The 72,089-nt window shown below is 40.9% G+C and overlaps 2 protein-coding genes across 7 annotated transcripts in view; one reads left to right on the top strand and one right to left on the bottom strand.

Annotated features, from left to right (window-relative positions):
* The window catches only part of camkk2 (calcium/calmodulin-dependent protein kinase kinase 2), a 24,226-nt gene extending 19,209 nt beyond the window's left edge, over positions 1–5,017 (top strand). For 3 of the 4 annotated variants that reach the window (XM_085413727.1, XM_085413725.1, XM_085413726.1), the window contains 8 exons: positions 503–702; positions 888–941; positions 1,027–1,100; positions 1,245–1,332; positions 1,675–1,806; positions 3,101–3,204; positions 3,342–3,395; positions 4,303–5,017. In XM_085413727.1, coding sequence (XP_085269853.1) covers positions 503–702; positions 888–941; positions 1,027–1,100; positions 1,245–1,332; positions 1,675–1,806; positions 3,101–3,204; positions 3,342–3,395; positions 4,303–4,375 — 779 coding nt within the window. In that variant the 3' untranslated portion in view covers positions 4,376–5,017. The remainder of the gene's footprint in view (positions 1–502; positions 703–887; positions 942–1,026; positions 1,101–1,244; positions 1,333–1,674; positions 1,807–3,100; positions 3,205–3,341; positions 3,396–4,302) is intronic. The other variant, XM_085413728.1, reaches the window with a different exon arrangement.
* An 8,418-nt stretch (positions 5,018–13,435) lies between these two features.
* Positions 13,436–63,550, bottom strand: nsmfa (NMDA receptor synaptonuclear signaling and neuronal migration factor a). Of its 3 annotated transcripts, XM_085413724.1 has the most exons (14): positions 63,246–63,550; positions 41,871–41,932; positions 40,646–41,581; positions 38,112–38,178; positions 30,446–30,498; positions 27,374–27,463; positions 23,494–23,624; positions 22,661–22,744; positions 22,501–22,534; positions 21,575–21,645; positions 21,251–21,330; positions 19,401–19,503; positions 16,579–16,654; positions 13,436–14,939 (listed from the first exon to the last, which is right to left on the bottom strand). In XM_085413724.1, the coding sequence occupies exons 1-14, from the start codon at positions 63,314–63,316 to the stop codon at positions 14,842–14,844; spliced, it is 1,956 nt and encodes a 651-aa protein (XP_085269850.1). In that variant the 5' UTR covers positions 63,317–63,550; the 3' UTR covers positions 13,436–14,841. The 3 variants fall into 3 exon arrangements, with proteins under 3 accessions (XP_085269850.1, XP_085269848.1, XP_085269849.1); XM_085413722.1 differs by lacking the exon at positions 27,374–27,463; XM_085413723.1 differs by lacking the exon at positions 27,374–27,463 and having other exon boundaries at positions 40,709–41,581.
* Between the last annotated feature and the right edge of the window lie 8,539 nt (positions 63,551–72,089).

Raw genomic sequence — 72,089 nt, 5'->3', positions numbered from 1 at the left:
GATGAAGCTCTGGTTGTACAATCAAGTGCTGTCCTCCTACAGCTCTTCCCTGCCATTTACACAAGGCCTTTGTCTGAGCTGCTCTTGACTCTAGCAACACTCCACAAAGTTCATTTCACATAATTTCAGCGGCTCTTAATGCATATCAGTGCAAGCAGGGATGGACACAAAAACAGTCTGGAGTCATTTGGAAAGGAAAGTAGGCTTGTTTTAGTCATGGTGCAGGTAGATTAGTTAAAAACAGTTTAAATAATTAAGGCACACTTAACTCTCATTTTCACATCTTAACCAGGTAGTGTGGACATAATTTATCATCATTTACCAAACGTCTTGCTGGCTGTCTAACTACACTACCAGAGATTTTTCTTCACGAGTCCAAGCCATTAAAAAAAATGGTCAAGCCGTTTTTCACCATTAGAACATCTTAATTCTGCCATAAAGTGAATACTACGAATGTGACCCGATTGCGATAATAAAGTTTGTTCGTTTTTTCTGTTAATAGTACATTACCAGAGGATCATCCACAGAGACGTCAAACCGTCGAATCTGCTGGTGGGAGAAGATGGACACATCAAGATTGCAGACTTTGGAGTTAGTAACCAGTTTGAGGGAGCTGACGCCCTGTTGACCAGCACAGTTGGAACTCCTGCTTTTCTTGCTCCTGAAACGCTCTCTGAGACCAGAAAGAACTTCTCTGGAAAGGTGAAGCAGTATTCGGCTAACTAGTGCCCTCTTGGGATGACTTTCAGAAATGCAAGAACTTTTGTTTTTGATTTTCTTTTTCCATTAAAATGTTCCTGCTTTCCAAACATTTATGAAATTTTGAATCTCAGCTACCCAACAATCATTTTCACATCAAATTAAACCTGTTTTGCTTTTCTGCTAAGGCTTTGGATGTTTGGGCCATGGGAGTGACACTGTATTGCTTTGTCTTTGGAGAGGTGAGTTGGGGAATGGTAAAAACATTAACATTTTTTTGGTACTAGTGATCCTGCTAAAATCGACACACTTTTTTTGTATTCACAGTGTCCATTTATGGATGAGCGCATTCTCAGTCTTCATCAAAAAATCAAGACACAACCCGTGGTGTTACCAGAACAGTAAGTTCTGCCTTGCTCTTTTAACAGATGGCTGTTCCCAGTGTTTATTGTATAAATAGCATATTTATTAAATTAAATACACAATTTTGGCACTTTCTCAATAACATATTTACTCAGTTGTCTAATTAGTTTTTGTTACAACAGTGCCGACATATCAGATGATCTCAAGGATTTGTTATTGAAAATGCTGGACAAGAATCCAGAGACCAGGATAACGATCCCACAGATTAAGGTAAACACACGGGTAGCTGCCGGTGGCCGTGTGTCATGTTTAAATATCACACACACACAAAATGTCAAAAGGATTATTGTTCTTTTGTTTGGACATTACAGTCTTTTATGTCATTAAATTCATAAATCAACTGTTTGTGAAGTATAATCTATAGCAGTTTACATATATTTATAGATATGAATGAATAGCTTACGTTGATCTAACAAGTATAATTTTGCACTTAGATTCAGCCTGAGTAAATTTTTACTGTTGTGCCTCCAAAGACACTGTCTAAGTTTATATGTGTGGCACGTAATCTGATTACTCAAAGAACTCCTTTGTTTGCCTTGTGCTTGTGTCCAGGTACACCCATGGGTGACAAGGCATGGTGCTGAGCCACTTCCCCCTGAGGACGATAACTGCTGTATGCTTATTGAAGTAACCGAGGAGGAAGTGGAGAATTCTGTTAAACACATCCCCAGCCTGGCAACAGTGGTGAGTTTGTGAACAATGTTTGTCTCACAAAAGCATTAAAAACATTACAGTCACTTCAGACCCTAATTTGCTTTTCTCTTGGTGTCATAACAGGAAATATCACATTTGGGTATCATTTATGGGCAACTCGGCTACAATGAAAGAGTAATAAAAAGTACCAGAGAGAACGAATGCTCCATCAGGAGCAAAAGATTATTTCTTAGCAAATTTGCATTAGTATAAATTAGCTTAATTACTTAGTACAACAGAGTGTTTTAGCAACTTATGAAATAGAACCCAGCAAAGTTGCAAAGAGTAGAGGTAGTGAAGGTAGATAAGTTTAAATACTTGGGGTCAACCATCTAAAGTGCACGCGAAGAAGACCGTGCAGGCAGGGTGATGTGGGAGATAAATATCATGGGTGATTTGTGACAGAAGGATAGCAGCAGGAGGGAAAGGGCAGGTTTATAAGACGCTAGTGAGACCTGCTATGATGTATGGTTTGCAGAGTTAATTTCGAGATTTTCCCTAGGAGAGACCGGGAATAGGAATAAGCACATCAGAGGCAGAGCTCAGGTTGAGTGGTTTGGAGACAGAGTTAGAGAGGAAAGGCTGGGATGGTTTGGACACGTGCAGAGGGGGATAGTGAATATATTGGACAAAGGATGTTAAAGATGGAGCTGCCAGGCAGGAGGAAAAGCGGAAGACCTCAGGGAAGGTTTATGGATGTAATGTAGGAGGACATGTTGAGCGTTGGTGTGACAGAAGAGGAAGCTAGGGATAGGGTGAGATGGAGGCAGATGATCCGCTGTGGCGACCCCTAAGGGGAGCAGCCGAAAGACGAAAAAGAATTTCAGTCACATTGCACCATCCCACAGCTGAGGCACTGCACCTACTCAGTTCCTCTTTCAACACTTTGAGCTACAGCAGATGCATGACTCATTTTTTCAAAAAAAAGATTTTCTTTAGCTGCATTAATTAATGTTGTTTAACATTTTTGTTTGACTTTTAACTTAAAAAAAGTTAAAAGTCACAAATGGAAAATACATCTGACTTCCAAATTCATCAGATCTACCACGACATTGCCATCTGTTATCACAGCAGAAACATTTTCTTAAATATGAATTACATATTAATGATATAGTGGTTTTTGATGAGTACTGCATACTGTTTTGTAGGACAATAACATCTAGGAGAAATCAGTTCTTTAGCTGTGTTCTCATTGTTAGGGCTCTAAAATGAAGGACATTTTTAAAATGTATAAAATTGAAGCTTTTCATCTTTACATTACTAAGTACTGTTTACTTTTTTGAAGATCCTGGTAAGAACTATGCTCAGGAAGCGATCCTTCGGAAACCCCTTTGACTGGGGCCGGAAGGAGGACCGCAGCAGTTTGTGTCCTCCAGGGCAAACCCTCACGTAAGCACTGTTTACAAAAACACTACAGTTTCTAAACTCTAAAGAAAAAGGCAGCAGCAGAGCCAGCCGAGGCTTGCCGAGTAGTTTGTCTGAAAGACTGTTGGTGTTATTTCTCTCCCCCTTCTCCTGCCCTGTAGGAAAGGCAGAGCAGGCAGTGTGAGATACTGCTACATTCATTGTAACCAAAAAAGGTAAATAATGCTGGCATAGTTCTTGCCTGCTGTAATGCTGTTTAAGTGGTCAAGAGAATATTTTAACACCCGCTGGCATGATATAAGCAGCTGTCTCCCAGTATGGTGGTGATGGTCAAATACTCCTGTGCATCACATTTGTTAACTAACCTCTGGTGGTTTGGGGATGTCTGGAGAAGCCTTGTTAGGGAATGTTGAGCTTCACTTAAGAACCTTCAGTACCTGCAATCCAATTTCCTGTCGTTATCTGTGTCTGAGGGTGCTTTTGGTGTAGTATGAACTGTGTAGCGGGGAAATACTGTAAATATGTCATTCAATTAGGCATTCATATAATGGAAGATAAATTAGGACGCACATAAGCTACTGAGTGTAAACGAAACTACGCGAACAGCGGGTGACCAGCTGATACACAGAACGATGTCCTTTATCACAGAGGGTTCATTAGGTTATTAGGTTTTTTTCTGGGTTGACCCACAAAACAAAACAAATTAAAGAAGCATTTTAAAAGTCAAGTCATAATAAAAAGCATTTTTGTCCACACTCAGTTCATCATGGGCCAAGAGCATCCATTTATCTTCATGTGTTTTTACTTTCCCTTGCATGAAGCAGTCTTGACATTTAATGAAAGGACATGTCTGTAAATTAATGCCATCTTTACTTTTTTAAGATATTGTTTCCCCGCTTTCACCAGTTTTTGTTTTTTCAACCTTTCCTGGGGCTCTCCTTCACCGTATCTGCTGTAGAAATGAACTCGGTGTACTCTGCCATGTAACAGCTAAATGGTTGCTTTGACTTAGTAAACAGGGCTTAATAGTATCTGATTATTTTCTCTGTTCAGTGAAATAGGAATGACAGCGAGCCTACAGCACTGCTATAACTAACGCTGCCTCTCTGCTGTGTTACTTAGGAAACAGGAAAGCGGTGACGGGATGAGAAGTATGAACCTGCCCTACGTGGGAGAGGATGAGACTCTTTCCTGATGCGGGAGGTTTAATATGCACGCTGGCATCTGGCTGCCTGCAATCACACAGCACAAAACCCCTTTACTCACAGTTTTATACTTGCAGCCCACACATCATTTCTTGGGAGGTGGTCGAGTGTGGCAGACACTAACAAAAGGGAGGAAATAATGCTCTAAGGCACTTTGATGATCACTTTCTAAGCTTTTATTCTGTCCTGTCCTCTTACACAGTTTAATTTAAGGTTATGGGACTTAAACTGTAACATGGAAACCATCCAAGGGTGGAGCATCCTCCTTTACTTTCAACCTTCGCCCCCTTCTGCCTGGCCCACTCCTTCTCCTACTCTGCATGCTCTTATAGTCCTAGCATGCTTTGTCTCAGGCTTCAGCTGTACAGTTTCGGGTTTTATCATAGTCTAGCCACTTGTGTTTCAGGTATACGGGACGAAGGAATATTTGGAGGGGGGTTTTGGGTGGGGGGCAGGATGGTTGTCTTCACCATCACCACCAACAATTAAATAAGCAGTTTTCTTAAAAACGATTGTCTGGTTCACTCTGCTTCGTGGTAGCAGTGCCCAGTTTGGTAACACATTTTAGAGTGAAGTATCTATAGAATTTACCCAAAATGGGGAAAAAAAGGAGAGTGAAAAAATGTTTACTTCACCGAATGCATGTGTTTACTTTCCCAATGCAAACACTGTATAAGCTATTTCTAAACAGTTACATTGTTGTACAGCCATTACTTTTGTTTTTTTTCTCATTTACTACAATCAATAGCTTTCAGAAAGCTTTAATACAGTTGATATAGTGCTTTGTGAATAATAACATTCATTGCTGCATACAAGAGGGCATAAAAAAGTCATCCTTCCTCTTTCCTTGTTTTAAAGATCTAGTGCTTCTGGTGAATCTTTTTAAGATGTACAATTATGTGATTTTTAGGTGTTTGCTATAAATCCTGCGTGAAGGTGAAGGTGAGCTACTACCTGATGTGTTTGGGGGAAAACGCAACGTGTTAGTTCTAAATGATTCTGTAGGTTAAACGTGTTGTTGAAGCTGTAAATCGGTCTGTTTAGACAAAAACGGGCTTTGTGGTCGGATCCTGAGCGTCACATGATTTCACTGTGTTCACGTATTTGTTTCACTTCTCCAAGTTGAGGTCTGTATGCAGACAAATTAAACAGAAAATCACAATTGAACCTCAAGCTTAAAACAACAACAACAAAAAACTTGTGAATGTTTTTACTAGTTTTGTTTGTTTTTGTATTGTAGGAGGTACCGATATTATGTTAAAACTGCACATTTCAAAGTCATTTTGTAAACTATGATAAATTGAAATAAATAAATAAATAATGCTGATCTATTAGAAATGGCTGCTGAAGTGAGTCTAAAATGGAAGCATAGTGCAAATGCAGACTTTTTGTACAAATCTATGCATGGCATATTGTCGAAGTGTTGAACTTAGAAACATTTCTCATGTTTGGTCTGGGCTGTAGACAACTCTGCAAATATTTCAACTTTTAAAGTAGGTTTGTTTTTGTTTTTTTTAAATTTATTAACGAGCTTCATTTTCGGTCCTAAAGCATTAAGTTATTTATGCCTCAGCAGTAAAAGGCTGATGGGGGTTGTCGTCACCCTGCCAGGACGCTCAAGTTTATTAATGCGATAACTTGAGAATGAAGCGACGTAGGAGTTTCAGATTGTAGCTACTAAAAATCTCTGACGGGTTTAAATCTCAGTGATCTTGACCTCAAGGTCAGAGGTCAAGTTTTCTGAAATGTAAATGTGATAACTCGAGAACAAGATGACGTAGGATTTTGAAATTCAGACCACAGGTGCATCTAGTAGGAGGCTGAGGGGTACCACTGGCCACTGCCAGTATTTCTTTTTCCTCCCACACTTTTGTACATTTTGTTGAGCCATCATTGTTTCCCTCATCAGTGTGTCTTTAGTTAACTTAGCGTATTAGCACGATATTGAAAGTAGTTATTACATTCAATGCTTCCACACACTAATTACTTCAGCACTAACGTGTTGAATGTATGAGAAAGGGACTGGAATCTTTTTGTACGTACTTCTTCTTGCATGTCACTCTGAACTGTACTGTATGTCTGTTTTTTAAGACGAGTACTAAAAGTGTGTACATTATTATTGTACTTTATTGAGCCCCGTGGGGGAATTGCTCTCTGCATTTAACCCATTCACTCAGTGAAGCAGTGGGCAGCCATTGGGCGCCCGGGGAGCAGTGTGTAGGGACGGTACCTTGCTCAGGGGTACCTCAGGGTAGCTGTTAAGGGGAATCGAACCCCCGACTATGCACATGGTGTAACTTTATGGTGCAACGGTACGCCCTGTCAGATACCTGTCATGTACACCGTCCACACCCACCGAGTTGAATCGAGAGGGCTGTATGTGGTTAATTAGTTTTGCTCATGTATCTTTTTTTTCCCCCCAAAAAAGATATCCACCTTAGAGCGTAGGGACATGCACTTTGGTTTTAGACTTCCAATAAGGTTAAAATTAGTTTTGAAGTGTAATTTCGGTGAAGATATCCAACAAATAATAACGTTTATCTTCAGTTTGCTCTGGATTGTGGACTGTTACCACATAGTTGTAACATAGTGCACCTACTGTAAGTTGCTGTTAACTGTCAGATTAATTTGTTGTCATGAACATAAGAAGACAGATGCATTTCCTTTGGTGTGAATATTTTCCATAACCAACAAGAGTAAAGTGAGCTACTGTTTGAGTGTGAATGTGGGGTGCAAGTCACAAAAACAACTGTATGATAAATATTTTATACAGTATTTAAACTTGTAGCTGGTTTCAATAGACCTGCCCATTGTTGCCAGAATGGTCAGGCTAAGTGATTAACCTTTATTGTTCACACAATTTTGCATTCTGTAGTGTAATTAATTTTATTAAGAGCTTTTGGGGGGGGTGGGCTCTTTTCCTCCTAAATGCATGCTAACTACTGAACACATACCACTGTATTGTCATAGCATGAGAGGTCCTTTACATCAAATGGGACCTTTAAAGTAAATATTCTCTACATACCTGTACCTTGTTCATAATTTGAATAAAGTATAATTGCCTTTCTGTGATGTTGTGGATTGAGTTATTGATGCAGTTGCGGAGGTAGACCACTAGTCTGTGCTGTGCACCAGAACATACTGTGATTCTTGAGAGGCTTACGGTAATATCACATTGTGCTCTTTGTATGTGTGTAATGCACAGCGGGAGCAACATTTCTGCATCTACCATATCCTTACAAACACTTAAACACTGTCGTGCTTTAATTCAGCAATTCACGTATACACATTTCATGTGCTCAGCACGCTCGTGGACGGTTATTTTTCAAAAATGGGGTTTAGTTAATAGGAAATCTGCATGTGAATCCTGAAAGTAATTTGTCCTGCTTTATTTGTCAAAAAAAGACTAAAGATAAAACAACACAAATCTGACCTCGTAAAGAACATGTCAACAAGAAATGCTAAATGATCAAATGGCACTTCTTCAGGAATTCTATGCAGGATTTACGGTTTAAAAGTGTCCAAGACCGTTTACAAAACATTTTCATTGACCGTAATGCTAGATGACAGACGAAGAAGTCACTTTGATAAGTGATTTTCTCTGTACACCGCCACCAAAGCATATTTCAGATCAAAAAATCAAGATGTGAACGTTAATTTGAGGCATTAAATTAAAGATTAGATTAATGGCCTGGCGAAGCCAGCTGCCTTGATATTTCATGACAAATTAAGAGGATAAAAGACCTGCAGTTGATTCCAAGTATTGAACTTCCCTTTCTGTCTATGGTAACTCTTTATGTGAGGTCCGATTAGAGTCAGTGCACGTGAAGGGATTGTTTTCCACTAGTGTTTATTGATGATGTGAATGTTGATAGAAGTAACAGGATGAACTGTGAAGTGTACAGAGCTATACTCTCTGCTCAGATTCAGTCACTTGCTGCAAAACTGATCTGACAGTGGAATGGATAATGACCCAAAGCAAACTGCAAAAGAGTGTCTAAAGGCAAAGGAAATGGAACATTTTTCAACAGACAAATCAGTCACCTGATCGAGCCCACAAACAATCAGCAACCAAGTATACGTTAACCAACTATAACCAAGTAACCAACTATACTTATATTTAAAACGATGTTTGTTAGCCTCTAAAAATTGGGAGTCTTTGTATAGAAATGGATACAATTCCTCAACAGTGAATGCTTTTGTTCAGTCTGATTTACAATCCTCTGTAGTTGTTCACAGTGGTAAAATTAGCTGCTGGACTTAACCATGCTTGGAGACCAGCGTCCATTTAGAAAATGTCCAGTGTGAAAATTTGATATCTTTTACAGAGTTAGAGATGCATCATTCATATGATTAATGAATAACTCTGATTTCAGAATTCATATATGCCCAAACCTGCAGTTTTTGTGAAACTTTTTTAGTTATGTTTCCATTACAGATCATAAACCTGACATCGACTTAGTTGTTGTTACTGACCCTTGTTTCACTATCGTGTAAACTCACCTTCAGAATCTAAACTCCAGTGGAGGCTTTAAAACATTTAGGGAAATAAAGTGTCACACTGACCTCTTGTGTGAATTTAATTGTATTGCAGTTGCCCACGTGAAAAGACAAACTTTATTTTGGAAAGTTGTTTGTCACGACTGAGGTGGTGGTGAAAATTCATTCACGAGGGAGGTTTCTATTTAAACGCTCATCTCTGATTTTGTTGATGTTTACACTCGGATCAATGTTAGCTAAAAGTCTCAATTTAACATTAAAAATACAAAATATTAAACTAGAACAACAGAAGAATCAATTGTTTATGCTTATACTATGATTAGAAAACATTTTACTGTTGATATCAAAAGAAGAAAGAAATGTGAAACTTCGACCGTTCTACAAGCAGTCGTGAACTTCAAAACATAAATGCATAAGTATCCAAAGGGCAGTTTTGAAATGGATCACAAATTCGCTGCAGCACAGTATAATGCTTGCTGTATGACAAACTGTGTAAATGCAGCTTAGAGGCTTTTGCAGGTCTTGAACTGGTTGGTGTGTTGCACTCCCCACGGGGCACATAAGGAAGCCTAAAACGCCTATATCAGCAAATGAGAAGTGCTGAATGAGACAGAATCTGGGCCTTCGCTTTACTCTGAGTAGCACTCTATTAATTGTTAACATGCTGGAGGTAAAAGAAAAACACCAACGAACAAAACACTCAATACAATAAAGGCATTCATAAGAGACCTACTTCTCCATGAGAGATGTTTGTTCCCAACCTCTTTGTTCACTTTCTTTAGTTTCCTAAATTGAGGCTGGTTGCAATCTCTGCATCTCTGGCACACCAACTGAATTGAACTTGCAGCCAGAGCAACTCTTGGAAAGATTAAAGGACTGTTTGAATCGTGCCATAAAACACTGTTTCTCAAAGTGATGTCAGGGGTTCCCTAGGGTTCCACGACCCATATCTAAGTGGTCCAAAGAAAAATGTGCTATAAATGATAGAATTGTGCTGCAATATTAAAAGGTGCATGTCTGAAGATTACAACAACACAAAAATACTGTGCTACATTATCTTTGGGGCAATACAAATGTATATGATCATGAGACATCTGCGTTATGCTTTTTTGAATAAACTGACCGTAATTTTTGCATGAAACTTAAAGGTAAAAGGGAAATATGTGAAAGGCAGTGCTGGCCTGGGAAAGAAGTGGACTTTTAGACTGGTGCTACATAGGTTGTTGTTGAGTATTAGTTGTCTGTGATGTTTGCAAACCCTGTTTTGCATATCAAACTCAATGCAAATGCTCCACTCAAGCTCAAAGAGTGCGAAGAAAAAGAGAGATAGAAGTGGAAAAGCAGTGTACAGAAGGCAGATTGTGTTAAAGGCAAGATTAGGGACCCGAGGTGTTTCAGGAACAGGGAGATAAACTACCTTAAAACTTCTTTTTGAGAGTGAGGAATACCTTATCTGCAATTTTGTGCGTGTTGTGATAATGTGTAGGCAAAATAATTCAGCTTTTGCGGTATGTAACAAAATTTCTTTTTCCACTTCAAAGCACATACTAATCAGGCACTGACGCTGAAGTGATAGCAAGGCTTGTTTGGGAGCTACGGTTAGAACAGCAGGGCTTTTTTATGGCATACCTTTTGGACAGCAAACTTGATTGACTGAGTTTTAACTTTCAAAGCTACTCAGACTTTGACTTTTGTTTTCTCTTCCCCATTTGCCACCAATTAGTTTTCACTTTTGATGCCTTGATTTTGCTGTTGGATTCTTCTTTTGTAGTCTGAAGTGCAAAGACAAGAGCTACTGCTTTTACAGTTAGCCTTTAGTTCCTTATATATTTTGTACTTCGACAGTGGCTTGCTTTTTCAGGCCAGGAAACTCCTCCTGCTTCCCTCTAAGTACTCTGGTTCGTTGATTTAATTGGTGGAAGTTAGTCGATGATACAGTGATAGACTGATGGTTCATCTAATCACCTGTCAGTGCTCTGTTTTTGCCAAGGAATTTCCAAATGGAGATTTCCTGGCACTCCCATGTAACAACCCATCTGCATGTCATGCAAGGCCGTATGTCATTTTTTCCTCTATTATACTTGGATTTTCCATTAATCAGTCTACAGCATAGAAAGAAAAGTGACTCCATTTGGGCTGAGTGTTGTATATTAATCTTGGTCTCGAGGCATTTCACTGAGACTTTTCCCCCACATAATCCTACTTTATCTCCTATGAAGTTAACTTCTAATCTTCTTCTTTCAGCTACTTCCCTCAGGGTTCGTCGCAGCATCCCCTCATCTGTCTCCATCTCAGCCTATCCCTAGCATCCTCGCCCTGTCACAATAACAGCTCTGCATGTCTTCCTTCACTCCATCCATGAACCTCCTCTGTGATCTTTTTATCTTTAACATCTGTTGCCAGTATATCCACTATCCCTCCTCTGCACATGGTCAGACAATCTGAGCCTTGCCTCTCAACCTTTGTCTCGCTAAAACTAACCTGACCATTCATTCACACTCATTTCCAACCTGAAAATCTGATCATCTTCAACTCTGATAACTCCAGCCTCCTTTTGTTTTCAGAGCCATGATTTCCAAAACATACATCATTGCAAGTCTGTCATCTTTTAAACCTTCCTTTTCACTCTTACTGTCCCTCTGTCATAAATCACCCCCAACACTCATCTCCATCTCCTCCGCCATGCCTGCACTCTAATTTTCACCTCTCGTGCACTGTCCATTGCTTTAGATGATTGACCCCAGTTATATAAACTTGTCCACGAGCACTACTTCTGCTCCTTCTGTCCAGCTGTCCATGTCTCATTCACACTTTCATTCCTCTTCTTTCCAGAACATACCGCCACCTCTCCAGGCTCTCTTCCATTCGCCCCCTGCTCTCACTCATCACAATGTCTTCTGCAAATGTGATAGTCCAGTGACGTTGACACTGTGAAGTTTAAGGATTATAAATGGGAATGAAATGCTGGATTGTGTTTGTGAGACACCATCACAAGAAACATGGCTGTATTGTTTGTTTTAGGTTTAGGAGCCTTTAAATAACTATCGAATATCTTTCTGCCGAAGTATCTATCAAAAAAGGCAAACAGTGCATCACAAGTAGACACATTTGCATCTTTAATTAGATTTCTGGTGAAATGTTAGTTTTTGTTCATTTATTTATTTGTTTGAAAGCAGAGGAAAGTGCTCTCAAACTCCTGAGTCAGAGTTCAGTGAATTCAGAATATTTTAAATTATAGTGATATTTTTCTTTTTTGCTTTGGTGTTTTTGAATTCACCCATCAAATAATATTCCATTAAACCCTAGAGCTGTTTAGGACAACTTCTCCAAGAATTTGGCAGCGTAATGCTTTTGCTGGAATTAAAAATGGCTCAGGAAAATGACAGGTTGCATAAGTGTGGAATTTTATATCTGTAGTGAAAACATGTACTGCGTGACTCAGGCTGAGAGAGCACTTGTCTGTGCCAGACAAACTGTAGGCCAGCATTTCGAAGTCAGAGAGGGCAAATGCAAATAAAAACCAATGTTAAGCCTGTAAAAAGCACTCCAGTGAGATTGGTTGAGTTTAACACACACACAAAAAAAAAAATAGCTCTGCTCACAATGCTCAAATATTAACGCAAATAAATGACAAATGGAAAAGTATTTACCACACACTGATGTAGAAAAGCTTTGCCTGGCGTGTGTTTATTTGCATGTGTCTGTGTTACGCAGGGCTAGGACCACTTGACCACTCTAAGCCGAAGGGTTTCACCGTGCTGACTGCAGTTTTTCTGCACCTACACTCAGCAACCAGTCTTGAAGTTCCACTGTTTCGATCACTTTGAATTCTCGCCGTACTGGAGCTGAACGGCGACCTGTGACTTGACGGCACATCGTGTAGCACCTTCGAGATCGTGAACACATTCGCAACAATCGCTTCCTCTGATGCAGCACTCAGGAAGCACAAAACCTCAATATTCTGAGCCTTTTGCAAAATCTACCTGCTTTAAATGGCAAAAAATAAAAATAAAAATTGGGAATTGAGATTTTTGTGCTTTGCAAGAGTTGCTGCTTTTTATTATGTAAAGCTGCTATGGGAAACGTAGATTTTAGGGACTTGGGCACTTAACAGACTGAGATTAAATCAGCTGTTTTTAATACATTTTTAAAGTCTGTCAACCTTTGGAATGACCACGACTTCTGAACTGATTACTTCAAACATGTGTTTGATCTTCATTCATGCCCAAACACCCTGAATCCTACACTTCCCCTAATGCAGCTTTCCTCTCTATACAAACTCCCACAGCCCTCAAACACAGCAGCACCAGTTTGTAATGCAAGCTCTCTCATATAAGCTTCTTTCTAAAAATGTTCCCCCTGAGCCACAGAAGACATTATAAAATATTTTCACAGGAGCACTCCTCCTCATTACGAGCGAGCTGACCTTCAGATGTGGTACTGTATCTGTGAAATGGCTTTTTAACTTAGTCCTGATTTAATGGTTTCTTAAACTACTGTCCCAGCCCTAGCATTTGTGTGTGTGTGTGTGTGTGTGTGTGTGTACTGTATTTTTGTGTGAGTGCTTTGACCCTCCTTAATCTGTTTGAGACTGCTCAGGTCACTTGGGCCAGCCTTAGAAACTCACTGGCACCTGGAAGGAGAAGCAAATAGATGTTAACAATTTAAACTCCTGGCAAATTCGGGAAAGCTCCGGTCCTCGGACTGGATCACAGCCCAGCGAAGCGAGAGGCAGCGGAAGCCTGGTTGGCTGCCATTAAGAGAAGCCAAGTGTGTTTGGCAGATAGCGAGTGCAGCCAGCACTGTTGACAAGGGCCCGCTAAGTGGCCCGGACCTTCTGCAAATGAGCAGGAAGGATCAATAGGAAAACTCCTACACTACAGCGGTAGGAGCACTTGCATGGCTCTTACATCCCTCTTGACATCATGAAGGATACTAGACTGTCTTTGTGTTTGGATGTATGTGACAGAAAGATAATTGAGGGAATGATATTTTTTCCTTTACCGGATGAACAGTAAGAGAAAATACACACATCTGCATGTTTTTTTGTTTTGTTTTGTTGTTTTTTTTGTTTTACAAGGAAAACACCCACACACCCACACGATGTTCGAACATTGTACTTTCCCCCCAATGAGAATAGTTCCTCAAACCAAAGACGCATCTCTGGAGAGATAATACATTCATTCCAAGCAATGGCGATGAAGATTACAATATCTTGATAGACAAACAGGTTAATTACTTCATGGCTAAAACCTGAGTTATTCCAAAGTATTTCCATATGAAATTGCACAACAATGCACATCAAAAATAAATGATGCATTATTTCTCTTGTAATAGAGTAATTTGCATGACTGAAGCTATGCTAATATATTAATGTGATATATACACACATCAACGTATGGTTTATTTAGTATTTTACTCTGGGGTCTGAGATTATTTGGGAGGTCCAGTCAAAACACAGAACCACAGTATGACAGAATGAATTTCAGGAAGTTTTCTGACGCGCATCATCAGCTTCAAAAATGAAGTCCTTGCAACAGAGGAGTGTGACTCTAATGGTATTTCTTTTGTACACATTTGACATATGGATTTTGCTTTCAAACTCAAGAGGCAGACAGATTTGTTTGCCATGATGCAAACAAATCCAGCTCTCTCTCGCTCCCCCCCCCCCCTTTTATGTTGATTTGGCCTTTTTTTCCCTGTTAGTCGGTGACCTTTCTTTTTGAAAACGAGGAAGAGCGGAGGCACAGCATAATTTAATTCATCTTCAGCCCCTTGGTCTACTATTGCCTTCCCTCTTCTCCCAGCCTCTCAAGGGTGAACGCGGGTATGACTGTTTGTGTCGAGTCGGCGGGCCGAGCACTACAGCTGAGCAATGTTCAAATGCTGGATCAGTTTTAACAGGTTCCTCGTGGCACTGGAGGGCTCCGCTGCACCATTGATCCAGATGTCTTTGTCACAAAAAATCCTCATAGTCCAACAGCTTGGAGTGTTGCCTCGTCTTCCAAAGGCGGTAGAGGCGGAAGTCAAAGTACGCCTCGATCATCTCTTTGCCTGAGTAGATAGGATAGGATCATTAAAACAAAGACATGAAGTTTAACATACTATAAGAAAGATATCTGTTTTGGGGTTAGAAAACTGGGTGCCAGGTATCTTTATGGGGTCCATCTGGATAGAATAAGGTTTGGGTTTCCTATGAAAATAGGAAATAGGTGGATTGCGTGTTTCTCTAGCCAGGTATGCTTTGACAGTATCTGCAGTGTGTGCAGGGCCACGGTCATGCTGAGAAAGGAAGCTGCTGCCGTTCATACCCTTTCTACAAATGCTACCTTTTTCCATTCATAATTCTATCAATTATGACAAAATCCCCAACAGCAGTGGCTGAAAAGTCAGTTCAAACCATGACGGTGCCTCCACCGTGTTTTTATAGATAGCTGTAGACGCTCACTGTTGTACCTCGTCTAACCTCCTCTTTACTGTTAATGACAATCTGAAACAAAAATTTCACATTTGGATTCATCACTCCACTGACTTTTCGATCCAGTGCTTGTGTAATTTTGCATACTTCAATCTTTTGTATTGTTCCTCCTTCTTTAAGTATGGCTTCTTGGCAGTCTCACTTCCATTAAGCCACTTCTAATAAGGTTTTTGCAAATAGTAGGAATAACTGAAGAGCCAGAGATGTCTCTCGAGAATTATTGCTCAGGGCCACTTTAAAAATGACAAGAAAGTCTGGCTCCTTGGAAGTAAAATAGGAGGAAATGAGGGAAAGCTCACGACTTCTACACAGCATTATACTACCGGTACTATAAAAATGAACCTTAGCCAGAAAAGCAAATCCTGTTTGATAAATGAGAGGTGTGGATTTTCAGAGCAGTGGGCTTTAAGGAGGCAGGAGAAGTGTAATGACAGATGCTTTCATTGTTTTTGATTTGTTTAGATAAAGAGAATCTATATCTCAGCCTTTGTTTGTTGCTGATTTTCTTGCTATCAGTAATTGTGGTAAACAACAATCTGAAAAGAATTTGCTGCTCTTAGACATTAAAACTTGGAGTTTAAGAGTTTGCTAATAATCAAAATGCAATCAAGGACACAACTTTGATTTCTGCTGTAGAACCATTTCTTTGTCTTTGCTTTAGGGTACTCTACATTTGTATATGCCGATGCTGATGCCTTTTTAGAACAAATGTAAAGGAAATCTGGAACTGGGTGTAAGTAAAATGCTCTAAATGTTCCTGGAGATGAGAACAGGCTTGTTTTTAATACTGATTGTGATACTGAATACTGTACATCCGTACTCCCACATGAGGCTAGAAAGGAGATGTGCAGGTCTCCAAGTGCTCAGTAACAGCACTGGACTGGGTGCTGTGCAAAGTTTGGAGTAGGAAATCTAAAAAAATGAGTTGCATTAAACATCACTTTAACACCAAAACATCAAGAAGCCACCTAAATAAAACGCAAGTGATTATTAAAGAAGAAATTAAACAAAAAGGAGATGACTGTGAAAATAAATCAGATTTTTAAAATGAGGGAACAGCTGTTTGAGTAAATTCCTTGTGCAGTTGTTAAAGCAGGACAGATGGCACGTGTCCGTATCATTTCATATTTACCAGACGTATCGCACACTTCTGTGTGTGCGCAAGTCCCTCTACAGCACACGTTTGAGTGCGTTGGGATGTTTGTGTGGACCTACCCTGTGCAGACAGCTCCAGCGGTGACTCGAACTCAACAGAATAAGGCCTCATCAGATTCTTCAGCTTCTGGAACAGCTGTTGAGTTGAGATAAGAGAGCAAACACCAATTAATCGCATTTCACTTGACTACACTTGCAGAGGGGTCGTCTGCATCGCCTGACAAGCTCACAAACACAGAAAAACAACAGGAGGATTGCAATAAATTCAGCTTCATATGGCCAAAGACACAAATGCACACTCAGAAAGACAAACATCAATTCCCAGCTTTAAATTTACACGAGATTTTTGAATTTTTGATCACAACTGATGGATTACTGAACAAGAAAACAATCACTAGTCGCCACCTTAATTACCTTATAGCACCAATGTGCTGCTGTCTGTTTCAGAAAAAGAGAATCTCTCTTTTTCTAACACGGGAGATCCTTCATGACCAAATTCAGGCAAGAAACTTAAAGAGCAAGAAAAGCATTTCTTTTCCACTTTATGATGTGTTATCACTTTATCATGTGATTTTGTCGTGCAAATCCTGTGTTGTGGCTAACTGAAGCCATGCGGTGTATTTATGTGTTACAAATACTTCTGTTTTTTTCTAAGTGTTTGCGTTGTGCAGTCTGGAGTGAAGCATCTAGGAAAATATGTAGCTGTTTACAAAGGGACTGAAACAGGAGCCAAGATAATTCCATTAAAACTTTGGATAAACAGGCAGCATGGATGATGTGCTGTTCAGTGGCTACAGAACAGAAAACAGTAAATGAGATGTTAATTCTGATTTGCCAAACATATGAACAGTTTTGTGTGGAAAAACCTGACCACCTTCCCATCAACCATCATCACTGCCCAGCCTCATCAATGTTTTTGTGTCAGCAAATCCATGCTGCTAGGTTGGAGGCTCTCATAGCATCATAGAGCATAATGAATAAAAGTGTTCAACTGATGTTGGCAGTGTTTAAACAGAGAAACACTGAGACAGGAAGCAAATGCAGATCTCAAAACTATACCAAACCCCTGGAAAAAAGGACTTTGTGTTGTTTTGAATTCACACACTGGTGAAAGCAATGTTCATATTTGTCTGTTTGTTTGTCAGGGTGTATATTTCACCGCTGTGCAGACTGTCCAACACTGGAGAGATCCACTAAGCATTTTGGCAGACATGACTGGAACAGACAGTTAGGTCAGACTAACACCGCTGGTTAGAGTTTATATCTGTGTCTGCATCTGTGCATGCCATCATGTTTGTATTTGTGTATGTGTGTGTGTCTATTTGTGTGTGTGTGTGTGTGTGTGTGTGTGTGTGTGTGTGTGTGTGTGTGTGTGTGTGTGTGTGTGTGTGTGTGTGTGTAAATAATTATTTATGTGATTATTTATTAGGGAGGAGGAGATATGTGTGTATATGGCTGGCTTTGTGTCTTAGTTGTTCACATCAGCTAGAGGGGTGCGGTATCATTCAGCATTTGTGTTATTCAGCTCTATCCATTAACATTACTCAGAATGAGATAATAGCTGCACAGGTGGAAGAGGAGATGAGGAGAAAACAAGAAAGCCAGCGGGGCTGCACACTGATCAGACAAAGAGGCATATAAACAGACACAAGGAGCAGATATGAAAGCAGTGGGCGGCAAACAGAAAATGAGTACAGAGAGAGGGAGAAGAGACAAGATTGGGCAGGAGTGACTGTAATGGTAAGAAACAAACCATCCCAAGTTATGAAATCAGTGCTATTTATATATAGAACTCATTTATATATATAACTATGATCGGTTCTACTTTAACACGATGTGCCTGGGATTTACTGATGAGCACTGCATCTTACGCATTTCTTTTCACCAAAATTCACACTAACAGAAGCGTTGTGCATTATCACATCATTCGTATATTGATACCATTAATAGCTTGATAGCTATATATAACAGAGCTGACTGATATATCGTCCGATATTTGCTGTTTGCCGATTTTTACTGATGTTGCAATCATGCGATGAGTGTCGTTGTTGCATAGTTTTTATCTTATACCTGAAGGAATTCTGCAACATCCTTGATGTCGACAAGTGGTGATTGGGCTGAACTAGTTCTTAGAACTTTCACTTTATCTTCACAGACTCCTTCAATACTCTTGGCATGTATTTAAATACACAAAAGGACTAGACCTCACATATTAGTGACTAAGTAATGTTATGTTTTTTAAGGTGCTTTTTGTACAACTAACTGTTTGATCACATTAGACATTAGTTACTAAGCTAACAACCCATGTGCTTTAAGGAGCAAGAATTTCACGTTATTTCAGTAAAACTTTAAGCTGACTAGTAAGACTACCGGTACTAACTACCTGCTACTAGCAAGACTATTCACTCAATAAGTAACAATGTGAAATATTAATTTATTCAACATTCTTATCTACTATCTACTGTCTGTAAATCATAAAGAAAACCACCTGACCAAAGTTCAATAAAAGTTAATGTTGCTGGAGAGCTGATGGACTTCCTCCAATAGCGTCTCCAATCCTCTGTTCTTCTAAAAATCAGCATTGTCAGTGGAGATTGCTATCGCTCAATAGTAAAATTTTACATATTCAAATAAATGTAATTTACATTTACATTCACATAAATTTAAATGATACATTTGTAAGAGCTGTTGTGATGGATTCCAATACAAATGATTAAAACTGTGACTGAGTATTAGATGAATATTTGGGCGTTTCTACAGTATTCTAGCCTATACGAGTAAACCTGCTAATTAGAAGTGAGGAAAGCATGGATAATATTGATTTGTTTCTACAATTACTGCACTCATTTTGCTGTGAGTTTGTGTAGTAGTGATCTAAATACCTTCTCGCCATTGGGGTTACCCAGGACATAGCATCCCATTATGTGGATCAGGTTTGGTTCTGGATTGACTTTACTCATGAAGCGACTGAGTCTCCTCCAGAATCTGAACAAATTCAAAGAGTACAGTTACATGGGATAATGCTTTAATAAAGAACACAGACAGGCTGAAAAATGCAAAGTAAAATGGGCAAGCATTTAAAATCAAATGCAACATTCAGACAAGCCAGATTCAAGACATGATTTGTATAACAAACAAATGTGATCAAGTCAAAATGTTCCCCTGTACAAGAAGAATAACAATAGATGGTGCACATAAATGCAAAAAATTGTAGAGATAGTGCTGCATGGTCCCAGAGGAACATCGCTGATTTGGTCAAGTGGGAGAGCATTCAAAGAGAGAGTATTAAAAGAGCATTTACATATACTTGTTATATGAACCTTAAACACACAATGAAAGTTATTAACTTATCATGAGCTCTATGTGCTTTTTTCATTTGCATTGCTTAAGAGCAATGGCAATGGTTAGCTGTTTGTCATGTTTTCTGTATTTATGTAAGTGCAGTTAGGCCCATCATTTGTTGGAACAGTCATTATAGTTTTGCCACTGTATTCAGTGGAGTACAATTTTAAATCAAACAGTCAATGTAATTGAAGTACAAACTTTACAGCTTTAATTTAAGGGTTTTTACAAATGTATTGCATTAACTATTTAGAAATTACAGTCATTTTTATACACAGTGCCTCCATTTTCAGAGGCTCAACATTAATTGGAAAATTAATTGACAACCAGTTTCATAGCCAGCACTTGTCACTGCCTTCATGAATGGAAATACAGAGGGTTTACAACAAGGTGTCAACTACTGGTTACATTCAAGAGCTGGTTTTGGCCAGAAACCTCTGGAAAGAGCTCGCACAGTGGTGAAAAAATTCTTTGGACGGATTAAAAACAAGATTAACTTCTAGCAGAATGATGGGAAGTGAAAAGTATGTAGAAGCAAGGAATAACTTATGATCCAGAGCATACCACATTATCTGTCAAACATGGAGGAGGCAATTATATGGCATATATGGCTGCCAGTGGAGCCGGGCCAATAGTGTTTATTGATGATGTGACTGCTGACAGAAGCAGCGGGATAAATTCTGAAGTATACAGGCCTATACTCTCTGCTCAGATTCAGCCAAATGCTGCAAAACTGATCAGATGGTGCTTCACATTGCAAATGGATAATGACCCAAAATATACTGCAAAGGCAACGCAAAAGTTTCCCAAAGCTATCAGATATTCTTCAATGGCCAAATCAGTCACCTGATCTCTACTCAATAGCAGGTTTTCAGTTATAAGATACAAACCTGAAGGCAAAGAGACCCACAAACATGCAACAAGTAACAGAACAAATCGAAGTGAGGAAACAGTATTTGGTGATGTCCTGTACACTGTCTGAGAGACAATCAATGACTTCCCGTCAAAGTACTGAAAACAATCCTTATATTAGAACTTATGTTGGTTTGTCCCGTTAATTTTGATCCTCTGAAAACGGAGAACAAATTCCTAAAAAATTTAATACGTTTTTTGGGTAAAAACTCCTGAATTAAAACTGATAGTCTGCACTTGATTGTTGTCGTGTACAGAGGCAAAACTAAAGAAACTGTTCCTTTGTTCAACAATTTATGGAGATAAAATGTATTTAACCATTAAATAAAGGTTAAAAGAAAAAAGCATGCACTGGCTTATGGCCATGCTTTATAAGATGTGGTAAATAAATAGGAATTGTTGCACTATTCTACATTACTGTGGCATAAACTAATATTCATTAAGGAGAGATGGACCCTAATGTCCAGAACTAGCTTACTGGCTCATGTCCTCCTCTTTTTCCACCTTAGCAAACGTTGCCACTTTATTCTTCAGTAAATACAGATGACCAGGGCCTCCCTGCAAAAAAAGTATACAGTATGTTATAGATCCTCAAACCGAAGCCAAGCTAAACCAAATACATGCATATTATTCATCGTCCCTTTACTATCCATGAAATTCATTTTCAGAAATAATTTCATTCAAAAAGGGATATCGTTGTGGAAAAATACACTATGTACAATACATAAATGCGTGCTTTAGGGTAGGACAGTTAATAAGTAAAATATTCAATTTTAATAGGAATAAAATTCTTGTTCCTCACTTGACAAAAGATGAGCATCCTCCAGAACTTGCTTCCTCTCCTGTAAGCTGTGAGCTTCTTGTCTATTTCCTCTGTGAGCAAGAGGGGGAAAGGGAGGGATTGATGTGAATGACAGGGACCGAGAGAGGGAGAGAAAAAGAAAAGCGAAGCGACATGTAAGAATGTAGGAAGAGAGGAAGAACACAAAGAAAATCCCAGGAGGGTGAGTTCAACTACAGGTGTAGTAATAGACAGCGGAGACACAAACAGAAGATGTAATTTAAATTGAACTCAACACTGTGTTCTTCAGGCGTCAGAAAGTGTCATCGTAAAATAAAACAGCTCGATGAATTTCAAATGAAAATCTGTATGTATCTGTAAAAACATCCATGGGCATCCTTGTACCTTCTATATGAGAGCTCTAATCAATGCAGAGATCATTATTACATTAGGAAACTCTGGAGAATGTGACTGTAAATGCCTCAGTGTTCAGAGGGGAGAAATCCATTGCAGCACTAAACAGTTTCTAAATAAATAAGCCACATTAGCCAAATCTAAGTTAATTTCTAGAGATTTGAAAGCAAGTAAGGTTTATCCACAAGATATTTGTGTGACCTTTAACTCCACAGGCAACACTATAAAGTAAAGATGCCTGTTTTCTATTTCACAGGAAGGAATTGACCTCATGTTTTATTCTGTTTATTCTGACAGGATGTTATGTAAGTCTTTTGTATCTATACAAATTTCATTATTCATCATGTCACTTGTTAAACATTTACTTTCAGGCTCAAAAATGTTTGGCAGTAGATGTATTTCATACACATAGTTTTATATTCCATTAGTGAAGTTTTGATTGTAGAAAGAAAGTGAGAATTAAAAAATAATAAAGAAGAAATAGTGAAGGTGAAAATGGCAGAGAAGAACACGCACCCCACAGAAATACTCACCCAAAATATCATCAAAAGTTGCATGTTCATGGTCCTGAAGAAAATGAAAATTACACAAAACATCTTAGCAAAGGCAGTTTGCATGGTTGATATATGTGTATATTTTAGTGTGACTTTCTGTAGTTCTTGTCTACTGTATGTTTCGGTGCATTCCACTCACATAGAGGATGGGAATGATGGAGGGGTCGTCCCTACGGATTATGGTGGGAATGTACTCGGCCTTGGGGACCTTAGAAGAGATCAGCTAAACATGAAGCAGAAACAGCAGAGGAGCGGAAACTTGTTAGTTTCGATGTAAGATGGAAAAGTACAAGAATTAATACAAAGAGAAAAGAGGAAAAGGCAGAATTTCTTATCGTACGCTTATATTTTATTACAACTATGCCCTAGGTAATATTCTACAGATGTAATAAAGATGTAGATTTTGTATATGTCTTAATTACTAGAGAATAAAAACAAAACAAGAATGATTATAATAATTTTAATGTACACTCACTGGCTACTTTGTATTCCTCTTCAATTGTTTCTAATCAGCCAATCACAAGGCAGGCCAATCAGCCTATCCGATTATTGTTGCTGACCATAGCCATCACTTTATGACCAAGGCGTACTCATGTTGATGATGGCTACAGCTCAAATCATCTCAAGCTGGTTTCTTGAACAGGGCAGTGACTTCATTTCACTCAAATGGCCTCCACAGCCAAAAATCATCAACCCAAATAAGCACATTTGGGATGTGGTGGCGATATGGGAGATTTGCATCAAAGATGTGCAGCCATTCAATCTACAGCAACATTGTGATGTGATCATGTCAACACTGATCAAGCTATCAAAGAAAAGTTTCAAACGGCTTGTTGTTTCAGTACCAATAAGCATGTAGGCAGTTACATGGTTAAAATAACTAATTCAGTTCCTTGTGAACAAAACCAACAGGACAGAAAACAATAACCAAGGATGATGCACCCATATAACGTTCCCTTATGGATCTCTTACCATGATTTTGGGAGGTATAAAGTCATCTCCCTCACATGCCAGCCTCTCCATCTCCCTTTCCTCCTCCCAGTCTATATTGTCGTCGAGACCTCCTTCATCCAGAGTGCCACAAGAGGTCTGCAGGTCTCCACCTGCAGAAAATGTAAGATAAAGAAGGTCTGAGATAATAGAGTGTAAGCAAGTTGTTGGAAGTTGGGTGAGAGGCAAGAAAGGTGACAGAGAAAGAGAAACTCGGGGAATGAAGGATGGATGTGTCCAGGAAGTGAAGCAAGGTGAGTGCGGGGGAGAGAGAAAGGATGGAGCTGTTAATGATGGCAATGGCATACAAAAATGGCAGGTGGAATAGGAAAAAGCAGAGAGTAGCAAAAACAATGGGGAAAAAAAAGAAAATGACTGATGGGAAGCATAGCAGCAAGATTTCAGGTGTCAACTACAAAAAATGGGCTAGAAAAATCAAACTTAGTCTGGAGACCGGTTATTGTAAAGCAGGGACATGTTACAGGACACATATCGAGTACAATAATTATCCATATGTTTAATTAGTTCTAAAACCGTTGACTAAATATCCACGTATAAATGTTTGGTGGCCAGTGCTGTTACATGTCTCTTCTGATCAATGTCCAAAAATGAGCATATTAACCTTTCATTCTATTAAATTCTATATTGGACCTGTGTTACCACTGAAATGTGAAACACAGTATTGAATAATGCAATGCTGTAATGTTTGTTGGCCAAATAATTACCTGCCTGTTCACAAACAGAGGGATTTATTTATGTGATTTCAGATTATACTATAGTAACAAGGGGTTAATAGTTAATAACTGTAATGATGCTCACTCACATCTTTTCTCGGAAGGTTAAAATCTTCCATATTTATTAATACAGAAACACTTAGGCTCGTTCACACTGATCCACCCATGTTGTGGCTGAAACCTTTGTAGGTCCCAATATTTGGCTTGGTTTATTACATCTGAGATTTTTGTACCAGTGGACATTTGTTGGACATCAAGTCAGGCTTGTGTGTGTTTTGTCTATGTTGCTTGTTGTTTTGTTGACATGGTTTGATGTGAAATTTACGTTAACTGCACTAATGAGACACACGAATATGCTCGCTCCTGAGCCGTGTTTCTTTGATGTGTGACCAGTTGGTATGGTATGAGACTATTGAAATGAAACAGCGTGAAAACTGAGGAAATGATAAACAAGACTAACATCAAAGTCTCCAGGAAACCGCCTGTGATTTAACACCACTCTTCCCCACAACAAAAAAAAGCGAAAAATATGGGCTCAACCACACTTTTAAGCTGCAATAAACAACTCGTTAATCTTTCATTAGACTATGGAAGACAGAAAGACGATGAATGCAGTTTAGAATGATTCAAAGCCTTCCAGAAACACTGAGACACATACGCCTACAACAGTTGTAGGCGTATGACAGCTGACAGGGCTTGACTTAAGACACACACCATTTTTGAGGACGTACTCACAGAAAGAGAGAGCATCACAAAGTTGAAAAAGACCCACGGTCATACACAGACAGATGAACAGGGTCAGAGTCGACAGCAGAGACAGTCAGTTTGTACGTGTGAACGTGCGATTCTACGAGTGTCCACAGATTTGATTTTCCTGTGTTAGTTGGCCTTGAACTGCCAAAATCAGGAAGTGAGCTGTAAGACTGCAGCAACAAAATGTCATCTTATTTCAAGGGAGAGAGAGAGAGCGCAACAGCACTGTGACACGTACTGTCCATGAAATGTGACTTTCATTTTCAACTGACTACAAACAATGAAACAATGATAACCTTATGTGGATCTTATTAGGTCGCTTTTCAGTTCTGAATACTGGAAATCTTGAGATGATTGTGGTAAAAATGATTATTTGGGGATTTTTATAAAGACTTTAATACTGTAATATCATTTAGTAGGGTCTTATTTATTTATTTCTCTACATTTTATTGCAAATGCAAAGTCTCTGACTGCATTCTTAAGGATTTGGTGGGTTGGCCATCACTGACCACTCAAAGAAAGCAGCGCTAGTTTATTTTCTGTTAAAGCCGTTTTAGTTCTATATTGGTGTGTCAAACATAAGGCAAAGGGCCTAGAATTGGCCCAGCAAAAGCTCCAATTTGGCCCATCGCATGGACTTACAATTGTATTTTCTTTGTTTTTACAGCTTTTACAACATTCATACTACATCAAAGTAACTGAGTAAAGGAAAAACTGTTTTTTTTTTACCTTTCTTTCTTCTGTTTTATAATTACACCCCTCAAATTTACACATTTATTTTCTTTACAACTTAAGCCCAAAGAGTAGTGCTGATGGATTACTTTGATTTATTCTGATTTACTCTTTCCTATACAGCACTTCTTTATCATGTAGAGAAACTGAGACATACTGTTGAAAATTCATTTTAATATCCAGGGATTAAATGTGTAGTCACACTCGACAGAAAGAGAACTTTCACTGCTATTAAATAGCAGCTACTCTCCTTTAGATGCTTGCTTTTTGATGAGATCTGGCAGATCTGGGAAAACAGCGTTTCGTTCCTATGCACCTTGTACAGGGAATACTTTACAGAAAGACCTCCATTTAACATGCCACTACCTATTGATGCATTCAAAAACATAATAAGGAAAGCAGTGAAGAAGACTTGTGGGCGTTTCTTTTGAGAAGCCATTTAATGTTTTATGTTATGGGTATTTTGACATTATGGACAATGTTGTGGATTTATATTTTATGTTTTATTTGTAGAATTATTATTTAGATGTTTTGGGTTGAGAGATTGTGATCTCAATGCGACTTCCTAATAAAATACAAGTAACACAAGGATACGTCTGATTTAGCCTCAGTCAACTCATACTCTTATGTCAAAGTGTTGAATAGCAGACCTTTAGTGTTTCATGAGAAATGCTAAGTGGCTTTCAACTTCTTGTGAGTCACCTGAGTGTGGAAATTCATTAATGACAGGGCACGAAGCCAACTCAAGCTGTAATCAATCTGACAGTCAAAATGTGATTGCTCAAAGGGACGCATGGATGATTTCTGACCGCACACGTAATGCACTGACCGAAATTTATTCTCACAATTTTCATTTCTGTTGTCCTGTCAGACTTAATTTGTGGTTAACATCTGTAATAGACACTCTTGCATATGGATGTCAGGTTGATATTTAATTTATGTTGTTGCCAGCTGATGGTGCTGGGAAGCAGCGTGACTTAATTTAAAATATGGACTCTTACAGAACCAGGTCAGGCTTTTTTTGTTTTGTTTTGTAAATGCTAGAAATAGAAACTGACAAAATTTATCAAGCAAAACATTCGCTGCTTGCAAGCATGTGCTAATAATATTTGTCTACGAGGTTTAAAACCTTTTTAAAAGGGAATGTTTTTGTGCTCATCTCACTTTGCTTAAATGCAAAGTTTTATGTCAACGTCCCAACATTCACGACTGCAAATTTTGCTACATACAAATTAAAAGTCACCTATTAGGTTTGTCCTTATTTTTCTTATCCAACTACAAGGTGGATGTCCATATTAAATGTTGCTTAAATGTAGTATATGCAGAAGTAATCTCTGTGACCCAAAGGGTCAGACTTGAAGCTACGCTGAAAGCTTGGTTTGCAAAGGTTCCCCCCCCCCCATTATCAAGGTGGGGTAAGTAATTTTAGCACAGATTTCCTTATATGTTAAAAAACTTGACTCTGGAAGCCCGATGAGAGAATGTTAAAACCTCCCTATTTAAGTGTTTGTAATCTGGTTAGCTTGAAAAACAACATTTTCTCTCTAACTATTTGCGTTTGCTCCCTGCAGCTGTCAGCAACTCTTTGTTGGTGTCTGTTTGTTTGTCGTTGTGTGCACATGTGTGAGACTGCGTAAACTCACTCTCTCTGGGTTCATGAGGAGAGTCATTCTTGACAGGGGTGGGATCACTCCAGGAACGGCTGAAACTCTTCGATCTACGTTCAGCGAATGCTAGTGCAGGCGGGGAGAGAGAAACCTGCAAACTGGCTGTTTCTGCTATACACTCACCATCTTCAACACATGAAAGCGCAAAGGTGGATGGAGGAAGTGCACAAATGTAGTGTAAATACGATGGCATCTCTCCTCTGCACAAACTGCCTACATGTACAAACGAACAAACACGTACTGTACAGTAGACAAACAGTCATCCTCTCCTCGCTCCAGTTTCTATATCCTACCAGCTTCACTGAGCTACTCTGCGATAAAATCTGTTCTGCTTTGAACAGTAATCACTGTGCTCTTAGAATATTTTTAGACTACTTGAAAGTGTTTGATACAGTTAATCAACAGTGGTCCTCAGGGCATCATATTTTTTGGCTTGTGTGGATTTTCAGGACGATGGGTCCTGACTAGGGATGGGTACCGGTATCGGTTCTGACATAAACGGTAGTAACCAGACCGAAAAGCAGCGCACATTTCAGTGCTTTATTTCGGTGCTTTTCTTTCCTGAGCTGTGATACACTTTAGATTCTCGCCAATCATTTTAGATTTCCGAGGATAGTAGGCGGGCCCAGGTACGTACGTTCTTGTAGAGCAGAGCTACAGATTAAAAATACCCAAGGCGAAGCGGTCAAAAGTCTGGCTGTACTTCACAGCAAAATATGCAAACTCAGCAGCCTGCAACAAGTGCTTTAAGCTGATACTGTGATACTGTGAAACTCTCAAAGGAGGTAACACCTCAAATCCGATGAAACACCTGGCGACGCATAGCGTTTTTTTAAAAAGCCGAGAAATGTGCCGTATTTGATAGCTTGCTGCAAGACCTCACGCTGTGCACATCTACTGCGGGTGTGGTGCCTCGGACCGGAGTTAGCAACATCCCCCAAAAACTGGAGGAGTAGAGTCCTGGCCCCTAGCCCTGCCAGTGTAGCAGAAATGATGACGGATGATGATGGCAGCAGCAGCAGTTCTTCTCTGCGTGAGTAGCTAATTTACGTTGAGTAGGCTAACCACGTTATTACATTAATGCATGTAAGCTGAACTAGCAAACATCATCATAGCTACATGCGGCTGTCCTCTTGTTTGATGGCAGATACTCCCTTCACCCTGGCCAAAAAGGCTAAAATGACCAAAGAAAAAGTGGAAAACAGTTAAACATGAGAGGTGTTTGGCCAAAGTTTGTGGTTTTTCCATTGTTTAAGCACTGCTTCCAGCCAAGAATGATATCATATATGCCCCATAGCTGCAGAAAAGGCTAACAAACGGCACCGTTTCAAAAGTACTGGTTTGGCACCGGTATCGGATAAAACCTAAACGATACCCATCCCTAATCCTGACTTTGTTCATGTTGCTTCTCACATCAACGTCTTCATCTTTTCTTTTATAAGGAAATTCAGAGGCTCAACTTTTTTAATGTAATGATTTAAACGTGTCCTATTCTATATTCTTAGCACAACAAATACAGCTTTGTGTATTTTTTAAGTCAGAACCAAACTGCAGGTTAACTAACTATACTCAGGTTAGCTTGGCCCTAACAAAACGCTCATGTGTCCATGAAGAGAGAGAACTTGAGCCACCCTACATTTATTTATTTTTTGCTTCCATTGTCAATCTGTGTGAAGGAGGTGAGGGGTTGTTGGGGAAAATTGATGGAGCTATGAACACCGAAAAGTATGATGATCAGATTTTGAGCCAACATGGAGTACAATCCGGGAAGCATCTCACTGGCAACAGCTTCATTTTTCAGCATGATAGCGATCTAAAACACACTGCCAGTGCGGTAAAAGCATAACTAGTTAGAAAAACACACACAGTGGAATAGTATCAGCCCGGATGTCAACGTTATTGAAGCAGTGTGGGATCAACTTGATAGAGAATGGAACAAAAGCAAACCAACATCCAAAGAAAAGCTTTGAATGTCCTTTACGAAAGCTGGAGAACTATTCCTGAAGACTACTTAAAGAAATTACAAGAAAGTTTTCCTAAGCAGCTCACTATGTGTTGAAGAATAAAGGTGGTCACATCAAATACTCTGTTTTTGCCTTATATATAAATGGAAACATATTTGCACATATTTCAATAAATCGTTGCGCCTTTTTCCTATTTTCTGAGGAAAATATAAAGAAATGAGGGATAGCTCAAGACTTTTGCACAGTACTGTAGGAATGTGAGATCACTTTCCCTTACAGACATCAGCATCAAGATTTGGGGATGTCATATATTTCTACAGTGAAAGAATCAGGAGATGGTGTCATGTTTAGGTTTTAGTAATGGCTTCAACAGAGACTTTAAAGATTCTTTGATTTTCATTTAAGAAAGATGGCTGTATTAATTTTGAACGTTCACATGGATTTATGAGTGCTGACAGAAATAAAAAGATCACCATTTTTAGCAGAGCACACTGTACGTGTTTTCTTTGTACTTCCATATTTTCTAAAATCATAAAAGACAATAAAACTCTGGATGAGTCAATCCAATCTATCAAGTTTCTTGAAAGGTTGCAGTCACAGGAGTCTAAGATCTCATTTGTCTCACAGACCCGTCTCAGTGATGCCCCGCTCACTATTTTTAAAAAGAAAAACACACACTTTTCAATCACCGCAACCCATTGCCTCATTTTTTGCCTTTTTAAAAGTATGTAATTTATTTTTGTGTGTGCTTTACGACAAAAACAACCAAAAAAACAAACATTTAAAGTGCTGCAACTAGAAAGCACGTACTGTGCACAGAGACACACACACACATAAATACACATGCACAGTCATATCGCTGACTTATCAAACACACACTGATCAATATATAATCTTCAAAGAGAGACAATATGCTGATTTAAAAAAAAAAAAAAATCCCAGCAAAGCAGCAGCAGTGCTTGGTGCCACACACACAGGCGAGAACACGCCAAAATAAACAGGAAAACAAAACACTTGTGATGGCGGGGTGAAGAACATCACAGTCAATTTGAGCAAACATATCAACCACACACATCTGACTCACTCTGTGCTTTAAGCCTTCTGCTGCCCACCATCCGAAGATGCTTCCGGAAGTTCCTGTGGGTAGCAAAATCAAAGCGGAGGAGGGATAACAGAGGACAGAGGAAGGACCAAAATGTAAAGAAGAGAAAGGGGAAGCGGTGGGTGGGGAGAAAAAAAGTCAGGCAACACACAAAAACACACACATTAGTGTCACGCATCTATTTATAACAGAGGTTTGAAAAAAGAGCTAATTAGGTAAATATATATTCATTTACTTGTCAGCGTGAGTGGTCAAAACAGTGCTGTGGGAGTAATGTGGGCTACCACATGGTGACAATACCTCTTTTTATGCTTTTTTTTTTTAGATTGTTGAAACGCACAAGATTATAATGCAACAGCAGCCAGAAGGGAAACCCTGCTCAGCTCTCATCTGAACAAGACATTAAAGCTTCAGAAGTAGCTTTTTTTGGTCAAGTTAGCATAGACCTAGTGAACAATTTATGGAATAATGTCCATGACATATATTGACCATGTCTAAAGTCTTTAGGAAATACTCCTCCTCTGCAACCAGTGTGTGATTGGTGCAAAAATGGTTTTTACTCAGTCCGGTTTATCAATATTAGTGGTGGAGTTTGTTAACAAGTTTAAAGCAAAAAATCAAATAAATAAAAACACAAATCAGACTAAAATTATAGCACATGAAAAGACAAGAAACTCAGATATTTCAGGTAATACTGAACTAAATGGGCAACACACTTGCATAGTACACACAGCAGGGACATTGCTAACCCTAACACTGAAAAGAAAGAAGGATGATAGTTATGCATCTATTTTAAAAGGTTCACCATAAAATGCTTAAAAAGGTACATACTTTCATGAAACTATAGATAAAGGACATAAACGCGTGCTTTATATATTATAAAAACTGTGGTATGAGTCAGAGTGTGGCTTTCAAAGAATTTGCCAAATGAGTTGTCAATCAAATGTCATATTAAATAACCAGAGATACACATATTTGATATTTAAACTGTCTTGTACACTGAAACATAATGTGTGACTGGTGTTGGTTTTGACCCATCTAAAACCAGATCATACACACATAAACGTTCATACTAGCCTATGAGTAAGTAAATATTGGAGATGTTGCATTACCATGCACTGTTTGGAAGCGTTTAATCTTCTTAATAGCAGCAAAGTATTATGGTTTGTGTAGACTTTGTGGGTGACTTGCTGCCTGATCCTGACATAATGTTCTATGCAAGAGTCCCAGATAAACATCCTTTTATCTTTCTGAGCTCCTCCCATGTCCCCTCTACACTCAGTGTTGATTCACTAAGCTACCAGTCAACACTCATTATTAATGGTCTCAGCGTGTGGTTGTGTGTGGGGAAATATATGCGTGATTGTCTGTTGGTAAAGCCTATAAATATAGAAGCAGCAGAAAGGGGAAAGAAGTCTTTAGAGTCTTCTTTCCCTTGATTTACTTCTTTAATAATGTCAGGAGAATAACTTATTCATGGTTTGATTTTGCATGTTTGTACAGCTAACTTCATCATCTAGATCTAGTGTAACATGGTCTAAATTAGAAATTAAATATAGTGCATATACTTATCACAGAAAAACTATTTTGTTTCCTTTAGTCCTAGATTATTAAAATGATATGTGGTTCATTATTGCAGTAGTAAACTGTAAAATTTGCAGACTAAATTGCTGATTAAATGAGCAGAAACATAATCACACCACCTAGTTAAATAAGTGGAAAATGAATAGATGCTATCACACCTGCAGTGTCTTAATTTTGTGCAGACAACAGGGATGAAAATCACAGATATAAAGTGAACACTTTTTTTAGTAATGATTATGGAAAGGACTTCCTGGCTTTGTTTTTCCCTGTGTTTTGGAAGTAACACTAGACTCTTATGGCATTTTTAACGTCTATATATTTTTGATATTTTTGCTATAACACATAATAATGATGCAGTTTTAGTTCAGTTAATAGTGAAAGTGAATGTGGAGAATTTCACGCAATATAAATCAGATTCGACTGCTCTGCTCAGACACCTGTGGCTGTGTGGCCATGTTATACACATATTCAGAGCTAGTAGTAGAAAGAAAACAGAGCGTTTAGAACCGTCTCAGATGTCTATCTATCGATCTGTCTGCTTAACGAAACAAAAAATATAGAGAAAATAAGGAACGGTATAAAAAAGCCCACGTAAACAAGCCACAAAGCAGCTGTAATAACTCAGAGAATTCAAGAGTGAAAGTAAAAATTGGAGTGATTAGGCATTGAAATGGTTCCTTCACTTTTCCTTGCTTTTGTTTATAGTTTTATCTTCATTATTATTATCTCATAATATAACAAACAAAGTGGAAAAATTTGCATTGAATCCACTGCTTTCACTGGTTTTTAACAGAAACCCTGCGTGAAAATTGCCTTGTTATACGAATAATTCTTTTGTGCTGTGGTAGAGACCAGATTTACCCTAATGTGAATACATTTTTAAATTCTGTTTATATCAGCAGACTGTGATATGGATGATTATTTAGAGTTCACCGTGGGCAAGAAAATACAATAAATCCCATTCTTAAGCCAGCACCACTGCAACATCTCCATACAGAAGCTTTCACTGAGCTGTTTCAGAGTTACAGAAAGGAAATGATGAAGAACAAAGTCAATCACAAAGAGTATTGTGTCATCAAGAGATTTCATGTCTCATTTATAAAATATATAACGTTCCCTGTCCACAAAGCAGGCATTTTCTAATGCATTCACTTTGAGGTTGGTTTTGTTTTTGATCTGTTTCTGTTGTTCAAATACCCAGTTAGAGTGGATAAAAAGCCACAATGGAGAAAGAAAAATAAACATGCATTTTAATATTTTGACAGCCTTAGGGTAAAGAAAGCCTCAATGTGCTAAAATCCATATTTTTAGAATAACACTTTGAGACAGACACAGGATGGATTTTTGTGTGTTTTAGAGGTAAACTGCCCCCAAAAGTTTGTTCTGCAGTTTATTTTCCCTTGTGCTCAAATCACACATTTCGATGAAACAACACGCAGCTTTAATGACATTGGCACTGCAGATGGATAACACTCAGATGTCAAAGGAATCGAGATGTACTGCCTCGTGTCGCAGACGCCATCTGCCCCTGTGTGACAGAGTATCAGGGCCCGGGTGAAACAGGTTCTGAACTTGCAACTAAAGTCATTTCTCCATGTTGCAGAATCAAAATTTTTGAGGTAAATAAACACATATTTATAAAAACAATATCATCATATTTAAAATGTAGCTCTAATAAAGCAGCCTGTGGTGTACTACAGATTTAAATGCTTAGGTGCTTGCAACTATACAAAATATTTCTCAAATTAATTCAGACAAATTGCATACAACTTATCTACAAAAACAAAAATAAGTTGTCCATGTAGCATATCTTCAATTTTCCAGCCTTACACTGGAATAAAAGTTTGATTCATTCTGGCTTTGAAATTGGGGCATTGTGAGGCGATCCTTTTCTGGTTCTTTTAAAACCTGATGTCCTCACACCTCGTGTGCCATGTTCCAACTATTTGGCTTACACAGATTAGATATGGCTGTAAATAAGCAATAACAGAACCATAGCCAGAAATGAGCGCCAAAAACTGTGCCTGAGGAGGGGGGGGGGGGGGGGGGGGGGGGGGATGCTTCGTACCTCTGGATGACTTCTGCTGACTCCTGCTCCCTCTCTCTCCTTTTTCTCTGCACAAATCCCCGGAAAGCCCTGCCATGATGTGGCACAGTATTAAAGGGATGAGAGAGGGAGAATGCTGGCATAGTGAGGGGTAGGACAGTGCAGGGAGGCTGATGCCACGGCTTTGAGCTGCAGGGGTTTTTGGGCTATAAAGAGGATGCTGTTGTAGGTAGACAGCAGATAGCTTTGACTAAAAAGACCAGCAAGGTAAATAACCCCATGTGCCAGTTTGCATCTATAATAATCCATCATCCCATAGAAATGAGTATCTTGTCACCTTAAGTGACTTTTCAAGTGTTACACTTTTCAATTCTTAAAGAAATAGTTTGTTTTGGGGGGAATTTTATACTTTTTTACTTTTTGTACCATCCCAGAATCAGTTCCGCTTTGCTTCTAGTGCACCCTTCTTTGCATTTTAATGTTATGTTGAGTTTGGAGTATACACTATACTTAAATCAGCTCTTGCAGGTATGTGAACTCAAAAAGCAGCTACACTCAAATACATGCACGTTCTTCAGTACTTTGGGTATTTATTCACAACATGAGGTACATCAATTTTTAATGGAAACATTTCTTGACATTAAAACTATCTTCCCCTAGCAAGACCTCTTAGAAAAGAAGGATTTTTCTTTTTGTGGAGGCATGCCATTCGTTCATATGAACTACTGAGAAACTTGAGTGTGTTCTGACTAGCAGAAAGTCATACCACTGGGCTCACACTGGACTTCCATGTGTCAAAGTACAAACGTGGTGTGAAATGTACCACTTTCAATGTGCGATTATGTCTTCAACAGTCTTAATTGTCATTTGAAAGTGTGACCCAACAATTCTGTGAAACTGATTAACATTTGTCCAAATCAGAGTTTTAGCTAGACTACCTTTAACCAGTGATACCCCACTGTGGGCACTTCACATTCTGCTCGAGTAAATAAAAATGAATGAGTAAAATCCCCCTCAAATAACATGCCCATTTAATGAAGAGGTGTGGCTTTACTTTCTATGTTTGGGAAAGAAATCCCATTTTAAGAAAACAAAAAAACAAACCCCAAAACAATATTGTGTTAATCCACTTCCACCAGACTGGCACTTCATGGCACCTCAGCCATAAAACTGGTCAGAAGTATCTCCAATTTTAGCTAGTTTACCTAGTCAAGTATTGATAATACAAAACAACAGAGTTGATCTTGGATATGTTATTTACAGGTTTTTAGAAATAGCACAGAGTCACATGAAAATGAAAGTTTTCAAAGGTCTCTATGCTGCCCTTTTAAAAGCTAAGTACACCCCAATGACTCAAAGGAGTTGTGGAGGAATTTTGGCCCATTCTTCTTTGCGAGGTTGCTTTAGTTCGTTATGGTTACCAGCCATTTGTTTTTGCACAGCTCTCTAAAGTGCTACCACAACATTGCTACTTACTTTGCCTGGGATGATTATCTTGTTGCATGAACTAAATTTGGCTAAGGTTTAGCTCTAGGACACGTGGCCTAACATCTAGAACACTGGTTTACTGATGAGTTCATGGTCAACTCAGTGAGTGCAAGATGCCCAGGTCCTGTTGCAAAAATCATCTTCCCTGCACCACCATGCTTGACAGTTGCTATGAGGTGTTTTTGCTGGTATGTTGTGTTTGGTTTTCACCAACATGTGCCACGTGCCACTGTGCATTATGGCAAAACATCTCAAGAGTCAAACCTAGGCCTGCTGCCATGGCAACTCTTCCAACAAGCCATACTAGTTCAATCTTTTTCTAATTGTACTTTCATGAACTTTGACATGTAACACGCTAACAAGTCTAATTAACTGATTAATCTAATTGTGATTAACAGCACTTTCCTGCTACTTACCTCCTTGATTTCTATGGAAACAGTAAGGGTGTACATAGATTTTCATAGACTACACAGATATCTTTGAAAACTTTCTCTCTCAAATGATGATATATTTAATCATACATACTGTTTAGTACAATCAGTTAATTTGGGGTTTTTATATTTTTATAACAAATACTGACATCAGGACTGAATACCTTTGTGCTTACAACTGAAGAGTGGACTGTTTAATAAAAACCTGACATGTTTTCAGTGTTAAGTAGCAGCTCGGGTTAGCTAGGCTTAGTTAGTCACAGTGTGTTGCAGCAGGAAGGGGTATGTAGTATGAAATGTTAAGGTTCTGGCTTGGTTAAGCAGTGTTAATATGTTAGCATTTATCTTATCGCTGAAGCTAGTTAGGAAGCTTTTGCACACAGCACATTTCTTACAGGCTATTTATCTATCAAAGTTTTATGGAACTTACTGAATACAGCCAAAAGTTGCATTTTACTGGAAGACACTTGGATTGAATTTTTGCACTATAAATACTTGTTCTTGTACTTATGAAATCTCTCAGACACATTTAGTTCCAAACATGGCTGAAGTCAGCCAGCACAGATTTAGTGATAATTAGGAAGGCTGTGAAGAAGGATTAGAGCACCAACATAACTAACACAAATATCTTAAATGGCCAAAGTCCCTCTATTGCTGTGACCTAGACGAGTGTGTGCGTGCCAAACTGGTAAAACTGCAGGGCGCATGTGAGCTGCCAGGGTTTAGGTCAGCCAACGCACAGACATTTTCTGTACTTGAGCTTGGCAGGCTTACTCAGCAGCACTGGATTACACCGGACTTCCCTTCTGTCACATTTTTAGCCATTTTGAGTTTTTACATGAATTAACATTATTTGTGCTGACTGCGCTTTATAGTTGTTCAGAGAGCTAAACACGCAATATTAAATGTATTTCAGTTTTCATATTATTTGAGAGCACTGCGCTACATCCTGCTTGGTTCTCTCTTGTAATGATTTATTTTCTTTAACTCAGCGCAACAAGCAGCCCGATGATGAAGGTTAAATGATAGCATCTAAGTTAAGGAACAGCAGTTAAGGACGAGGGATTTAGATGAGGAAAAAAGAAATCAGGCAGGGAACAATACTCACGAGATCCTGTTTGATGGTCCCAAGATTAATTAGCATGCAAGAAGAGAAGCAAGAAAGAAGAAGAAACAGTTAAGGCACCAGAGAGCACTGAGTCTCAGAGAGGCAAAGAACAGAATCAGAATGAGACAGAGGAAGTTTATGTTTAATCTCCATGTGTAAAAACTAATAAAGTAAAGCCATATTAGTGCCGTAGGTTTGCATTTAATTATAGAATCAAACAGCTTTTGCGGGATATGTGGTTGAGTGTGACTTTGGGCTCAACAGATGGTGCAACAAGCATCTAATACAAGGTGAAAGGCGAAAACACAAAGTGAATGACTTAAAAAGAGGTAAAATGACAGTGAAGGGGAGAAACAGTTTGCTGGAAACGGTGGGAGATTCTGCATATTTTAATCAGAAGTTGTGACAGTAGAAATATTCTGCAACTGCAGGTGTTTTTGAGAGATAAATTCATGCACTTACACAAATAGGTGCACGCGTTTTTATTCAAACGTGCTGACTAATATTCCAGCTCGAATGCACATGCAGCATTGATTTTACGGCCCTCAAAAGGGGTGTTTTCAGGTTTTCGTGTAGACTAGTAATATGGACAACGATAAATATGATGATGCATATGAGATGAGAGTGATCAGTCTAAGCATTTCTTTTATTCTTCTTTGAAGAAAAACTTGTAGCTGATTACATTTTAACCAAAAGGAAATGTGAGAATTAACAAAATAGTCACTATGATGGATGTCCTCCTTAAGCAAAACTTATAATAGTTTGCAAGTTGATTTTTAAACTTGCTCACGGGGAAGTCAATGGCAGCCTAGAAGATAATAAATCAATTAGAAAATCCTTAATGTTAAGTATGCCAGTAATGGTCTGTTTCTAGGCAGTTGTATAAGACATTGCCATGGTACGTTTACTCTGACCTTTCAAACAGCAGATCTGGCATAATTGTGACTGTGCATGTTTGTGTACGTGTGTGCACAGGAACTGGACACTCACGCCTGCATGGTTGTTGTAGCAGTTTGAAAGGTGAACATATTTTCCTTGGGGAACCAGTTGGTGTCCTCTGCAATTAGAGAGAAAAATGAGGTTTCCGAGTTTAATAGACAGAGAAAAATAGACCATATTGGCAAATGTCGTAGTAAATTTATTGGAAATATGAAATCACAAAACCAGCACCAGCACTTCACAGTCCAGCACTCCACAAATGGAGAGAGGGAGACACAAAGGAAGAGACAGCAGAGGAAAGAGACGGGCAGACGAAGAGTCAAAAATACAGATCACCACGTTACAACATCAAACTCTCGATCCCCTCCAGACCTGAGAAGAAATAGATTTGAAGTAATAAATATAATATTAGCTTATTTTAATGCAGGCATCCGTTATTTTTGTTTTGTTTCCTTAGACTGATAAACACTGATAGCAATAAGTGTTATTTCTTGACATTTTATGAAGGGCTTATTTGTTACTTGTTTTATACTCAGGTATTATAAATAGAGTTTATATGGAATCTTAAGTTTAAAAAAAAGTAATCTGATGGAGAAGATTTTCGTGAAAACTACCAAAGGTGTGTTTTACTAGTGATTTTATAACCTACATTTGCACTATTTTTCATCACTATAACATCCTTCATTCACTCGTCCATTTTCTTAACTATTCATCAAACCACACACCAAGCTGGAATCACCAATTAACTTAACAAGCATGTCTTTGGACTTTGGATACAAACCCATGTAGGCACAGGGGGAACATCAAGTCTCTACATGAAAGGGAAGACAAGAAGCTTCTTACTGTGAGGCCACAGTGCTAACCGCTGCACCACTGTGCCGTCCTTTAAACGTCATGAATTAAAAAGATGAATTTTTGTGGAGAAGTCTCGAGCCAATCCTCATTTTCTTTATGTTTTGCTTCCAAGAATTCATTGTAATTTTTAGAGCGGTCTTGAACAATAGTTCTCTCTTGTTTCAGTCCAGTGCTTATACCTGATCATTTCAGAGGAATGCTTTATTGTTGTTTGTTAAGCCACTTAACATTGATCTATTTATCACCCCAACATTAAAAGGCACCTAAGTAATGAACCAGAGCTGCATATAACAGACAATTTTATTCAGATAACTTTAACTTCAATCTTTAGGCACTTTATTACAAGAAGCCTGCCAAAAAGACCATGTTGGTTTCCATTTCTTTCATTGGATCTACAAATAGTATTTTGTACACCGAGACAAGTGTAATTTGTTGAAAATTTGCAGCGTGTCATTGAAAATTTAAGAAACTGGACAAGTGGAGAACATCATAGGCAATAGGAGGCCTAAAAAAAAAAAAAAAGAAAAGCCCTATCTAAATCAGATCAACAGTATTTTAAAGTCATGGAAACAGGCAGGGGAAAAAAGTTAAAATCAGACAGAAGAGGAGTGTCTACAGCCATCTGCAAAACACGGTGGGGGCTCTGTCATGGTTTGGGGCTTCATTTCAGCCAGTGTTGGAGATCTTATCAAAATTGATGGAATTCTGAAATCCAGTCCATTTTTAGCCACAGTGCAATACCATCTGGAAAGCTAATTGGCATTGGCCTCATTGTTCCGCATGACAGTGATCCCAAGCACACTGCCAACACCCTGCAAACTGTATACCTGAATGTCTGGATAGAAAAGCACACAATGAAACACTATCAGTCATGGATTGCCCCCCGGAGCCCGGACCTCAACATTACTGACACACAGTGGGATCATCTTGACAGAGAACGGAACAAAAGGCAGCCGACATCCAAAGAAGAGCTTTGAATGTCTTTCAAGAAACTTGGAGAACTATTCCTGAAGACTGCTTAAAGAATTCAAAGAAGGCTTTCCCAAGAGAGTTCAGGTTACGTTGAAGAATAAAGGCGGTCATATCAAGAATTGTACAAACATTTTTGCCTTATATACCATATTGCCATGTATGTTTGCACATGTTTCTATAACTTGTTGCACCAATTTTATATTTTCCCTAACAAAATATTAAGGAATGAGGAGTGGCTCAAGAGTTTTGCACTGTACTGTAGTTTCTTTTTGCCATTTTCTATTATTTTTTCTGCTTCTTTGTACTAATAAAGAGGCTTTAACTTTCAGCATAAAGTGCCATGAAGCAACTGTTGTTGTGATTTGGTGCTATACAAATAAAACTGTATTGAATTGAAGTGAATGTTTAAGTAGCTATTCTTATTGGTTTATATACAAAACATCATCACTGTTAAAGTTTACTAAAAATGTAAAATATTAATAATTACCATTATAATTATTTGCTTCACAGAGAAAATATACTCTTCTATTGATTCTGTTAGTTTGACTTAATTATATACATCGTATGTCAAATTAAAAGTGTATTTAATTTATTTAGAAATAACTACATAAAACTGAAAAAAGATCAAAATCTATTTCATCTCTGGTCCCATACCCATTCCAGCCACAGGGCTTTATGGAGAACCTTACACTACCCTCCCCCCCACTTGTTTGTGCCTTTTGAGCCTCTACCTTCCTTTGTGTCCTGAACCCTCTCACCTCTCTCCAGCCCAGTCATCCGGTCCACACTCCACATCCGCTCTAGGCGTCGGTGCTGCTTGCCTGCCTCTCTCGATGCACTCTCCAGGTCCAGGGAACCCTGGCTTCGAGAGGGAGCAGTACTGCACGACTCACAAGCCAACCCGCTACACTCTGCCTCCCCTTTTCCACCTTCGCCCCAGCTACGAATGTTGTGGGCGCTGACCGAGGTCTGCAGTGGAGGCTGAGACAGGTGATGATGATGGTGGGTGTGGTGGTGTGATGCATGATGAGAGTGAGAGCCTGCAGCGGTTAGCTGCGGCTGCTGGTTGCTACTGCTGCTTCCACTTGCCGCGCTACTTCCTCCGCTGCTGGAAGGTGGATTCATGCTCGAGACATTGTGGTGGTGGTGGTTTCCATGATGGTGCATACTATGGTGATGGTTGCTGTGATGGTGGCTGCCACAGCTGCTGGTGCCACGGCCACTGCTTACGCGATGGTACTGGGTTGGAGACGATGAGGCGGAGGAAGGGGAATTGGAAGGCTGGATCGAGCCACCCCTAGATCCTACCCCACTGCTCCCCGACTTCTCCTTTAGGACGTCCAGTTCGAGGCTCTCCTTGCTGCCCTGGCCGGCGCTCATCAGCATACCGTGCTGGGTGGTGATGGTGTACACACGTGAAGGCTGCAGTGTACACTCCACACACTTCTGCTGGTCTTCCTCCACTGAGAAGCTGCGTTCGAGGGACAATCGTGCTGGTGCCTTGTTAGAAAGTGTGATAGAAGATGGGGTTGGCTGGAGTAAGCCCAGTGGCTGTGTCACTAGGCTGGTCTCCTGTTTGTCCTCACAGCCCTTAGTTTCAGAACAGGGATGGAGGTGGTTGTTGTTGTTGGGGCCAAATGTGTCACTTGGCGACTCCGGGTCAGGACCCACCAAGGTTTCACACAGAAGATGAGCTAGAATTTGAAAAACGAAGATGGTTATAAAGACAACTAAAAGTGCTAAAGAATGAGAAATATACCAAGGTGCTAAAGAGCAAGAAAACAGAAAGAGTGGGAAAAAAATGACAAGCTGGCACAGTGGATAATCATCTTTCTTCGGTTATCAGCTGTCATCGTGACACACCAATGAGTGCTTCCTGGCATTTCAGCAGAGGATGAGGTGAGAAAAGAACTAAAAGCATAAAGGAACACACACAGGGGAGATAGAGGGATGGACAAATGACAGGATGGCAGAGACGCTGACCTGATCCGTTTCGGTTTTCAGGGTGTGTGGGGGACAGGTACTCTCCAAATGCTCGCGCTGCTCTGTGGGGACACACACACACACACACACACACACACACACACACACACACACACACACACACACACATACACGACACACATAAAGACATTAAATCATGGGTGGAAAGGAGGTATGAGTGGGAAAGAAGAGAAAGGGGAGAGAGAGGAGAGAAGGGCAAGGGAATTGTAAATTATAATCCTAATTGCCTTCTTTGTAGGCTTGTGCCACCCACAGATTAAGATGGAGCCGTTTTATCTCCTCGCTCCAGGCAACCCCAGCCTGAGGGAGACAGAGTTTGAGACAACAGGAGGCGATAGAGTGAAGGATTGTTTTAGGGCGACTTAATTTCTCAGTGGGTCCTCAGTTTGCACTGATAGGTGTAATTGCAGATGGCAGACTGTGGGTGTGCTGGGATTTTTTTGTTTTGTGGCTGCACTTACTATATCTGTGAATACTTGACCTTGACAGCAACAGACCAAGATTGTTAATGTGCTGGTAGAAGCAAAAATAGATGCTAACAGGTTAATCTTTTACTCACAACTCTTTGCAGGTTACAACACTTTACAGATACACATTTAGCCACATATAGCAAAAATTAAATACCAAGGAGGGCTTCTCCTTTAAAAAATAATAGTCCCAGATCTCACGGTTGATTGACACTGACCTGCTAATGTTCCTCTAGTGATTCTGTGTAATGGAAAAGGGATGAGAGAGACAAAGATGTTCTTTCAGTGTCAGTATAGGTACTCTGGAGAAATGTACTGCAGTGATAACTACAAGGAATGACAGAGGAGAGGACATGAGAAGTGAGTTAAACACTGTATGCTTACAATGAGTTACTGTGTAAGAAGAAAATACCACTGTAGTAGTTTTTACCATAAAAGCAAACCACCGGCTAAGCTCTTGAAATATGCTGTTTATAGTTTCAACTTTCCAACAGCAAGCTCGATGAAAAAGAAACCACCTACTGCTCTATTAAGGGATCTATAATTCAGCCCATTTTAACACTTAATGTTTTTAATGTATTAATTTTACTTGAACACTGTCAGCTGACTGTATGCAGACTTTAAATGCTGAGTTTATCTCTAAAATGGAAGCATTATGCATATTATATTTATTTTTAATAATAATCTGATGTGTTCACAATATCAATATCAGTTATACTAACATACTAGTTACACTAGTACTAATTGAACACCGCAGCCCAAATGCTCCTAGTGGTTATGCTTTCCCAATACAGCTAACTGCTGACGTATCTGTGCTGAAGAATCCCTTGTATGCAGGAGAATCTGTGGGTGTACACCTCCGCCCGGCACCACCGTCAATTATTAAAGCCTGTCCAGCACAGTAAGCATACACACACATACACAAACTGACTCACACCATCTCCATCACAGAAAGAGCCGGAGTGCAGTGAAAACACTTCTCTCACACAGTTTCTTATTGAGACACAGCTCTGTATTCTTAGTGCACTCTGTGCTCTTTCACCCCTTTAACCCTCAAGGCTCCTCTTGAGACAATGCACAAAAACAAACCTGACTGACAAACCTGACTTTTCCATTTAATGATAAAACCTGACCTGTTTATAGCAGTCCATATAGGCATATTCTACAGCCTGTCATATGTGCCATACTGAAATGTAAGCAATGTAAGTGAAATAACTAGCAGTCCAGTAAGACAAGTTAATATTCCTGTACATATTCTCACCTCTAGATATCTGTAAACCTTAAAAACTATAAAACAATTTTGTCCTTAAGTTTGACCCGAGCATAGAACCATATAATTGTGATAATATGTGTTCTGATCCACGTCCCTTCAGCCTCCTTCCATTGCTGTGATGTACAAATACTGGAATAAATAAAGAAATATAAAGCGTGGTTGTACAAATTAATGCACATTTTCCACATACAGTGGGTTTTGATAGTACTCTATTATATTGCTAATAGAACCATGCAAAAGAAGAAGATTGTGTCATTAAATGGCCAAACTTCACATGATAGAAGGGAAATACAACATTTGTGTTCATTACCTCATTACTCATTGATCAGCACAAGATTGGGAGCCTCAATTAAAAAACTGGGAGCAGAAAACAACATATAATCCCATCTTTAACCAAAGTGACATAAGTTATCTTCCTAATGGTTATGTTTAGCCCAATCCCCTGTACTGGGATATTGTCTTTCAAATAGATCACTTATCTCCTTGGTCCTTGGGTGCTACGAACTAAATCCTCTTCTGTGCTGGTAACATATAAGAAAAACAGACATGTTTTAATGCTGAGCCTCTTTTTTGAACCAAATGTAAGTAGTACACTATTTGGAATTGCATAGGTTTCTGAGTGTTAATGTGAGAAAATGTTTAAATATATTATATCATCATTATTTCATATATTTATCTTATGATATAAGAATATTGGAGGCAGCCCCTACTAATGTGACATTCAGCCACTAAAGGTGAGCATGGACCAAAAGTAAATGTAAGTAAATTTAATTGAAGTTAATTCAATTCAATTTAATTCAACATCAAGGCACTTTATACTGTTTAGGTCTAACAATCAGACAACCCTCTATGAACAAGCACTTGGTGACAGTTGGAAGGAAAAACTCCCCTTCAACAGGAACAAACCTCGGGCTTCCACACACTGTGGAAGAGAGTCAGAGATTAATAATAACTAACAATTTTAAAATAAAATCAGTTCAGTTTTATTTATATAATGTCAAATCACAACAGTTGCCTCAAGGTGTCGTATATTGTAAGGTAAAGACCCTACAATAATACAAAGACAACAGAGAAAAGCCCAACAATCATATGACCCCCTGTGACCAAGCACTTTGGCGACAGTGGGAAGGAAAAACTCCCTTTTAACAGGAAGAAACCTCCAGCAGAACCAGGCTCAGGGATGGTGAGGGGAGGAAGACAGGACTAGGTCATGCTGTGGAAGAGAGCCAGAGATGAATAAGAACTCGTTTTAATTTAATGCAGAGTGGTGTATAAACACACAGAGACTGAAAAGAGTTAAGTGAAGAAGAAACAGTCAGCGCATCATGGGTAACCTCCAGCAGCCTAGGCCTATTGCAGCATAACTGAGGGCTGTCTCAGGGTCAGGTAATTTATATGATAAGAGTTTGCAGATGCTGTAGTGCTGATCTTTATCTCAATTAAATTCACACTAGATGTTTTTGTATTGTTCACTGCTAAAAACATTTTGAAGCGTGAACTTTTTCTCAGCTCAATGAGGGCTCAGTAGTATGTGTATGCCTCTGACCCAACCTTTCCACGCTGGGGATTTGCAGAAAGGTGGTGCGGTTGTTAGCACTGTATTTGAATCCAGCTGTTTGTAGTTTCTGTGTTCTCCCTGTGCCACGTGCTGGTCTGCACTATGACAGCTGGGATAAGCTCTAGCACAAACCAAAACCCTGAATTGCATAAATGGAAGAAAATGAATGGATAGATGAACAGACCTCAGTTCAACAAGTTTTTACTGCAAAACAAAAACCTCACACAGAACAAATTAACCGGTAATTTTAAATGTTTCTTGTGTGACCGCAGAGTCTTTTGGCTTCTACACTGTTCACTGTCAATGGTTAAGACTGCAGCTAATGTAAACCAAACCTTTGAGAGTTTGGGGGTGTTGTTGAGGACTAAGGCTCTGCACGTGCTGTGTCACCAACCAGCTCCTTTCACCACATTTCTAAAAATAGCTCACCATGCCGCTGCAGTTCTGCTACAGCAACTTCTTCTCAGAAACCCCCGACTTCTTCAGTTGTAATGGGCATAAAGCTGCGTGTGCATGTGCTTGCATACGGACATGTGAGTCTAATGGTACTTAAGGGCATTAAGAAAAAGAAATGTTTTAGTTTGTGTGTGCCTGCAGTAACAATAATCACAATTAAGGACACTTGTGATAAATGTAGTCTATACTTTAATCAGCAGGTGTCCCTCAGAACCTCTGATACATTTTCATTTGGCCCACCTGTTTTATAATTCAACAGGCTGGGCACTCTGATTAGAATCAGCAAACAATGGTGCAAGAGGCACGCATCATCCATTATACATGAGAGGAAACAGAGCTGGAAATGGATAGAGCAGAACGTCTCTCAATCATCCACTACACAAAACCTTTCTCTCTCAGTGCCGTCTTATATTCACAGTTTTGCACCAGCTTCATATGTGATACGTGAGCACAGCACGGGGGCAGTGAGGTAGCAACTGATAAATAGTCTCCGGTGAAAAATGATGAAGGGAAGGGAAAGGAAGAGCTTGACAGTTAGATATGAAATTCGTCCTGCGTGCTCTCAGCCATGTGACCGGGGTTTGGGGAAAGAGACAAGTTAGGGAGGGGAGATTCTGAGGAGCAGGGAAGTGATTACAGCTGAGAGGAAGAGCAGTGTAGAAAAATGTGACCATATTAAAAATGAAAGAAGACTAAACCTGAGGAAAGACAGGTGGATAGAAAAAGGACATCAGTGTTTTTTTTAATTTACAATAAAACTCTTTAAATTTCAACAATTGTCATACTAACTAATGTAGTACGCTACTGTTTATTAGTACAGATGCTTAAGATAAGCGTCAGAGCATCTGTTTTCATTGACTCTGCAGCTTAGGAGACAACAACATGAAAACGGTTGACATCCTGCTATGTTGTTGCCTACTTGGTGAGCTGCAATGCTGAAAAGTAAGCAAAAAGCATCACTTGTGTCCGTTTTCCCTGTTGCATCAACCATGTCTTGCATATTTATGATTGTGCACATCACCGTTTGGTACCTTAAGCTGTGATTATGGTTGATGCACTTGCAATTGTTTGTCTGAATTATCACACCAAGACAACCCTGTGTTACAGGCATGGTCCTTTAAGGGTGAAGCCTGATGGGAAATGTATGCGGGTGTGTGTAGCGGAACTGCCTGTCGGGTGTGAGAGGGTGAGCGGAGAAGGAAAAGAAAAGTAACGGTTAACTACAGAAGAGACGAAGAGAAAGTAAATAAAAGGAATATAATAACTCCCTCGGCAGCCAAAGTTGTATCGGCGATGCCCGCTGTGAGTAAACTGTTTCAGCCCACTGTACGCGGTGTTCGTGCCTTGGAGGAGAAATAAAGGTTCGGTAAAGCAGTTTCCTACGCCTCCCTCGATCTTCTTGCTAGCGGAGTTGACCTGTATAGTAAGCTGTTGCCGGCTGCGAGTCAAGTAACTGCCAGAGGTTTCCTTACTACGGTTCGGGGCCGCGGATCTGGCGCGGTAACACTGGGGGCTCGTCCGGGATAAAACTCCGCAAAGCGCCGAGAGAGAGGGAGCGAACTTTCTTTTTCTCTTTTCCCTCGGACGACAGAGAAAATGGCGGCTCCGAGAGATGCTGAAGGGGATGGCATGGGAACGTACTTCAGTAAGAGCAGCAACCCATTTTTGCCAGAAACCCCAGAGAGTGGCACAGCTAATGTGGACCGTGCCACTTATGTAAACAATAGAATCCACAGCAGCAACCCCTTCATCACGGACATAGAGTTAACGCCAGCGGCGAGCATAGCAGCAGTCTATACGACGGAGTTTGAGGCTGCATGGCATCTCACCCCGCCACCTTCAGCTCACACCAACCCTTTCTTAACACCAATAGCGAAGCAGAATGCAGTGTGCAGTGAGTTTAAGCAGTTGCAGTGCTCAGACTGCGGAGGCCCTGGTAACACTGCATCTACACCGCTCACAGTGGGACAGCATGGCTCGCATGATCACCCACCTCGGATTGTTACATCTCGGCCATGCAGCCAGCCATTCACCGCCATGAACTGTACCTGCAGTGTCCCTAGAAAAACGCCGTTTACTGAGCCAGCGAAGCTACACATTATGCCGGGTATACCCCAACCTGCGCAGTACAGCTATGAAATGCCAGCTCAGGGCTATTTTTCCCCAACAACTCGCATGGCAATACCAGCACCAGATGGGGGGTGTGGGCTTTGCAAGCATGACCAGGGTCACAGTTCAAAACAAGCCATGCCAGGGCCACGCGGCTGTTTTCCTGGTGTAGTGCAAGACGGGGGTTTTGCAGATTGTAGTGCTGATGGACAGACGAGGGGCAAGGAGAAAATTCCCACATTACAACCAGACCATTTCGATGGGTCAGGGTCATGGAAAGACTTTCTCTATCAGTTCGAGACCTGTGCAAAGGCCAACTGCTGGACGGAGAACACCATGGCTGTCCAACTGAGATTCAGCCTGAGGGGCGCAGCTGGAGCCATAATCCACAAAAACCCCAAATCTGCTCGCTGGAGTTACCAGAGGATTGTGGAGGAGGTGGAGGCTGCCTATGGGCCGTGTTCAGAGCATGCAGCAGCCATTGGCATTGAGCTACGGCAGAGAATCCGGAAACCAGGTGAGGCCCTGCACACCCTCAGAGATGATATATACGAGAAGGTTTCCATTGTGTATGCCAACCGCTCCGAGCTGGAGCAGGACTGCATTGCTGTAGAGATCTTCACTAATGCTTTGGCAGATGCTGAAATGGTCCAGAAATTGTTGGAAGAACAACCACGCACCCTGGCAAGAGCCTATGAAATCGCCCACAGGTTCGAGACAACGAAAAGGGCCGCCAGGGCAGTCACACAGCTTATGCAGCCAGGGCCACGAGTCTCTACAGCACAGGGGACCCGAACAGCTGCATTACGGGAGAGTGTTCATATGCTAAGTTATGAACCGCCGGAGAGGGCCCAAAGACCTATCCAGCGTGGGCGCCAAAGCTGGAGCACATCTAACAGGTCAAGCAGGAAGGAGGCTGTTTGCCATAACTGCTCCGGCATAGGACATCTACAGAGGAACTGCCCCTCTCCTCGCTCACCTGCCCAAAAGCCTGTAAAAGCTGCTAGAGGCCCAGCCCCTGACCCAGGCACAGTGTTCCACAACGGAGGCCAAGATGTGATGTGTGTAGCAATACAGGGACGGGAAATACGGGCCTTGCTGGATTCTGGTGCACGGCGGAATGTGCTGCCCCTCCACTATTTTAACACCATCCCCGCAGAGTCAAGACCTCAGGTGCAGGCATCCATTGCTCAGACTCTACAAGGCATTGGTCCAGAGGGATTGGCCGTTCTGGGCGAGGTCATCCTGCCTGTACAGGTGGGGAGCGGTGTTGAAAATGTAGACTTTCTTTTGGCCGACATGGCTGAAGGCACTGAAGTTATTCTGGGGCACCCTTTCCTGCAACAATCGTGCGCTTGCTTAGACTACGGCCGCCAAGAGATAACCCTGTTTAATGAAAAGATACCATGTTCTGGCGTGGGCCCTCGACCCCAGGTGCTTGTTGTTAGGGTGGCACGCACTACGGTTTTGGAACCAGGCTGCGAGTATGTGGTCCCCGGGTTTTCCAGCTCCCACTGTGCCGCCCATAGAGACATGATGCTAAGCCCTACAAAGGGCTTTGTGGAGAAGCACCAAGTACTGGTAGCTCACGCAGTTGTGCAACCTAGTAAACCCTCTAGCATCCCAATCAGAGTCTTTAACCCTGGGGCCGCAGCTGTCACCTTAAAGCGTGGTGCCGTGGCAGGGGTTCTTCAGCCCGTGCAGGTCCTGGAGGGGTCGGGGGGTCGCCCACCAAGGGTCCTGGCAGCCCTCGAACTTAATGGTACTCCCCCTGCTTCTGTACCAAGCCATTTGCAGGCCCTTTACGCCGAGAGCAGCCCCGGTTTGACTCACGTTGCCCGCTACGATCTGACAGGCCTGCTGAGGTCCTACAGTGATGTCTTCTCCACTGGCCCGAATGACCTTGGTCGCACTGGTGTTGTCCAGCATGACATCCTGACCACGCCAGGGCCACCAGTTAAGCACCCGCCGCGCAGGATGGCAGGGGACAAACAAATAGCGGCCGACCAGCAAGTACAGCAGAGCTTGGAGGCTGGGCTAGCTCAACCTAGCAATAGCGGCTGGGCTGCTCCAATTGTGATGGTGAAGAAGAAGGACCAGAGTCCCAGACTATGCGTGGACTATAGACCACTAAATGAGCGAACCCTTAAAGACGCTTATCCCCTGCCACGCATCCAGGACACCCTTGACACGCTTTCTACTGCCAAGTACTTCAGTACACTAGACCTGACTTCAGGGTACTGGCAGGTAGAGATGACCCCCAGAGCCCGAAAAGCAGCTGCATTTTGTACCCGTAAGGGATTGTTCGAGTGGAATGTGATGCCGTTTGGACTGTGCAACGCACCGGCCACATTCCAAAGGCTTATGGACAGAGTCCTGGCTGGGCTGCAGTGGGAGACATGCCTAGTGTACCTAGATGACATCATTGTCCTGGGCCAGGATAGCACCCAGATGCTGGAGCGGCTCGAGCAAGTGTTCATCAGATTGCGTGGAGCCAACCTAAAACTGAAGCCATCTAAATGCTGCCTGTTTCGGGAGCAGGTGGCCTATCTGGGCCATATCATCTCTGCTGGAGGTATTTCCACGGACCCCCAGAAAGTCCAGCAGGTGACGGACTGGCCTGCACCGCGGACCGTCACAGAAGTGCGTCAGTTTGTTGGCTTAGCCTCATACTACCGCCGGTTCGTGGAGGACTTTGCCACAGTGGCTAAACCCCTCCACGAACTCACTAAGAAGTATGCCCGTTTTAACTGGACTGCCGACTGCCAGGGAGCATTCCAGGAATTAAAAAGACGGCTTACGGCAGCCCCTGTCCTGGGTTACCCACTGGACCAGGGTGACTTCTTCCTCGACACTGATGCCAGCAATTGGGAGAGAATCGCTCCAATCCCACAAGTGCAAGGGGGCGAAGAGCGGGTCTTGGCCTATGGGAGCAGGCGGCTGTCGGCTACCAAACAAAACTATTGTACGACCAGGCGAGAGCTTCTGGCGGTTGTGGCGTTCACTTCCCACTTCAGACAGTACCTGCTGGGTAGGCCGTTCACTGTCCGGACTGACCATAGCAGCCTCCGCTGGCTGACCAGGCTGAGGGAGCCCGAGGGCCAGCTGGCCCGCTGGTTGGAGAAGCTGGCAGAGTATAACTTCCAGGTGCTGCACCGACCTGGGAAAAACCACCAGAATGCGGATGCACTTTCCAGGAGACCCTGCCGCGCTTCATGCCCGTGCACACTCCCAGAGCCCACCATCAACAGCGACCGGTTCGAGCATAAAGGTGTGCAGTGTAACTTAGAGGACTGTGGTACCAGCATGACCCCCCCCAGGGCAGCCCCCAGTGGGGGTAGTGGGGCCTGATGGTATCGATGGGAAAAGCCGGGTAGCAGAACCAGAGTGTGCACCCGTAACAGCAGTGGACTGTTGTTCCAGTAGTAGCCACGACACCTGCCCAAATATCCACCGGGTGGATGAGTCCCATCACACTAGCTTGTTCAGTGGCTGGACCCCAGAACAGCTCTTGGCTAGCCAGAAGAACGATGTGGGTATAGGCCCAGTTTGGGAATGGAAGGAAAAAGGGGAAGGTCGGCCCGTCTGGGCCGATGTAGCGGCATGCAGCCCCGCAACCAAAGCCTACTGGGCGCAGTGGAAGAGACTGTACCTAAAAGATGGAGTGCTGGTGAGGAAATTCCACTGTACAGAAAGTAATGTGTTTTTCCCCCAAATCCTTCTGCCTCACGCCTATCGTCACTCCGTAATGCAGCAGATGCACGATGGCCCAGTGGGTGGCCACTTTGGGGCAGAAAGGACCCTGGCACGCTTGAAGAATAGGTACTACTGGTACAACATGAAAGATGATGTGACCCTGTGGTGCCGCACTTGCACCAGTTGTGCTGAAAGGGCGCGGCCCCCAAAAACCCCCCAGGCAGCGATGGGCACGGTACGTGTTGGCGCCCCCATGGAGAGGATTGCAGTCGATCTGATGGACCGTTGAACGAAACAGAAAGGCATAACCGATTCATATTGGTGGTACAAGACTACTTCAGCAAGTGGGTGGAGGCTTATCCAGTCCCCGATGCACAAGCGCCCACGGTGGCAGGAAAGGTTGTTGCGGAGTGGGTATGTAGATATGGAGCCCCACAGTCTCTGCATAGCGACCAGGGCACCAACTTTGAGTCGGCTGTGTTCCAGGGGATGTGTGAACTGTTCGGAATCAAAAAGACACGCACCACGCCCTTTCATCCACAGTCCGATGGCCAGGTAGAGCGTTTTAATGCTACCCTGCAGAAGGCCTTAGCCACCACCGCGGAGCGCTGCCACTGGGACTGGGATATAATGATCCCCTATGCTGTCATGGCTTATCGGGCAACTAAGCACAGTTCCACAGGATTGACCCCAAACATGATGCTTCTGGGCCGAGAGATAACCGAGCCTATTGACCTGGTCGCGGGTCTGCCGGCCGACGACACCCCCAACTGCACTACACCACAGTATGTGGTGCAACTCAGGGAAAGGCTGGAGCTTTCCCACCAACTGGCACGGGAGGCTCTCGGGAAATCTGTTGAGCGCGCTAAGAAACAGTACGATAAGAATATCTGCCAAGTTCAGTATCCAGTCGGCGCTGCAGTGTGGCATCTGATCAAAGGGACCAAGAGAGTGCGGCACAAGGTTCGCAAGTTTCTGCCTTCCTATGAGGGCCCCTACTTCGTAGTGGGCCTGTTGGATGATTTAGTCTACTGCATTAAAAAGGGGCCCCGAGCAAAGGCTAAAGTGGTTCATCACGACAGACTCAAGCCTTATCACTCAAGAACGCCGCTGGACAACAGCTGGGTCTTCCAAGACTCCGACCAGGCAGCACCCACCGAGGTGCCTCCTCCAGCGCTCGACGAAAGCGATTCTGACATTGATTTCGGCCCCTTCGACTTGTGGGAGACCCCAGCTGGGGCAGATCAACCAGATACTGGTGCTTCCCTGAGAGCTGGCTCTCCGCCACCCGCTCAAGGAGATGGTAGTGGGTTGCCAGCCAGCCCTGTTCAGCCTTACGTGGATGGGGCTGAAGGACCAGAACAGCACCCTTCCTTCAGGTCCACACCCCGTTCCAGACCACAGCGTGTGCGGCGGGCGCCGGACATGTTTGGTGACTGGGTCAGTCACTAGGCTAGTATGTCCTAACTGAGTCGGGGTGTAGGCGGATCGCTGCCCTGCTCAGTAGTTTAAAAAAAAAAAAAAAAAAAAATTGTTCATGTTACATATGTTAAGTGATATGACTGTTGTAAATTGAGTTGTTACAGGGGGCTATTCTTACGTGTACTGTTGGGCTTGTTTGTCTTGCTGTTTCCTGGCAACATGGCTGTCGACGGGCTGCAAGTTATTGTTTGAACTGTTTATACTAATGAGGTAAAGCTGGATATAGGGGTAAACGTTCAGCTGTAGTGCCTTAATGTCTTTCTTTATGAATACTGTCTATGTGAAGGGCGGGATATGGACATTGACTTGCACCCTCCTCAAAGTGAACCCTGTACATCCTATGTTTTCTTGTGCTTAAAATATGGACAGTTGTCTACTTCAAGATTGTTCCATCCTAAGGATCGCCATTTTTGGACTGGGGGCACGAATGCTGTATGTTTCCTTGTTAATGGGGGGTTCATGTGCTGGAATGATGTTAAGGGTTTAATTATCATCCAGAGTGGGGGTAGTGTTACAGGCATGGTCCTTTAAGGGTGAAGCCTGATGGGAAATGTATGCGGGTGTGTGTAGCGGAACTGCCTGTCGGGTGTGAGAGGGTGAGCGGAGAAGGAAAAGAAAAGTAACGGTTAACTACAGAAGAGACGAAGAGAAAGTAAATAAAAGGAATATAATAACTCCCTCGGCAGCCAAAGTTGTATCGGCGATGCCCGCTGTGAGTAAACTGTTTCAGCCCACTGTACGCGGTGTTCGTGCCTTGGAGGAGAAATAAAGGTTCGGTAAAGCAGTTTCCTACGCCTCCCTCGATCTTCTTGCTAGCGGAGTTGACCTGTATAGTAAGCTGTTGCCGGCTGCGAGTCAAGTAACTGCCAGAGGTTTCCTTACTACGGTTCGGGGCCGCGGATCTGGCGCGGTAACACCTGTAACCATTGACTGGCAACTCAGAGAAAGAAATCATTACTTGGGTGGGAATAGCAAAAATTGAAACAGAAATCAAAGTGATTGCAGAGATTTTCTTCAAAGTTTTCTACTGAATCTCTTATATCTTCAGCCTGTTGCAGTATTCCTCTCAGTACCACCTGCAAATCTCTGTGCTCCTGCACTATTGTATCACCGAAACAGCTACAAAGATTGACCCACTCATACAATCATGTCACCAATCAGGCCGTGTGGCTGCCCCCTCACACCAGGCTAGAGAAATCAAGGGGCACACTGCAAGCCGAAATGACACCAGAAAGCAGCACCCGTCAGTCAGCTATGACTGACTGTCATGCACTGAATCTAGATACGTGAAAATGCAGCATCGCCTGGACTAATGGGCCATTCTTTTGTGTCTGTTCAATATTTTCAGCTCTTTAAGTACTTGTTGTCCATGTTGTTTGAAAGATGATGTTGGAAACAGCATTTTCAAAGGTCAAATTATGTTTAATAAGATGATGATGCATCCTTGAACACGACACCAACTCCTGTCTTCAGCTGTCCTCAATTGTAAATGACTAAATCGCCTTGTTTGCACCCCACCAGTACTCTGATCTCATTATTCAATTCTTCTGTTCAGTAGAACAATAAATCTTTTTCATAATGCAACCGCACTAAAAATAAATACTTAGCTTGGATTGTTTAAACATGTTGGTTTGGGTTAAAATTACTACTATGGTGAGAAAAGGGGACATTTGTTGTCATGGTTCCTGTAACATTACGTAGGGAATGAGAGGCAAACAGTAATCTCCTTTGTTAAGGTCTGACTGACATTTTGGTGATCCATTCATCAAAATCTCTTTCATATGCACCCTTAATGACTTAGGGAGGCTGTTGTAAGGACTTTTTGGGGCCATTTTCTGAATTAAAAAAGACACAATTCCAAGAGCAGCTTTATTCCTGTTATGTAAACTTCTGTGGGTACAACATGAAACCTTAAGGTGCTCCATATTATCTGGTCATCTTTTCAATTTCTTCTGAGTGAGCAGGTCAGAGTGAATCTGAGCATTTTTTTTTTTTGTACTTTGTGTCTAGAACTAAGCAGGTCGTGTGTAGTGTACTTATTACACCAGATGAATGAGTCAGACACCACTTACACACACTCCACTTCTTGAATACATTTTGTCAGAAACTCCACTAACCACTTCAGGCACATAAAAGGACTCTCAACAACAGGAAGATACACCTCAGCACTTTTCATGGATCTAGAGAGAACAATGTGTAATCACTTACTAATGGGTGCAGCTGGAGGAGCAGTACTGCCTATTAGTCCTACGTTATCCACTTGTTGTTTGACTTTTCTTTTCTCGGCTTGTTTCTTTTTGTTCAGGGTGCACTTACACCTACGTGATGAAGGCTGTCAGTCAAATGTTTTCCTGCTTCGGTTCCTCCTGTCAATAGTTAAAATGTCCACTCACTCTTGGATAGGCGCCAAACAAGCAATCCACACTCTTCCAAGTAACTGGCTGTATTTCAGTAATATAATTAAATAAACAGATTGTGTGGAACAGAGAGTTTTTGTCATCTCTAATGTAACACTTGCAAAAACAGTGTTACATTAGAGTGCGGTGCAAAACTCTTGAGTCACCCCTATTTTTCTATATTTTACTAGGAAAATGGGAAAAAGGTGCAGAAATTTGTTAAAACGTGTGCAAGCATACATGGATATACAGTATAGAAGAGACAAATTGAGTCTGTACAGCGCTAATGAGCTTGAAAGTCAATATTTCGTATGACCACCTTTATTCTTCAACACAGCATGAATTTTCTAAGGCAACCTTTCTTCTAATTTCTTCAAGCAATCTTGAAGAATAGTTCTGCAGGCTTCTTGAAGGACATTCCAAACACTTCTTTGGATGTTGGCTGCCTCTTGCTTCGTTATCTTTGAAAATGACGCTACACTGCTTCAATAACGTTCAGGTCTGGGCTCTGGGGAGGCCAATCCATGACTGATAGTGTGTCAATGTGATCATACTGGGTTGGCAGTGTGTCTGGGATCACCGGCATGCAGAAAAAAGTAGCCTTTGGCAATCAGATGCTTTCTAGGAGGTAATTCATGGTGGATCACTTCTTAATTTTGACAATATCCCCGGTATCACTGACTGTTGTACCTCTCTCCTGACGTCCTCTGTACATTTCGATGATAATTTGAATCAGAAATCCCAAATTTGGATTCACTATAACATCTGTTGCCACTGATTTAGTCCAGTTTTTGTGTAACCCAGCATACCTAAGCCTTTCCTCCCTGTTTCCCTTCCTTAAGAATAGCTTCTGGAGAGAGGTATCCTTGCATCTAGACCATTTCTGATGAGGCTTCAATGAACAATATCTGGATTAGCTACAGCGACAGATGTATTACTCAGGTCCAGTGTCAGGTGTTTGGTGGATTGTTTTCTACTTCTTGAGGACATGACTCTCAGATGCTATCACTCTGTATCTGACAGTCAGATACAGATGAACAGTGGGTCTTTTTTTTTTTAGGCCTATCACTTTTTCTTTTATCCAACATTGTTCCAGCTTCCTCAGTTTTGTTGCAGGACACACTGCACACCATGCTGAGAAACACCAAGTTTTCAGCTAAGAGCTCATTGGGAATCACCTTGCTGATTCAAACATATTATTTTATGCCTGTCACATGTGTTATCCTTGCCATTTTTGTGGATTCAGAAAAAGTCTGGCTCCCTGGAAACAAAATATAAAAAAATGAGGGGTGGCCCAGACTTTTGGATATTACTACCATCCTTAGGGAGTTTTTTCCAAATACATGTTCTCAATCAGCCAATTACTCACCTGTGTATACTATCTACACCACAGCTTTGGCCTTACTGTAGTAACTAAGTGTTCTCCAGTTAGCATTCCTCTTGTTTCCGCTTGTTTCTATTTTTTTATTTTTTGCTGACAATTTTTTGTGATCTCAGCTTATATTAAATATTTGGATTTCGACTTTTGGACTTTTACTGTGCGTACTTTGTCATGTGTTTGGGTCCTCTACTTCTGAGTCTTCATATATTTGTTACAAACTGTTTTCAAATGGTCCAATTAATCGTTTAGAAACATAATGCTAGCTTTTTAATGAGATTCATTTAATGCTTTGAAGGATAGAATGAATATTGAGAGATATCTCTAACCTTCTTACACTTCTTATGTGCTTTGTTCTTTAATAAAATGGCTTTTCTCATTTTTCCATCTCGAAATGACATCGATATGAAGGGTTAAATTAATACAACCAACAAAAATCCAAAACAAAGATGATAAATAGAAGAAAATAAATCTATGATCATTAACCGAAACAATTTCCTTCAATTGTGTTCTTTCTCATATTTAAGCTATAAACCTGACCTTTATCTGCAGGGCTATAAAATGGATCCCTAAGGACCTACAAGATTAAAGAACTTGCTTACTGTTCTTTACAGCAATGATGCAGCATTTCATTCATATTATTGACCCATATCTAATGTGCCTCGTTCCTCTGTGGACTCTGATATCATTTAACACAGTGACCATATCCCCTGCCATGGCTGAAAGGTCTCCTCTGGCAGTGTTCCCACTGGTCTGAATATCATCAGAGCTGATGTCTCCTCTGGGTGTCTCTCCATCCACCGTAAGCAATCGGCTGCCAAGGAAACAGATTCCTTAATGCCTCTTAATCATATCCTCCTCTCAGATGCACTAATTGAATTGTTTCACAGAACACACATGCAGGTTAGCGCACGCACACACACACACACACACACACACACACACACACACACACACACACACACACACACACACACGAGGTGATGAGAACCTGTTGAGGAACTTGTTGCACACTCCCATGTCCCTTCAATAGGGACATGGGAATGTTAATTGCAGTCTTAAAGGTGCAATGCTTTATGGGACATGTGGGAACCAAGCATTGAGGAGGGATCTGATTAAAATGTCAGTACACTAGAGGCTGAAGCACCACAACCACATACGGTGTTGAATGATGACACTGATTCCCACACAGCAGTGTTTTTCTGCAGCAGCTAACACATATTTAACGCTGATCTTTTTTATAGAGCGGGCACAGAGAGCTTATTCCCACTGTATATTTTCACTTGTGACAGTAGAAAAACCAAGTATAATAATAAAAAGACAAAAAACATCACCAGAAGCTTATGTTATGTTTCGGTATCTCATTTAGCCATGACATTAAAAGGAAACTTGAACGGAAATGGGAAAAAAAACAAGTAAATAAATAATCAAAATTCAACTAAAATCATCTTCTGCTAAGCGAAAAAGACAAAATCAGAAGTCTCTTATAAAATAGTCCCAGGATTATCACGTGAACATCAATCATATGATTACCTCCAACAGTGTATTTACATCTTATTCATAACAGACATCGAGCACAGAAAAACCCTTGCTCACGCACGTTCCATTTGTATCTCGTTTATCTGCAATCTATCGATCATAAATAGTTTAATTTGACGGCACCTCTCTTCCAACTTCCACTTACATGAATACATCCAACACCAAACAAGGATTGATCAAGAATAGCTGTGAACCAAAATAAAAATATAAATGTTTTCAAAGAAAGGTTCACCACAGCATGGGATGGATAAGACCGGAGTTCCTCACTCAGTAGTAGTGAAGTAGAGGACCCAAACACATGACAAAGTATGCACAGTAAAAGCTTGAAATCCAAATCTTTAACATAAGCTGCTCTGGAACAGGCAGAGCATTGAGAATGGGGCAAATTTTTCAAAATAAAACTGCATTTTCTTTCACAAAATTTCTGGAAATTCTGTTGAAATCTGTGCTAGATTGCATGACATTAAGCAGGCATACTCAAACACAATTCCCTACTACAATCTATTGGCATACTGAACAATTTTCACTTGAGGTCCATTTACAGTACAAACTTGTTCTGGTGCTATTCCCCTGTAACCTGTAACTTTCATAATAAGCAAATTAAGCTTCCTAATTCATTAAGAAACATTAAATACAGAATGGCAGTCACAGACCAACAATCACACAGCATTTCTGGAGTGTGTATGATTATTCAGACTGTAATGAATAAAATGTGAATCATTTAGCATTTTAAATGAACAAATTACACAAATTGAACAAAGCAGGAGGGAAAGGAGGTTAAGATACAGTAGATATTATAGCGATTTCTTTCACTCAAATGAGAATGAATAAAGTAGTAAGAATACATTTAAAACACGGAGTGCATAATTTATAGCGGATGAGAAAAACATAAGCAAAAGCACGACGAAGCATGATTTTGCCCAAAACACAATCAGATTTATAAAATTTAGGAGGCAGTCTTTCCATGGCGTTTGAATAAATCGAAATTACAAAAAAAAAAAAAAATTCTAACAGTTATGTAACATCGCTGGCCCCCAATAACAGAGTGACTGCAGGCCACCTGACTGTCCTCCACAAACTAAAACACAATGTTTCATTTGCATCAGTCTGGAAAAAAAAAAAAAGAAAAAAAAGAAAAAAAAAGTCTTTCATCTTTCAGTCCATTTTCCACACTCTCAGAGCTCTGTGAAAGCTGTTGTCCACTGCCCTTCAGCCGAACCACAGCACAGCCTTCCTCTTAGGCTGATCGACAGATCAAAGCATTTCCTTCCTCGCTCAGTGTCGCAGAATTCTGGTGTGTACATAGGAGGTAATCTGTCCCCCTCTCTCTTTCCCTCCTCACTCTCTGTCACTAGCTACCTCACCGAAGCTGCTGGAGAGGAGAGTGTGACCTGTTTCATAACAGAAATCCATAAGCATGCACAAGATGACACAGGCACTGTCGAGCATCGGGTACAAGAAGCCAGTGTCTCTTCAGTAGCATTCAGACCTCTAACGCCTCCTCATATCTCAAGACAAAAGAGATCACTTGAGGAAAATATCTTTGTGCATGCTTTCCAATCAGGCACACCTATTAACAGATTAAAAACTCACCACATTTTTCTTCTTTTTAGCTATGCTAATGGCATGGCTGTGAGGACACGGATGCCAGTCTGTCCACCACTTTGGTACAGACTAAAATGTCTTAACAGCTGTTGCACTGACTGCCAAGAAACACACTGCAAACATCTATTGTTTGTTAAGGATAACTGTAACTGATTTCTGGTGCTATGAGTTTGAAATTTGTAGGTTTTTATCACAATGTGATTCTCCAAAAATCACGAATGAGTTCATAAGTCATAAGGAATGAATAACATGAAAATAACATATGACCTTTAAGCATTACAGCTTTCGCCATAGTTACACATTATCAGCTCCACTTAGGTATCACTGCCAATGGATTCTTTTGTTTTTTATTTTGGATATTGTACATGATTTGTATTGTGGTTCCTTGCAACATTTGTCATCACTCTTTTGTCCTTCTGTTATCACCACGTCACCTTTTAATTTGGCCAGTCCTTTGGAAGGCATTCCTAGTTAAAGGGAACAATGTAAAGCACTAGCAGAGTGACAGGTTTTGCCAAGAAGAAATAATTAAGTTAGAGAAAGATCCTTTTCTTGGTTTTAATAAATGGGGCCGTGGGGAATTGTTTTACTGTCAACCAAGCTCACACTTGTTATTAGTTAACAAGTGTGAGCTTAAAGTTAAAGTCCAGAACTTTCGCTGCTTGTGGCATTTCATATTCTTCCATCACGCTGATGCTGTATGCAAGGAAGGATAAAAAACAATAAATAATTATGTGTATTACAAAAAGTGTGTGAGTTTGCTAGATGTTTAAGTAAGCTTGACATTTATACCTGGCTCTTAAAAGGCCCCTGGAAGTTTCATTTAATGAAGTCAAAATAGACTGACTGGCATCTGGGATGGTTTGGAAATAGTAAAAGGAAAAGTGGGGGATATTTATAATTCAGAAAGATGTGTGGGGGAGTGTATAAGAGTTGGAGAAAGAGTTAAAAATAAGCATATTTAAAGTTACTTTTTCCAATGACTCAGACTTTAGTTTAGATGTATTGCCATTTGCCTATAAGTTTCTGAAAACCATAAAGGATCAGCATCACTTGATTTAAGGTAAAAATAAGAACAGTTAGTGCACCTAGCCCAGGGGTGAGCAACTCCAGGCCTCGAGGGCCGGTGTCCTGCAGGTTTTAGATGTGTCCTTGATCCAACACAGCTGATTTAAAGGGCTAAATGACACCTCAACATGTCTTGAAGTTCTCCAGAGGCCTGGTAATGAACTAATCATTTGATTCAGGTGTGTTGACTCAGGGTGAGATCTAAAACCTGCAGGACACCGGCACTCGAGGCCTGGAGTTGCCCACCCCTGACCTAGCCTCACTACTAGCATCATTTCCAGCATGTAGGAACATAAAGGCATGCCATATGGTTGACTCCAACTCCAGGTTACCGTGTCTGATTTGCTGTAACTTAAAATGTATAAGCAAAGTCTCCTTCCTTCACGTTGCTATAAATTAACAATAAACAGATTTTAGTGGGAGAAAGTATTAAATCCCACTCACGGTTACAAATCTGCATCTCGCTGCTTAACTTTCCCTTATTCTGGCATGGCACATGATACAAGATCAGCACAAAATGCACAAAAGATAACCTTAAAAACAGACAAGCAAACAAACAAAAAAAAAGAAAAGCTGTATGAAGAGACACACATGGGATCCATGCAACCGTGTGCATGTGCAAGTAGAGAGATGGAAATGGGGCGCTTTTATTAAATTCTTTTAAATTCTCACTTCCTCATGCATGAGGTTATGTGCAGGTGAAAGGCTGATAAATATTGGATGTGAATCAACTCTGTTTCCCATATACTGGAGGCGAGGTGGATTCTTCTATTAGTCAAAATAAATAAATAAGCTCTGAAATTGAGTGTTTGTGCTTATGTGAGTGAAGAAGGAGGGGAGCATGTGTGGTGTGTGTGTTGTGGGGGGGCTACCAGTTGAGTCAGACATGTAACAGTTTGTGCAGTCCCTTTGTAGATGCAAAGGGGGGAAAGAAAAAGAGTGGCAGCCCTGCGGTGGGCACACAGGGTCTCAAAGTGGAACACCTGCTCAGGATCTCCTCTGGGTCCATTTTCTAATCGTGCAGGAGGATCACATTCTCATCTTCGTTTTAGGGCAGCACACAGACACAAAAACACACTGCGCTAAAAGCAACATCGCTAAAAGCATGGTTGTGTAATGTAAAGAAGGCACACACACCCTGAGAGAATGACGTAACAACACATCAGCCCACATCTGTGAACGCTATAGTCTGAACAAGTCAAGGTCATTCACGGACTGAATTAAAAACACTGGGCCCTGCTGTGAGGCACCCTCTGAAGCAGAGAGCTGCTTTGTATTCCGAGCTCATGTGGGACTGTAGCGTCCTGTCTGCGCTTGATGCCTGGACACATGAAACACACAGGCACACGTGCTTTCCAGCGAACTGCAGCCTCGCAGATGTGAGGAAGAAGGCAGCATCGTTGATACAGCCTCCTTACTCCCTCTGCGTAGTGCTGCAACAGCTGGATGCGGTTCTGGCTGTTTAAAACACGCACGGCTCTCAGACTGAGTCCCTAATAGGTTTTAACGGGCTGGACTCGTGCCAAACAGTCTGAGTCTTGTTTTTCCAGCCTGCAAAAATTAACGGACGTTTCCCGTGCTGCCCTCTGTGATTGACCCAATGACTGGTCGTGATAGGTGATTAGTGCAACGACAGAATCGATTGCCGTGACTGATTAATCGACAGCTGGCTCATTTGCCCACCCCGGAGTGAAGGCTGCCGTCTCATCGCTGTACTGTTTTCTCGATTCTCTGCGGCCAGACAGAAAAGCAGCTTTTGGTGAAATAACAATCAAATAGCAGGATTTTTTATTTTTTTTTTATTTTTTAAATAGCGGCTAATAAGAGGTGGCAAACTGGGAAAATGTATCAGGGACACTCTGAGTCACGGCAGTCCCATTTTGCCTCTGCATGACTTTGGTTATACAATGATGCTTCATTCACAACATCCAGAAACACTCCGACGCGCCAGGAGCAAACATCTTGCAGCAGGTTTACATTACATAAAACACAGATATGGGGAAATTGCATGAAGCCATCCTAATCACGTAATCAATTTCTGATAACAGGTTCAGTTTTGGGAGATCTTTAATCGATATTTGCCCCAGTGCACGTTCCGAGCTAGACGCGGGACAATCAGCAACCACCAAAAGCGCAAAGAGCCTCTCTGCGCATTACAAGGCAGACTGGCTATATCCAGGATAGCGCAGTGGTAATCCATCAAAACGCAAAACTGTCACACCTGGGAACTTCGTGTCGCTCGCACCTGAAGGCTAAAACACCTGCCAAGACTTCCTAAGGGTACTATAACACTGAGATATAAGCCGAGAGCTCCGAGTGTCACTCACCTAACTTTTGCTGCCACAGAAGAAATCGCATCGTTTCTTAAATTCTTCCTCTTGGACACAGCAGTTCCCATGCTGGCATGGAAACGATGCAGGCAGGAAAACAGTTCATTCCAAAGGAAGGAGGAATGCGACGATGAAAACAGTATAAAAATCGCAAGAAAAAATAAAAAAGTTGCAGGGAAATCCGGGAGCAGATAGGTCACGCACGCGTCTGCAGAGCAAAAAAGAAGGAAGTCAGTCTTCTCTCTCTCTCTTTCTCTCTCTTACTCTGTCTGTCTCTCTCCGGATATGAGCATGTACGTGGGGTAGCTGCACAGCTGCCAGAGTGAGGCTGAAAATACCCCCCCCTCTCTCTCTCTCTCTCCCTCCCCCTTTCTCTCTCTCTCTCTCATTGATAAAAAAAAATGCAATGGGAGGATTGTTGGGTTGGCGATATCACCATCGTCCTCATCGTGCTCGCAAAGGTGGAGGCGGGGAGCCGTGTATCTGCAACAGTGGTGTCATCCACCTCCACCTCTGCCATTCATCTAATGCTCCTTTTTGGGGACTGTGATCTCTGTATCTTTACTTATTTATTTCCTGGTGTTACATAAACGGTCATTTTGGTGAAAGCCCCATCCACCCCCTCTAACACACACATACACAAACGCTGTAACTGGCTCCTACTCAACCAAAGACAGGATGAGGCACTGCAGCGCTCTGTAAATATTTCTTCAATTAATAATACCACTGGAGCTTTAGCGTGTGCTTTGTTCTATTTCTTCTTATTCTGTTTTTACATTTAGATGATTTTGAAATTCAGCAGTTGAATTGTGTTGACCATTGGACTCGTATATACCCCAAATACTTTATTTATCCCATTTTCGGGAAATTCTTTTGTTACACCAGTTGAAATAATAATAATAGTAAAAATAATAATGATAATATTATCTGCTCCCACGGCAGACAACAGCAAAGTACACTGCACTTGCTACAAGTCCTGAAGTCCTGGGTGACTGAAAATCTCCATCATTTACTGTAGACATTGATGGATGTCAGCTTGCTTTTTTTGCATACACTTCACTTACTGTGTTGGTCTTCCAGTTCAACGTGGATGCCATACTACCTCACCATATCAACATGCTTTCCCAGGATAGCCGTTGTCTTCCTTCTGAAGACGATCACCATGTCTCTGGTCTCGTCTCTGGTCTCATTCACATTCAGAAGCAGATGATTCCTTCCAGACCACCATCCATCACTAATACTGCAGAATATTATCATATTTCTGACCTGGAGTTACACTGAAAGTCTGAGGTGTACAGGGTGTAGCTTCTCTCATGATGAATGGAAATATTAGATATAGAATGTATAGATTTGATAATATACCAGCAATTAAGAATCTTACTTTGTTCATATATACTATTGGCCTTTTTGTCATGGTTCTGGGTCAGTTTGACCCAGCATTTTGAGTTTTTTATGTCTTGGTTTAGTTTTGAATGATGGATTGTTCTTTATGTTTCTCTGGTGCTTTGTTGGGTTTTATGATAAATCTGTGTTTCAGTTATTTTGGTGTGTTTTTGCATTATGGATTGTTTTCTTATTCTCTTGTAGTGCTTGTGGTGATGATGATGATAGATTATTATTAGTTTCTTGTTTCTGTTTATCCATGTTTAAGGATTTGTTGTTTCATGTATTGTTTGAGTTGCATGTGTTATATTCTGTCTGCCTCTCTGTCTGCGTCTTTGTTTAGTGGTTTCTTATTTCCTGTTTTATTGTGAAGGTCTGTGTCTCATGTGAGTGTGTTCAGTTCTACTGCTCCCCTGTCTCGTTAGTCCAATTTCTCCCAGCTGTGTCTCCCTCCTGTTTCTCATTCCCCGATTACCTCCCTGTGTATATAAGCCCTGTGTGTTCCTGTGCTCTCTGTTGTGTTGTACCATCAGATTGTGCCTGTGTGTTTCTGGTTCTCAGTGTTTGTTGGTCTGTTCATGTTTTGTGCTTTGCCAGCAATAAAGCTGTGGTTTTCTGTTGAAATTTGGCTTCACGAGTCCTGCGTTTGGATCCTCACCTCCGCCTGCCACACACAGAGCCCTGAGACTTTTTGTCCATCTTTAAGAGCTGTCTAAAAAACACAATATTCTACTATTAAATGTTAACCTGTGATATAATGACATGGCAATGAAGTCAAGGTTTAAGATGCAAAGAGAGAGAAACATACAAAAATCTGTGTCTCACTGATATGCAGATCAACTGAAAATAGACTTGAACTTAGTCTAATTTGTAAAGCACATAGACATAGAGTAAGGGTCTCTGGACAACAACCTCTGTGGAAAACAATTGCACAATCCTGATTCCTTTCTGTGAGATGATTGTAGGATGGCAACAGTTCAGTGCAACGTAAATAGGATGACAAACAATATAAGACCAACAAGCTGGCATCTCCTCCTGAATGCAATTCTTTTCACAGTAGGTTGCAATATTATATGGGAACCAGGAAATATTTAACAGAGTAGAAAATACCTATCTCACACTATGGCACTGTGAGAGTATTTCTTACAGCAGTTTGTCACAGTGTTTGCACACATGCATGCATAGTGTGGCACATGCATACTGTAAATTACGTAAACAGGCAGAGGCACAGGCACAGGCAGCAGATGAATCACCAAGCAGCCTAACAGCCGATTAGCCTTCAAACATCAACTCAATCAATCTTTCAATCCACGGGCCATTTCGCCAGTAGCTCAGATGTACAGGACGTCCTTGGGCTTTTTATCTATTTGTTGTGGACTTGTCCTGCACACAGCACACGCAACCACTCTCGGGAACAGCACACAGTAAGACAAAAGGAATGAAAATCGATAAATAAAGGAAAGCACCTCTGGGCTTTTGTGAGCTGCTGTAGGCCATTAAGCAGTAAATAATTCCAGGCAGCTCTGACTCTTGGAGCTTATGTGGGAAGACTGCAAATGACCATGAGAGAAAGAGGAGTGAATGAATGAAAAAAGAACAAACGTATGAGAAACTCATTTGTTCTTTTGCTCCCTTTTCATTCATTGAGGCATTAAGCAGCAAATAATTCCAGGTAGCTCTAATGACAGGCTTGGAGCTCATGTGGGACGACTGCAAATGACCATGAGAGAAAGATGAGTGGACGAATGAATGAAAAGAGGACAAAGGAACAAAGGAGTTTCTCATACCAATTTGTATGAGAAACTCTTTTTTTTTCATTCATTCACTCCTCTGTCTCTCATGGTCATTTGCAGTCGTCCCACATAAGCGCCAAGAGTCAGCGCTGCCTGGGATTATTTACTACTTAATGGCCTACAGCACCTCAAGAGGTGCTTTTCTTTATGGTGGCAATCGTGGCTCAAGAGTTGGGCGTTCGCCTTGTAATCGGTAGGTTGCCGGTTCGAGCCCTGGCTTGGGCAGTCTCGGTCGTTGTGTCCTTCGGCAAGACACTTCACCCGTTGCCTACTGGTGGTGGTCAGAGGGCCCGGTGGCGCCAGTGTCCGGCAGCCTCGCCTCTGTCAGTGCGCCCCAGGGTGGCTGTGGCTACAATGTAGCTTGCCATCATGAATGGATGGATGACTGGATGTAAAGCGCTTTGGGGTCCTTAGGGACCAGTAAAGCGCTATACAAATACAGGCCATTTATTTATCGAAGGAGTGAATGAATGAAAAAAGAACAAACCAGAAAAAAGATGGCAAAGGTGGTAAGAAGACGATGGGAAATGGATGCAGGGATTTTCCAAGGGGTGCAGCTATGAGTCTAACACAGCAGGATACCAAATATGTTGAAAAACAAAAAAGAGAGGGGCGACAAATCAATGATGGGGGGGGACACGCAAACCATAAATCCACATCTGTGCAAGATATTAGTGTCTCCTCTGACCCTGACAAGCACTCGCCGTTTGATTGATTGTAAAGCAGATCGATATTTGAGTCTGCAATGTTTACAACAGCAATCAGCCAAGTGGTCCGATAGTCCCTTTGTGTGGGCTGAACGTACGCTCCAGTCTCAAATTAGATTTTTCACAAGTGCACATTTTGTTAAATAGAAACAGCCTGGCAATATCAGCCGTTCAGTTCAGTTGACTGAAATAGATCAATGACTATTATATTGATTGACAAGAAATTTTGCACAGGGTCACAGAAGTTGAATCTTAATGACTTTGCTGATTCTCTCCAGCACTTTCATAAAGTTGATAACTGTGATTGATGGTAAAATATATATAACTACATGGTGTGTACCCATGAAAAACAGCACATACAATTCCACAGCCACAATATTAAAAGAATCTCTCTAATATTGTGAATTTCCTCTCGTTGCTTCGAAAACACCTCTAACTCCTCAAGACATCAACCTCATAAGGTGTCCTGTGTGCCTAAAGCTCCTTTAGGTTTGTGTTCTTATTTTAGATAGGGTGGGGAGTCCATCGATCAAGCTTGTTTTGTTCCACGTACATCCCAAAGATGCTTGATCTTGTCAAGTGAATGTTAACCACCACAGTATGGAGCTGCTAGGATTAGATAGGTGGTAATGTCAAAGGAAAGTCAACAAAGTGTTCCCAAGGAGAACTGCCAAGAGCGTCAAGCTGTTGTCCTTCTCCACCCTTCAAGTGCATTTTGCTGCCATCAGCTAATGATGCACATGCACCTGGCCATGAGATACAAGAAAAAGTGATGCATGTATTTTATGATGAGTCACACTTTGAGGCCATATTTTCCATTTCTTCACAGGCCAGCTCTGACACATGCAACACTGAGTTATAGTAGCTGTGGTGCAACCCATAGGTCAAAAAATACATTTTTAGAATACCTTGTTTTATATTTAAATACCTCCTATATGATGAAATCCCAGTCAGCTTCAGCTGCTCAACTAGCATTGTCAGCTGGATATACTTATGCCCGCTAAAAGTGCTGGGAGTGGCCTCAGAGGGCCATCGACATTACTGTACGCTCGTTGTCTTGTTACATTCTGGTGGATCACAGAAGCTTTCAAAGGCAATAAAATTCGGTTTCGCTTCATTTTATCATGATCAAAGTTACACAGTCCAAGCGCATTAAACTGTCACATGCTATTAGTCCTTTAACTGAAACTTTATCAGTCCATCTGACAGTGAGGAAATGTGTGGAAAACAGATGATAAAAACACCAACAGGGAAAGCAGTTGGATCATTTACAAAGACTATAGAGCAAGTCTGAATAGTGATAATGAACCGAACTCTGCAGTTTGTTATGCTATACAATGTTCTGTATACTTTGGTGCAAATTTCAAATCAGTATTGTGAAGCATACACCATTTTTGGAGACACTGGGGACATTTTGATGTGAAGGTGGAGGCATGTGTAGACAGCATAGCGTGATGTAGTAAAGCTTAAGAGTGAACTAAAACTCTAAAAGCTAAATGTGCTTTAACCGTCTAAGACCCAGGGGGAAAAAGTGTGTTGATATTTTGACCCTTTTAGATAACTGTAGGTACTGTGGATGAAAGAAACATCCTATAGCAATTTCTTTTATCAAAGCTCTTACTTTTATTTTTTTTATCTTCTTTCCCTTGCAGTGGATGTCGGGTCTACCTTGATGATGTGATCTAATGTGTTGGTTATCACCTTAAGCTAAGTTGATAGGTCACACCATCCATTTCACACACACGTGACCATGTGTGGTATGACAGAAGGCTGAGTGAGAAAGGATTTTGCTCAGTAATGTGTACAGGGAGTCATACTTTTTTTAGGATGGCCAGGTGAAAGGTCAACATACCAGCTTTCTAGGAGCCTAAGGAGCCTGGAGCAGCTTTCGTAGGGCAAGAGGTGGGGCACACCCTGGACAGGTCTATCGCAGGGAGACAGAAAACCATTTGCACCCACATTCACACTTCCTCTGCCTGTTTACATAGTTAGAATCATCAGTTAACCTAACCTAGAGACACACAAACACAGGGAAAACATGCAAACTCCAGACAGAAAGGCCCTGGCCAGTTGGTGGAATCGAACTCTTGCTGGGTGGCAACAGAGTAACCACCGCAGTTTGTTACAAAATGTTCTTTACATTTTTGACCTTGACAGATTAAGCAACAATAAATGGCAAAAGCATATAGGTGGTGTATGTATGCTTTTCTGCCTTTATAACCCCAGTGGTTTAAAATCTCACGTGATCTTGTGATATCGCCCACCACCACCCAATTAAACTTTTTTGAGTCCAAGTCTTGGCAGATTGGGGCAGCCTGGTCGCACACTGTTTAAGAGAGATCTCACCATACCTATCTTCAAGAATCTTATTGAACTAGTGATAAGGTTCTACGAGGACCCAGTATCCACGGGTATCTGGGTCATGCTATGAGCAGATAGCTGAAAAATGTCCTCAGATCTGGTAGGGTTTCAGTTTTAGGGTTGCCTTCAGAGTGGAGCACCTGCCTCTGGTTAATGTGCTCTGACATCTTTAAAAACCCGGTTACCTATTTTATGTTTGATGTAATCAGAGCACCTGCAACCCCGCTGGTTGTGGGACGCACTAGCCTGTTTTCATGTTTCATGTTCAAAACAGCTTCAGCCAAGTTCAGCAGGTGGGGCTAAAGTTAATTCACAAAGACAAAGAGAGGCACGATTTAATGCAATTTTGGCAAATCTAATGTTAATTATAAATAAAACTGCGTTAAAAGTTTAAGAAATTAAACTCTTACTTATTATGTTTTCTATATATTTATATATTTGTGTGTGTGTGTGTGTGTGTGTGTGTGTGTGTGTGTGTGTGTGTGTGTGTGTGTGTGTGTGTGTGTGTGTGTGTGATTTCAGCTGAAAATGCTCTTAATTCCTCTTCTACACATTAAAAAAAATTCAGCTAGCTTATACATTGAAAGTTGGTGCTGTCACTTTGTACCTGTTTAGTTTCCTCAGAAGCTGATATGTCCTCCTGTGAGTTATTCACCTTCGAACTCAAATGTCTGGCCTTCTTCCATCCCATTCCATGACATGGAAATACCAGGATGTCCCCTTGACAGTACAGTAGGACTCAAATCAAATACACGGAATAGACTTGGCTTGCAGACTTATGTCTGATACAAATATATATTGCTTGGTGCAGGCTAATCTGCACTCAGAGGAAAATTAATAACTTGTAAAATTCATATATCTTCACATACATTGTTTCATTTATTCAATTCACTTCTATTCTATTTATGATGCACCAAATCACCATAATAGTCATGCCAAGGTAATGTATATTGTAAGCTAAAGATCCTGCAAAAATACAGAGAAATTCCGTACAATCAGACAAATTCCAGTGAGAAAACACTTGGTGACAGTGGGAAGGAAAAACTCCCTTTTAACAAGAAGAAAGCGCTGACAGAATCAGATTTGGGCAGGGGCCAGCCATCTACGGTGACTGGTTGGGGGTGAGGAGAGGGAGAAAGGAGGGTAAAGTTCACATTAAAGGACAGTATTGCCCAGTCATAATGAACTTTGATAGTGTATTTTGGTTACAGTATTCAATTATGTCATGTGCTCATTAGAGTGGACAGGTGCACAAACCCTTATGACAAAGTAGTCCACAGCTTGTGTCACCCACCATTTCCTGTCCTAAGTAAGTTGAATTACATCTGATTGTTTATAAATGTTAAATTGTAAAAACACAGCTGTCTGTGCACTAGAATACAACTGTGAAAGCTAAAATTTCGACTTTTCCTTCACACTTGACAAATTAATAATTTGTATTGAGCATTACATTATTTAAAACCCAAGCTGGATAAACAGTTAAAAAGATGGAAATGATTTTTCAACTCTTAAAATGGCAATATTACTTTTTGTTTCCTTTCTGAGACTTTATGAGGCGATGAGGAAAGGTTTGAACACTGAGCCACCATCTTAGTCAGAACATGTTAAACCTGTTGCTAACGCTATGCGTTAATCTTTTTTGTTCAGTTTCAGTTTTCTATACTATATATCCAGATATTTAAACACAGGCATTTTAGTTATACTTTCAAGACATTTTTAATTACAAAGAAGAAAGGAAGGAAGGAAATACTGATCACCAACAAAGCTAATCCTATTTCTTTTGCAAGCTAACCCTACCATTATCCTATCATTAGAATCACTTCTGTATTTGCATGCTTTTTTGCTACATTAAGCTCTAGGTATGGGGAAGTTGGTTTGTCACCTACTTTGGTTCAGACTGAAATATCTACAGTTATGAAGATTACCCATATGGAAAAGATACATATAAATCTTACAAAGTTTGTATCTGTCTTGTGTGAAACTTGTATGAAAAGCATATAAGAGTGAAAACAGATATAAGATCCCTTGAAATTTTATATAATGAAACTTGTATGTTTTGGATACTTACTAAAACAATCTATGAAAGTAATGAGAAAGTGGCCACTTTCATGAGTAAATCCCATATAAGTTTTTACTATTTCTTTTCCATATGGGTACAGACATCGATTAGTACAAACATATATGGTCTGTGCTTCAGAGCAGCTTATCTATGAGCACTTATTTAAGAAAAATAAGCATATCAATAGAAAAAAATATTTTGGACTAGTTAGGTCCATCTATCCATCCATTCGGCCATCTAGCCCCGATATTTTTTAGATTATTACCGGAATAGTTATATTGGTAGGCACGCTACTTTGCTCCTGTTTATTACTAGAATCAGAGATTAAAGGGATCCTCTATTCTATTTCCTCTAGCACTGTGAGGTTTGCATTTCCTTTTTATATCACCACCAAATATCCAACAACATATGTGAAGACAGACAGAAATGAAAAACCATCTAGCTCCTTCTAGCATTTCTACCATCTAGCATTTTCATCTAGCTCCTTGCATACCAGCACTTTGGAGGTATAATCAAAAGTACTGCCGTTTCCATCCAC

This window comes from Rhamphochromis longiceps, linkage group LG7 (genome assembly GCF_057381845.1).
Source record: "Rhamphochromis longiceps isolate RC_006_pf linkage group LG7, R_longiceps_female_GT1.1, whole genome shotgun sequence".
Classification (NCBI taxonomy): domain Eukaryota; kingdom Metazoa; phylum Chordata; class Actinopteri; order Cichliformes; family Cichlidae; genus Rhamphochromis; species Rhamphochromis longiceps.
This window is presented reverse-complemented; position numbering and strand designations above follow the sequence as displayed.

Coding starts and splice junctions, on each gene's coding strand:
- nsmfa (XM_085413724.1), bottom strand. CDS start 63,316: ATGGGAACTGCTGTGTCCAAGAGGAAGAATTTAAGAAACGATGCGATT. Junction 22,745..23,493: donor TTATACCTCCCAAAATCATG/GTAAGAGATCCA, acceptor CTTCATGTTTAG/CTGATCTCTTCTAAGGTCCC. Junction 22,535..22,660: donor CCATCATTCCCATCCTCTAT/GTGAGTGGAATG, acceptor CATTTTCTTCAG/GACCATGAACATGCAACTTT.